This window comes from Oncorhynchus tshawytscha, linkage group LG07 (assembly GCF_018296145.1).
Source record: "Oncorhynchus tshawytscha isolate Ot180627B linkage group LG07, Otsh_v2.0, whole genome shotgun sequence".
NCBI lineage: Eukaryota > Metazoa > Chordata > Actinopteri > Salmoniformes > Salmonidae > Oncorhynchus > Oncorhynchus tshawytscha.
Window position 1 is genome coordinate 60,797,986 of NC_056435.1, and position 62,403 is coordinate 60,860,388.

Genomic DNA, 62,403 nt, shown 5'->3' on the forward strand with positions numbered 1-62,403 from the left:
TTGCACAGTCTTGGCATTCTCTCAACCATCTTCATGAGGAATACTTTTCCAACAGTCTTGAAGGAGTTCCCACATATGCTGAGCACTTGTTTACTGATTTTCCTTTACTGTGCGGTCCAACTCATCCCAAACCATCTCAATTGGGTTGAGGCCTGGTGATTGTGGAGGCCAGGTCATCTGATGCAGCATTCCATCACCGTCCTTCTTGGTCTAGTAGCCCTTACACAGTCTGGAGGTGTGTTTTGGGTCATTGTCCTGTTGAAAAACAAATGATAGTCGCACTAAGCGCAAATCAGATGGGATGATGTATCACTGCAGAATGCTGTGGTAGCCATGCTGGTTCAGTGTGCCTTGAATTCTAAATAAACCACCAACAGTGTCACCAGCAAAGCACCCCCATACCATCACACCTTCTCCTCCATGCTTCATGGTGGGTAATCCGTTCACCTACTCTGCGTCTCACAGAGACATGGCGGTTGGAACCAAAAATCTTGAATTTGGACTCATCAGACCAAAGGACAGATTACCACCGGTCATGTTTCTTGGCCAAAACAAGTCTCTTCTTATTATTAGTGTTCTTTAGTAGTGGTTTCTTTGTAGCAATTTGACCATGAAGGTCTCCTCTGAACAGTTGGTTAAAATGTGTCTGTTGCTTGAGCTCTGTGAAACATTTATTTAAGCTGAAATCTGATGTGCAGTGAACTTGAATGAAGTTATCCTCTGCAGCAGAGGTAACTGGGTCTTCCTTTCCTGTGGTGGTCCTCATGAGAGCCAGTTTCATCATAGCACTTGATGTTTTTTGCGACTGCACTTTTTTGCGACTGCAATCCTCCGTATTGACTGACCTTCATGTCTTAAAGTAAAGATGGACTGTCATTTCTCTTTGCTTATTTGAGCTCTTCTTGCCATAATATGGACTTGGTCTTTTACCAAATAGAGCTATCTTCTGTATACCACCCCTACCTTCTCATAACACAAGTTATTGTCTCAAACATATTAAGAAGGAAAGAAATTCCACAAATTACCTTTTACAAGGCACACCTGTCAATTTAAAATGCATTCCAGGTGACTACCTCATGAAGCTGGTTGAGAGAATGCCAAGAGTGTGCCAAGCTGTCATCAAGGCAAAGGGTGGCTACTTTGAAGAATCTCAAATATTAAATACATTTTGATTTGTTCAACACTTTTTTGGTTACAACATGATTCCATATGTGTTTCTATTTCATAGTTCTGATATCTTCACTATTATTCTACAATGTAGTAAATAGTAAATTAAATAAATCCCTGGAATGAGTAGGTGTGTCCAAACTTTTGACTGGTACTGTAAGTACTAACTACAGTGAGACTGAATACCACTGGTCATCGCTGGGTGGCGGAGCTGTCTGACTTCTATCTCACACTGAAGTATCGTCCTGGAAAGGTAAACACTGACTCAGATTTTCTGTCACGTTCTCCTTTGCTTGCTGAACATTACATGGAAGAATGCACAGAGAAACACTCCCCTGAGACGGCAAAAGCAACACACAATAATGTTCAGGCACAATAGCATGACTGAGTAACCTGGATATCCGTGGTCACGCTAAGGCCATCAGTGCAAGATGAGCTGTCAAGGTAAGGGGGAACAATTACAGACTGACTGTCTCCACACGATCTCATGCAGGTTCAGTTAAAGGATGCAGCTGTATCAATAATCTTGGAACTGAAACGGCAAAGGGCTAAAGCCAAAACCAACAGAATGTCAACAAGAGACATGCAAAATCAAACAGTTACTGCAAGAGTAGAACAGACTCCATGTCTCACCAGAGGGATTATTACAAAGGAAAACAGCAAAAAGGACACAAATTGTGGTACCAAGTCAGTACAGAACAGTAATTTACAAGCACTTACACACTGAAATTATCCATTAATGAACAGAAAGAGTGTTGAACTGTCACGACTTCCGCCGAAGTCGGTCCCTCTCTTTGTTCGGGTGGCTTTCGGCAGTCGACGTCACCGGCCTTCTAGCCATCACCGATCCACTTTTCATTTTCCATTTGTTTTGTCTTTGTTTTACAAACCTGGTTTCAATTCCCCAATTACATGTTCATTATTTAACCCTCTGTTTTCCCCATGGTTTTTGTGTGTGATTGTTTTATGTATGTTCGGTCCGTTATTGTGGGCTCGGTATTAAGGCATATTATTGGGATATTTGAGTAAAGTTACTTGTGTTACTCATCTCTGCTGTCCTGTGCCTGACTCCTCTGCACCAGCTACACCCAGAACACTACATGAACTTAGCACAAGAACACTTTAATTGGCCACGCATGCAACATGCCATTGAACACTTAATCACTAAATTGTGTTAGTGTATCAAATAAAATAAACCCAGTGTAATAACTAGGGATCCAATGCAACATGCAAGGGCTTGAGATGATTTTAATTGACTATGTGAATTCGAAGAAAAGCAGAGGGGGCTACGAGTCCATTTAATTATTTTAGATAACCTTTCAAAATTTGCGCAAGCCGACCCACCAAAAATGAATCAGGGAGAACTGCAGCAAAAAAAGCTTTTTGAAGACTTTTTCCCAAAATGTGGCTTTGTGTCAAAAATCCATTACGATCAGGGAAGAGAGTTTGAAAATCAGTTATTCAGAGCCTTGCAGAACTGAACGGGAATAGCCAATTCCAGAGTCTCTCCATATCCTCCACAGGGGAATCCAGGGGAGAGATTTAACCGTACACTATTGTCAGTGTTGTGCACACTAAATTAAGAGAAAAATGCCAACTGGGGTGATTATCTAAACAAGGTCATTCATGCATGTAATTATATCACCGGTGATGCTACTGGGTTCTCACCATATTTCCTGCTATTTGGAAGGGCTCCACTGCTACCTGTTGACCTTGTATTTGGGTTAAAGATAAAGTAACAGGAGAAATCATACAAGAATTATGCTAAGAACAGATGGCAGAAGCCTACGACATCGCCATAAGAAACATGGAGAAATGAACAGCAAAGTGAAAAGCCTCAGAAGAAAATGAGTTGGGTTCTGGTCTCAGGGGATCGTGTACTGGTGGGGAACATGTCAGAACATGGGGGGCCGGGAAAGCTAAGATCACACTGGGAGGATCAAGTACACGTGGCCGTAAACAGGAAAGGTGATGCCAGCCCTGTCTATGAGGTCAAACCCGAGAGGGGTACAGGCAGGGGCTGGGTTCTGCATCGCAATATGCTCATGTCATGTAATTCCCTACCATTTGAGGAGCCAGTTCAAGCATCGAGTAGAGGTCTGTGGAGAAAGGAACTACTCCAGCATAGAGGTCTGGGAGGAGCTGAGGGCTCAGACACTCAATCATCCCATGATGAAGTGGACACTGATTCATTGGGGTCAACCATGACCTTGCCCCACCGTTCAGCCCAGCAGAGGAGGCCCAGAGACATCCAAACATTTAACACTTATTTAATATATTTTTTTATTTAACCTTTATTTAACTAAGCAAGTCAGTTAGGAAAAAAATCTTATTTACAATGACCCTGGCCAAACACAATCACAGCCAGTTGTGATACAGCCTAGATTTGAACCAGGGTGTCTAGGGTGACACCTCTAGCACTGAGATGCAGTGCCTTAGAACACTGCACCACTCGGGAGCCACTTTAGGGCTGCCAAGCGCTTATCAGGATATGAATTAGAGATGTTCAGATTTATTCATTTAAATTAAATAAAAATTGACTTTACTAATCACAGTGAGATAATGTTTAGTAGGTGTTGCGTCTTTGCCCATATAGGTAGACTGGGCATGCATATATAGTTCTTGTCATGACTTCTGCCGAAATCGGCTCCCCTCCTTGTTCGGGCGGCGTTCGGCAGTCGACGTCACCGACCTTCTAGCCATCGCCGCTCCATTTTTCATTATTCCATTTGTTTTGTCTTGTTCCCCGCACACATGTTTTACATTCCCTAATCAACTGCATATATATATATATTCCTCTGTTCCCTCCATATCTTTGTGTGGGATCGTTTTGTTACGTGTTTTGCATTGACACACCTAGCTGGTTTTTCCCCCGGGTACTATGTTGTTAGTAATTTTATGAATAATGACTAAACAATATCTACATTTAAATAGAACTATAATTAATTGAACTCTACCCTGTTTTACAATATCTGATTAATAATGTTAATTCATAAGGAAGGGATTGTGTAGCATGAAACAGGGGGTAATTAAACATAATAAACACCATTCCAGCTAGGTTAGAGAGGAATGGGTTGTGGGTTTTTAAGTAAGCAAAAAGGATCGTTAACCTATGGTTGAACCGACTCAACTTAGCTCTGGGATGCTTAGATAAGGCAGCGAGTGTCTCCCTAGGTTTTCCATTATATGGAGCTGTCTTCTAAATAGTGATGGATGAAGGTGAGACTCCAGAAGTTAATCTTGATATAGTGTGTGTGCGCTAGGAGGTTGGAATAAACTTTTGAACCTGCTTTGTCCTGGTCGATAGGAGGAAGGACATTTTATAACCTATGACGTCATATTTTGTATATAAACTGTTGTTCATCGTTCCATGGCAGTGACCTCCGAGAATAAATACTATTATCTAATTTTGAGAAGACTGGTCTCTGTCTATTTTCTGCATATAAGAATCTTACAAATTCTTATAAATAGACTGAGTGATTTAATTAATGTACACATATAGGAATTATGAAATTCCGATGACATATGTTGAAACCCGGAGTGTGTTTAATTGTTAAACATGTTTTGATTATTTGTGACGTTGTCGCGCTTAGTACTTTTGCCTTTGGCTGGAGATTTGTTGGACACTGTTGCATCCGTCTGTTGTTTGCTTCTGCCAAATAAAGTGTGCGCCTGATCACAACTCTCTGCTCTCCTGCACCGGACTTCAACACCAGTAGCGTATATGCTGACAGAATCCCACACCGGTTAGACGAGTCGAGGAACGCGTCCGAGAACACTCGACGATGCTGCAACATCTCGGCGCCACGATGGATTGCGTTGTCCAGACCATGGACCGCTGGGAGAGACAGGGAGTCTCTCCAGCGCCTCGACCAGCACAACCAGGGGTACCTCTACCCTTCCCCCCTGTATCCGGTCCCAGTGGGATGCGTCTCTCCCTTCCTAGGGAGTATGATGGGACGGCAGCACAGTGCCAGGTGTTCCTATTACAGCTGGACCTATACCTGGCCACCGTTCACCCAGCTCCCTTGGGAAGAGAGAGGGTGTCCACCCTTGTCTCTACCTCTCGGGGATAGCTCTGGAGTGGGCAAACGCCATGTGGGGAGAAGGAGATGTGGCGTTAGACCACTTCGAAGAGTTCACCCGCGGGGAGCGGCTTTTCCACCTGAGGCAGGGGACGAGGAGCGCCCAGGAGTTCGCTCTAGAATTCCAGACCTTGGCAGCCGGAGCAGGATGGAATGACAGGACCCTTATCGACCACTACCGATGCAGCCTGAGCGAGGACGTCTGGCGGGAGTTGGTCTGCAGGGATGCCACCATCACCTTTGACCAACTGCTGGATCTGTCCATCCGGTTGGATAACCTGCTGGTCACCCGCGGACGTCCAGAGAGGGCTCTGTCGGTTCCGTCTTCCAGCACCCCCGCTCCAGTGCCCATGAGCTGCGCTTAGGGAGGCTGGAGGAGGGGCCTTCACATGCACCATCTGTGGCCGCAGAGGGCGCACTGCCGGTTGGTGCCGGGCTGGTCCCTCTGGGGGTCAAGGCAGCACGCAGGGCTCTCTGGCATCACCCCAAGGTGAGTCTGCACCACTCTCATCCAGAGCCCTCTGTTTACCACCTGTTTGTGCATGTTTGTTTTCCTGAGTTTTCCCCGCATTCCCAGCATAAGGCGCTCGTCGATTCAGGCGCGGCTGGGAATTTTATCAACAGAGCATTCACCCTTAGTTTAGGTATTCCCATTGTTCCTGTGGTTAGACCTTTCCCTGTACACACTCTGGATAGTCGACCATTAGGGTCCGGGTTAATTAGGGAAGCCACCCTGGCCATGGTGACGCAGGGGAGTCACGAGGAGAGAATCCGTCTCTCCCTCATTGACTCTCCTGCGTTTCTCGTGGTACTAGGCCTTCCCTGGTTGGCTAGTCATGACTCCACCATTTCATGGCAACAGAGGGCTCTACTGGGGTGGTTGTGAGAGTGCTCGGGGAGGTGTGTAGGGGCTTCCGTTGGTGCAACAACGGTGAAAACTCCGGACCAGGTCTCCACCGTGCGCATCCCCCCAGAATATGCCGATTTGGATCTCGCCTTCTCCAAAAAGAAGGCGATTCAATTACCACCCCATCGACGGGGGGGATTGTGCGATAAATCTCCTGGTAGACGCTGAACTTCCCAGGAGTCACGTGTATTCCCTGTCGCAAGCGGAGACGGCGGCTATGGAGACATATGTCTCTGAATCCCTGCGTCAGGGGTACATTCGGCCCTCCATTTCATCCGCCTCCTCGAGTTTCTTTTTTGTGAAGAAGAAGTAGGGAGGCCTGCGCTCGTGCATTGACTATCTAGGTCTCAATCAAATCACTGTGAGGTACAGTTACCCGCTACCTCTCATCGCCACGGCGATTGAGTCAATGCATGGGGCGCGCTTCTTCACTAAACTTGTTCTTAGGAGCGCTTACAACCTGGTGCGTATCCGGGAGGGGGACGAGTGGAAGACGGCGTTCAGTACCACCTCAGGGCATTATGAGTGCCTCGTCATGCTGTACGGGTTGATGAATGCTCCATGAGTCTTCCAATCCTTTGTAGACAAGATTTTCAGGGACCTGCACATGCAGGGTGTAGAGGTGTATATTGATGACATTCTGATATACTCCGCTACATGCCCCAAGCATGTGTCCTTGGTGAGCAGGGTTCTTGGACGATTGTTGGAGCATGACTTGTACGTCAAGGCTGAGAAATGCCTGTTCTTCCAGCAGGCCGTCTCCTTCCGAGGGTATCACATTTCCACATCAGGGGTGGAGATGGAGAGTGACAGCATTTCAGCCATGCGTAATTGGCCGACTCCCACCACGGTAAAGGAGGTGCAGCGGTTTTTAGGGTTTGCCAAATACTACTGGAGATTTATCTGGGGTTTTGGCCAGGTGGCTGCTCCAATTACCTCACTGCTGAAGGGGGGTCCTGTACATTTGCAGTGGTCGGCTGAGGCGGACAGGGCTTTTGGGCACCTAAGGGCTCTGTTTATCTCGGCTCCCGTGCTCACCCATCCCATACCTTGGCTCCCGTGCTGGCGTTCATAGTGGAGGTGGACGCGTCCGAGGCTGGGATAGGAGCCATGCTCTCTCAGTGCTCGGGCATGCCACCGAAGCTCCGCCCCTGTGCCTTCTTCTCGAAGAAGCTTAGCTCGGCGGAGCGGATCTATGATGTGGGGGACTGTGGAGACATTGGCTTGAGGGGGCTAGACACCCTTTCGTCATCTGGACTGACCACCGCAACCTGGAGTACATCCGGGCAGCGAGGAGACTGAATCCTCGTCAGGCAAGGTGGGCCATGTTTTATAACCGTTTTGTGTTTACCCTGTCCTAAAGACCAGGTTCCCAAAATGTTAAGGCAGACGCACTGTCCTGGCTGTATGACACAGAGGAGCGGCCCATGGATCAGACTCCCATCTCCCGGCCTCCTGCCTGGTAGCGCTGGTCGTGTGGGAGCTGGACGTGGACATTGAGCAGGCATTGCGTACAGAGTCCGCTCCCCTCCAGTGTCCCGTCGGGCATCTGTACGTTCCGTCTACTGTCCGTGACCAGTTGATCTATTGGGCCCACACATCACCCTCCTCTGGTCATCCGGTGATCGGCCGGGCGGTGCGCTGTCTAAATGGGAAGTACTGGTGGCCTACCTTGGCAAAGGACGTGAGGGTTTACGTTTCCTCCTGCTCGGTGTGCGCCCAGTGTAAAGCTCCTGGACACCTGCTCCTAGACACCTGCTACATCCCTTACCCGTTCCACAACGGCCTTGGTCACACCTGTCGGTGGATTTTCTAACCGATTTTCCTCCCTCACAAGGAAACACCACGATCCTGGTTGTTGTGGATCGTTTCTCTAAGTCCTACCGTCTCCTCCCTCTGCCCGGTCTCCCTACGGCCCTACAGACTGCGGAGGCCTTGTTTACACACGTCTTCCGGCACTACGGGTTGTCTGAGGATATAGTGTCCCCTGTTCACTTCGAGAGTCTGGAGAGCGTTCATGGAACGTCTGAGGGTCTCGATCAGCCTCACCTCAGGTTTTCACCCCGAGAGTAATGGGCAGGTGGAGAGAGTGAACCAGGATGTGGGCAGGTTTCTGCGGTCTTATTGCCAGGACCGGCCGGGGGAGTGGGCGGCGTTCGTGCCCTGGGCCGAGATGGCGCAGAACTCTCTCCGCCACTCCTCCACTAACCTCTCCCCCTTTCAGTGCATATTGGGGTACCAGCCGGTTCTGGCGCCATGGCATCAGAGTCAGACCGAGGCTCCTGCGGTGGACGACTGGTGGACGACTGAAGCCGCCTATGTTCACCTCCAGCAGGCCGCACTGCGCCCAAAAAACACCGGCCTTCTTGCCATCGCCGCTCTATTTTTCATTGTTTAATTTGTTTTGTCTTGTTCCCCGCACACCTGGTTTATATTCCCTAATCAACTGCATATATATACAGTGGGGCAAAAAAGTATTTAGTCAGCCACCAATTGTGCAAGTTCTCCCACTTAAAAAGATGAGAGAGGCCTGTAATTTTCATCACAGGTACACTTCAACTATGACAGACAAAATGAGAAAAAAAGATCCAGAAAATCACATTGTAGGATTTTTTATGAATTTATTAGCAAATTATGGTGGACAATAATTATTCCTCTGTTCCCCCCATGTCCTTGTGTGGGATTGTTTTGTTACGTGTTTCGTATTGATGCGCCTAGCTGGTTTTTCCCTCGGGTACTATGTTGCAACCCGGAGTATGTTTTATTGTTAAACATTTTTGCTTATTTGTGACTTTGTCGCGCTTTGCACTTTTGCCTTTGGCTGGAGGTTTGTTGCATCCGTCTGTTGTTTGCTTCTGTCGAATAAAGTGTCCGCCTGATCACAACTCTCTGCTCTCCTGAACCTGACTCCAACACCAGTAGCATATACGCTGACAGTTATATGGGTGTTAGTTCAGTTTTCTCAAGTGTTCTCTTGACCAGTACTTACGTCCTCTGTTTTGAGGCCAGTGAAATGTTTGGGACAACATTGCATTTTTGCAGGGTAGTGTTGTAAGGGGCTTAATACAGTTGTATTCCAGCCACTACTTGGGTGAAGCCCATAGGAAATGAAGAAGAAAACTTTAAGTGGACTGGGGAGAGGAAGAAAAACAAACAAAAAATGCTGTAAACTGCTGTTACATCATGCTGACATGATTGAAATTGATGGGGCTGCAATGGAGAGAGTCAAAAGCTTCAAGTTCCTCAGCGTGCAAATCATAGAGGACCTGACATGGACCCATCACATCTTCACCGTGGTGAAGAAAGCGCGACAGCCCCTCTTCAACCTCAGGCAACTAAATACATTTTGCATGGCCCCTCAGATCCTCAAGAACTTCTATATATGCACCATCGAGAGTTCCTTGTCTGGCTGCATCACCGCCTGGTATAACAACTGCGACCACAAGGCTCTACAGAGGGTGGTGGGAACTGTGAACGGCCCAAAACATCACTGGGAGCAAGCTCCCCGCCCTCCAGGACATTTACACCAGACGGTTTCTGAGGAAGGCCTGGAAGATCGTCAAGGACTCTGTCACCAGAGTCACGGACTATTCACTCCGTTCCATCTGGCAAATGGTAATGGAGCATCAGGTCTACCACCAGGCAATCAGACTGTTGAACAGCTAACCCTAGCTGTCTACCTTCCCAGACCTGAGCCTTAGATAATATTTAGGTAAGACTTTCTATGAAACCCATATGCATAATGCATTATACAGCATTATACATATACCCATAATGCACTATGATATAGTAATAATTAAGTATAAGTTTAGTTATAGACACATAAAGACTCTGTATAAACTCATGCCCCTGAGCGGCGCAGCGGTCTAAAGCACTGCATCTCAGTGCTAGAGGCTTCACTCAGTGCTAGAGGCTTCAATGGTTTCAATTCCAGGCTGTATCACAACAGGCCTTCTGAGTAGAAGCACAAGCATTTCGCTACACTCGCATTAACATCTGCTAACCATGTGTATGTGACAAATAAAATTTGATTTGATTTGATTTGATTTGAGTAAACAACCTCTCTTCCTCTGTAGCCTGCTCTTGTTCACCAGTAGCAGTTACCAGACACGGTCTACTAGGTTGTTGGTAAAGCCTCAGGGCAGTTACAGAGAAAGGCAAGACTGCCTTTTCCTATTGTGCACAAGAGGCATGGAACAGTCTGCAAAATGTGGCATGGAACTTCAACTAGATGTACTAGTGCCCCTTAGTGAGTTTAAAACTCTGGCCTAAAACTATGTTCAGGAGGAGTGTAACTGTAGGCCAGATCAGCTCTTGATAACGTGTTGTTGTATGTTTTTTTCCCTGGTTAAATAAGCTGTTACTGTACAATTCTAAAGTTGTCATTGTATGTTTTCGTGAAATGTTATGACTTTTTGGAGGGTACAAATGTTTGACCATTAAAAATGCTATTTTCCCAAACCCCTAACCCTAACCTTAACATTTTTCCTAAATCTAACCCTAACCATAACCTTAACCCCAAAAACCCTAACCTTAACCCTAACCTTAAATATAATTAACCTTAACACCAAAACCTTAAATCAAACCCCTTAAACTTAAAATAGCATTTGAACAAATTCAGGACTTGAAAAAAGTCTTACTTGTTAGAATTTTTGGGGTCTGGATAATGTAGGAAAACACACACACACACACGCACACACACACACACACACACACACACACACACACACACACACACACACACACACACACACACACACACACACACACACACACACACTATCAAAACTGCTGTTCTATTTATATTCTATTTTATTCAACTGCAACACCAAGACGTTATCCACTTCATATTTGTAAATACAGTCATACTTGACATATCGCATTCATAATGCATTCATAGCTATATATGCAATTGTGGCCACATCAGTTTTACTACTATACATACTACTTTCTTCTACTATTTGTTTTTTATATACAAAAGGTATTTAAATCTATTTGAAATGCCTGAAATTGGTCTCTAGCTAAACACCATAATATAATATTATTAATAGAAAATAGTAGACAGCAAGGGCAAGGCTGGAGGGATTTGAGGCTCGCGACCAGATGCGCGTTCTCGATTATAAACCTCTGACGCCTTCATCCGGGAATCTGGTACGAACTCGCTCTCCAACATGGCGGCGCCAGGTGAGGTTTATGTGGGTGAACGAGCTAGGTCGGTTGGGAGATTTCAGAGGGTATTAGCTCGACACAATTTAGCAAATATCGTTTGACGAGTGTCTACACCTTGTCGTGTCAATCTGTGTCGGTGTCCTATGTGTATATTTTCATCAAATTACTGTTTCTCAGGGATAAAGACGCCGCTGCCGGCGAAGGGATCTAGCTAGCTAACGTCGTTAGCTTCGCGAGGCAGCTATTTGCTCAGAATTTAATAATTTCTTCCCGGTGTTTTTCTTTGAGTGATATGTTACGGGTATTTCGTTGACTTTAGGCTGTGCCTTTGGATTGTATCAGACATTTTAGTAGGTTGTAGTGTTATTCATAAGCAACTGACACATTGTGTCTAGGTAGTCGACGATTTACTGTGGCGCTAAGACAAGCAAGCGCATTTCTTGTAGGAGGGTCTGGTTCAGTGGCATGGGGTTCTCAAGGAATTTCCCACGTGCGGAATTTGGTAACCGATGGGTGAAGCAGGACAGTTGCTGGACGCGTCCTATCGCTGGCCTCCCCTCAAATGTTAGCAGGCTGGCGTATTTAATGATGTCAGCCACATGCCACTAGCATAGGCCTTAAAGTATTCCTGGTAAGCAGTCCTTTGCTGACGAAGCCAGTGGATGTAATGACAATGGCTAGCTAAGCAACTAGCTAGCTCGTTAGCTTACTAACATACCAGTGGTAGCTAAAGCTGTATTGGCCGTTAACGTTAGTTAGCTTGGAACCATCCAGTTGGTTCGAAATTATTTGGTTAATGTTAGCTGGTTTGGCAATATGGCTACATTGGCAAGAATGACTCACTGGCTATTTCCCGAGTTTGGTTTCACGTAATTCATAATGATTCACCACGTGGAAGGCACTACTTTGCACCTAGGCCTAACTTACACGCTGTTTGCTAGGATAATTAAATATTGTCGCTTGTTCGACAGTGTGTATTATTGGTATTGTTGTCACTCACTGTACGAGTACCATCACCATTCATTGTAAAACAGTGTGTGTGACCCACTGACAAGATACCAATTGTAAACAGGCTGTGTGTGTGATGCTCTGTAGTGTGTGAAAAGAATGCCCTGACAGCTGGGATTTTCACAATGAAGCCGCCAGCCCTCTTTGTTTTTCCCCAGTCCGCTTCAAACCAAAACAAACCGACCAAACCTGCTCCATTAGAAGAGCTGGGTCTCATTGAAACCAGTAGTCAACTAATTTAGTCACAATAACTAATTTAATGTCTGTCACACACACCTAGTGCTGTTGCCCTTGAAGAAACAACCAAACTCTCTGTTGCTGAAAATAAAAAACTGTAAAAGCACTTATCAGTGATGCCCAATTTTGTTTTAGAGCATTTCAATATAGTGGCAGTTAATATGCGTTGAGAGAGACCACTCCCTGTTTTAGCAGGTTGGCATTCATGGGGATGACTCAAGTACTGGAGGCAGCTCTGCAGGGTAATCACTAGCTGGCCTTAACCACACCTCTAACCTTATGCCTTAACTTTAAATTAAGACCAAAAAGCACATTTTTTTTTTTTTTTTTTTTAAGCTTTCACTTTGCAGCAGGCCAATCTAGTGGAAATCTCTCAGCTCTGCCTCCAGTGCAAGATTAATCTCAATAAATGTCATCCTGCAGTTTAGAATGGGTCAATGGGGCCAAGGTTCATCTTGCTGGCTTTGGCCCCACACACACTATGAAGACCTATTAGACAGACACACTGTTTCATTATCATGGTCTGCACGTCACTGCTTTCTGACACGATGCTGGACGGGAGCACTCCACAACAGTGAGAAATTGCTATTTGTTCGCATGCAGCTGTTGGCATAAAGGGCGGATTGAGGCCTTTTCTAAACCAATGCGCTCGTTTTGCCTTCGTCAGAGAATGTCAATGGCAGTTTGTGAAAATGATGCAACATAGTTTCAGGCATTTCCACTAGCTCGGTATAGACACTTTCATTGGTTTCCAACGCAATACAGGACTGCCTGGAGGTAGAGGGCTGCACTCCTGCGGAATGCCAACAGGACCTGCTGGTCCCAATAGAGATCATAGCAGCCAATCAGCATTTTTCATGCTGCAGTTAGGAACGGGCAGTCTGACTATTTTGGGATGAAAATATTTGTCTCGCAGATGATTTGAAAACGGCTGTCTTTCTGCTTTGTATGCATTAGCCTGCCTACTGTATTAAGAACACCTATTTGTTGCATTATTCAGTCAGATTTTGCTGCTTTAAGTTCAGTAGCCTGCCTCCTAATTAGGTGTGCAAGATCAAGTGCGTCTGTATATGTGGTCTCAATTAAATAGAGTAGGCTGCCTATGCATTGGCGGAGAATTACGTGGCAGTTATCTTTCCAAGGGATTTTTACTAAATATGACTAGACAATAGTTTACTACAGTGTCTGTAAATAAATAATAATGGTAATAAGTGGAGGGCGCTCAACAGACTTGAGTCGAGGTGCAAATCAAACAAATAGATTATTGAAAAGACACAATGTGCGCTTAGGCTAAAAATGGTGAGCGAGTATTGCCTGTTCATTTTCTCTATATGTCGTCGTCCTAAAAGGTGGGCTATATCCTATATGCTAAAGAGAAAGTGGTACTGTCCTCTCAACATTCTTGCTGCTTCAAGTTCAGTATCCATATGTGAAGATCAGGTGCATGTGTGGTCTCAATTCAAGACTAGGCTTGGGTGATACTGTTTGTCGTATACTGGGGACAGACTGATTTTCAATACTGTTTAAAAAAATAAAAATTCAAAGGGGTGTTGTGTGCTACTCAACTGCTTATAAACTAAGTATAATTATAAGAAATCTAAGATGTCAAATTATACCAAGCTCAGAGCTCCAGCTATAGCTCCAGCTATGCATTTGGTTTGCTACCTAAGTGGCTAGATATCAAGCTTCTTGGTTACAGCAGAGACATTATATCCCCTCCTGGATCAAGATCCCTGTTGCCTAAATTGTTTTGTACGTCCAAACATTTTATTTTATCCCCCACTATACTATGGTAGAGACGTTATGAAAATCTGCATACCGCCCAACCCTAGTAGGCTATAGCCTATGCATGGGCGGCAAAGCACAGGGCCATTATCTTTATAAGGAAATTTACTTCCTGAATATGATTAGGCTATAGTTTACTACATTGCCTAGAAATAAATATTTATCTCCCATATTCATCTGTCTGAAAATAGTCTCACTCCTACAACATATCTCAAGAGAAAGTGCACGTCTCTTCAAACTATGTCTAGCCTGTTTGATTCTCGGCTAGTAATACCGAAAGCCTAATAATGGGACATTATTAACATTGAAGGACTGGTTAGGTTTGGACCTGTTGCGCGTGGGAGTAGAACAGAAATCCAGCGGAGTGTGGTAATAAAAATTGCGGGCGGAATGAATAAATCCATCTCTCGCAAACCACTACCTCGAGTCTAGTAGTTACAAATCAAGTTAAATGGACCGCTTGTAGTGGGATATGACTTTGTAATTACATCAGTCAAAATGTCTTCCAAATGTACCCTCTATCTCTTACGTAAGAGACTGGCAACCATGCTAATCCAGACCCCTTAGATTGGAAACTAGGGACTAGTGGTCGTTTTTGGACAGTTCATCTCTGTACATTACATTTCCCTTCAATGTTTCATGCAGCCCACTGATCTCCCTCTCTCCCTCTCCAGCTAAGAAGAAGGGGAATAAGAAGGGGAAGACCCTGACCCTCACTGACTTCCTGGCAGAGGACAATGGGAGTGGAGGCAATGCTCCACCACCGCAACCCAGCTACGCCAAGTCCACCAGCTGGGCCGACGAGACGGATGACGTGGAGGGAGATGGTGAGGGACACATGATGCTTGACGAGATCTCATATGGGGGCTCATCCAAAGATGCAAACTTACCAGGGTTTCACATTTACTTTGGTGCAATGCTAACTATGCAGATCAGTGAAATGTAGCATTGGGAATCATGTCTTGTTGTTCCACAGTACATTTCTATCTGTTTTTGGTAACATTGCACCTGTCCATGGAAAAACATATCCCTCTTCCTTACTCCTCCCACTCTTTCTCTCAGTGTCCACCTCCTGGCACTCAGGGGAGGACAGTTACCGGGCCCCGGCCATAGATCGCAACATCCTGCCCACGGCGCCACGGTCAGCCCGCGAGCCCAACGTGGACCGGTCGCGCCTCCCCCGCAGCCCCCCCTACACCGCCTTCCTGGGCAACCTGCCCTACGATGTCTCTGAGGAATCTATCATGGACTTCTTCCGGGGCCTAGCGGTACGTACTAGATCCTGTCAGAACGGCATCTGTGTTAACAAAATCTGTGTTTTCAGTAGATACAAAGTAGTGAAAAATTGCTTTGCTCTCCTACCTGGACATGTCTACGTTTTGCCGACTCAACATGACTCTGGTGTGGGAAGGATACCACACACTTTTTGACTTGTGTATTATTATTTATATATATCTTAATTATTTAACTAGGCAAGTCAGTTATCAACATTCTTATTTACTATGACGGCCTACCCTAGCCAAATCTGGACGATGCTGGGCCAATTGTGCGCTGCCATATGGGACTCCCAGTCAAGGCCTGATGTGATACAGCCCGGATTCGAACCAGGGACTGTAGCGATGCCTCTGTCATTGAGTTTTGGGCAGGGTGGTATAACATATTTTATGATATACTGGTATTGATGCAGAAACCAGTTTGGGTTTTTACTTTACCTTCTATACCGGCATTTTAATGTTTGGTTTGTTAAATGTGATACGCCATGTGTTTTGTCACTTTTTTTATAGTTCACTTTACTACTTGAGTCATCTTTCTCTCCATGTCACTTTCCACAATCTATCCAAGCCCCCTGTCACTCAAGGAGCGCATTTGATGTTCCTCAACCATGCCACTTGCATTCAGTCTGCATGGTCAATGCAGCACATGCAACAATGTTGACAACAACAATGTTTTCACTTTGTTTCTTAATATAAATCCACTAGTGTTCCATAATGACACTATTAGTTTGTGTTTCTTACATCAGCAAACAGCTAGTTTGTCGTCTTCGCAAGTTGCCCTAAATCTTGAGACACTAAATGTTAGCTGCTAATAGCTATCTAGCTAGCTAATAAATGCACTGAGTAAGAGCAAACGTACCTAGCTAATACAGCCTGATAATACCAGTGACGGTGTAGACCTAAATCATCATGTTTGTGCAACAGTGTCTTCTAAATCAGAGGAATATGAAAAGCAAATCAAATCAAATGTATTTATATAGCCCTTCGTACATCAGCTGATATCTCAAAGTGCTGTACAGAAACCCAGCCTAAAACCCCAAACAGCAAGCAATGCAGGTGTAGAAGCACGGTGGCTAGGAAAAACTCCCTAGAAAGGCTAAAACCTAGGAAGAAACCTAGAGAGGAACCAGGCTATGTGGGGTGGCCAGTCCTCTTCTGGCTGTGCCGGGTGGAGATTATAACAGAACATGGCCAAGCTGTTCAAATGTTCATAAATGACTAGCATGGTCAAATAATAATAATCACAGGCAGAACAGTTGAAACTGGAGCAGCAGCACGGCCAGGTGGACTGGGGACAGCAAGGAGTCATCATGTCAGGTAGTCCTGAGGCATGGTCCTAGGGCTCAGGTCCTCCGAGAGAAAGAAGGAGAGAATTCGAGAGAGCATACTTAAATTCACACAGGACACCGGATAGGACAGGAGAAGTACTCCAGATATAACAAACTGACCCTAGCCCCCCGACACACAAACTACTGCAGCATAAATACTGGAGGCTGAGACAGGAGGGGTCAGGAGACACTGTGGCCCCATCCGAGGACACCCCCGGACAGGGCCAAACAGGAAGGATATAACCCCACCCACTTTGCCAAAGCACAGCCCCCACACCACTAGAGGGATATCTTCAACCACCAACTTACCATCCTGAGACAAGGCTGAGTATAGCCCACAAAGATCTCCGCCATGGCACAACCCAAGGGGGGGCGCCAACCCAGACAGGATGACCACATCAGTGAATCAACCCACTCAGGTGACGCACCCCTTCCAGGGACTGCATGAGAGAGCCCCAGTAAGCCAGTGACTCAGCCCCTGTAATAGGGTTAGAGGCAGAGTGGAAAGAGGGGAACCGGCCAGGCAGAGACCGCAAGGGCGGTTCGTTGCTCCAGAGCCTTTCCGTTCACCTTCCCACTCCTGGGCCAGACTACACTCAATCATATGACCCACTGAAGAGATGAGTCTTCAGTAAAGACTTAAAGGTTGGGACAGAGTTTGCGTCTCTGACATGGGTAGGCAGGCCGTTCCATAAAAATGGAGCTCTATAGGAGAAAGCCCTGCCTCCAGCTGTTTGATTAGAAATTCTAGGGACAATTAGGAGGCCTGCGTCTTGTGACCGTACGTGTAGGTATGTACGGCAGGGCCAAATCAGAGAGAGAGGTAGGAGCAAGCCCATGTAATGCTTTGTAGGTTAGCAGTAAAACCTTGAAATAAGCCCTTGCTTTGACAGGAAGCCAGTGTAGCGAGGCTAGCACTGGAGTAATATGATCAAATTTTTTGGTTCTAGTCAGGATTCTAGCAGCCGTATTTCGCACCAACTGAAGTTTATTTAGTGCTTTATCCGGGTATCCGGAAAGTAGAGCATTGCAGTAGTCTAACCTAGAAGTGACAAAAGCAAGAATATGTTAGCTACATGGAGTAGCTAAGAGAACACGCAATGTAGCCAAAGCTTATAGGGTCTCCTAGGAAACACTTATCAAAACTTTAGTTCCTACCCTGTCACAAAAGCTCTCCCTGGCATTTTAATTTGTTGTAATCACAAACAACACTGTATTCAAAGTGCACACTATTATATTCTAACCATAGAACAGTCATTCTATTTCCATGATTCCAACAGTTTTGCTCTAATTCGTAAGTCAAATCGCAATTGCAACATTTGGTTAAAAATAAGTCCTTGATAATTTGCCCATATCGTGCAGCCCTATGTGGCAGTGTGGAAATTCTCAATTGAGCACTAGTGTAAAGTACTTAAGTAAAAATACTTGAAAGTACTACTTAAGTCGTTTTTTTTTTTTTTTTTTGGTATCTGTACTTTACTATTTTTATTTTTGACAACTTTTACTTCACTAAATTCCTAAATAAAATACTGTACTTTCTACTCCATACATTTTTCCTGACACCTAAAAGTACTTGTTACATTTTGAATGCTTAGATGACAGGAAAGTTGTCCAATTCACACACTTGTTAAGAGAACATCCCTGGTCATCTACTGCCTCTGATCTGAAGGACTCGCTAAACACACATGCTTTGTTTGTAAATTAGTTCTGAGTGTTGGAGTGTGCCCCTGGCTATCCGTTAAAAAATAAATATGGTGCCATCTGATTTGCTTAATATAAGGAATTTGAAATGATTTGTTTTCACTTTTGTTACTCAAGTACACTATCAATTACATTCACTTTTGACACTTAAGGATATTAAAACCAAATACTTTTAGACTTTTACCCAAGTAGTATTTTAGTGGGATGACTTTTACTTGAGTACTTTTCTGTTAGTGTCTTTTACTGAAGTATGACAATTTTGTACTTTTTCCACCACTGCAATTGAGTGCCGGAAATGCAGACATTATAGATGTGCCGAAATTTGTTTTGGTTGAATTGAACAGTATAAAACAATCAGAATGAAGAAAGACTCATTGAAATCACTTAGAATGTGTGTGTTGCCACCCTGGGATCACTCACTACTCATAAAGCAAATATGGAACTTCTATTATTCAAACAGTCAAATACCATTATAATATTTTGACCACATCGCCCAGCCCTAATTGAGATGCAATGCCTTAGACCGCTGTGCCACTCGGGAGCCCAAAAATGTAGATCTTTGTAGACAGATCTACATTTTCAACACAGTGTAGATCTGTACTGATTGACAGTTACTATCAGTATATAGGAAAGGGGAACTGTAAAACATTTACTATTATAAGGGTTTGCACCAAAAACAAATCTATTAGACTCTTTACCGAACTTAGTTTTTGCTGACCAGCCTCGTTATCTTCAGAATCATACACCTATTGAACCTGCCAACAGTGAGCCTCTTGGCAACAATCGAAGCCGTTGCTGTTCTCTTGTAGCAGACACGGTCAAATGATGCCAAAAACAAAACACTTTCACCGACGGTCGCTGTGCAGTTTGACAATAACTGACTTAGCAACATTAAGGGGAAGGACACTTGATGCTAAATTGTGCCTAGAAATAGTGTGATGTGTATTTCTTGGTTGTCATTGTGATTATATGACAGATCTAGTAAGTGTTATCAGGATTCTAATTTGATTTCTCCCCCAATGATCGCTGCAGAAAAGTTTCCTGTTTTGAAGGAGATATGAGAAACTGAATGACTGTGTTGATGCTTGTGGTCAGCTGTTTATACACCAGTTGTTTGTATTCCTGTTAGGGATGCACATTTTGGTCAATTTTGCTGCCGACTAACCAACCCCTCATTAGCCGGTCAACAAACATTTTTTGCCCCCACCAAACAGTAAAATGAGGTGATTGACAGAAAACACTATGCATGTATACAAAGAATGGACATTTTTTCATTTAAGAGCTGGAAACGTGCAACAATGGCAAACCTGTTGTCTTAGTCAAAAGGCTATAGTTTATTATTGAACATGCAACTCCTGTAATGAAGCAGCCAATAAAAAGTCATTTTTGAACATTTGCCAAAGTTCAATACGTGGGAAATCACTGTTCTAAATAGCACACTTAAAGCGATCAGTTAGAGATGTGATAGACAAATCTCAGTTAGAAACTTATAGAAGGGGATCTTAACGTAATGACTAGGATGGGTTGCTAACATGAGCATTGTGCCTTTGGCTTATTGACAATGAAAGAAAGTTGATACGAAAACCAATCGAAGAGACATTCTGTATCTTCATAAAATAATTGCCGCCACTTTCTATGGTTGGATTTTGGCTAGGCTACTTTGAAGCAAAGTAATACATGCCTCATTATTTAAAGTTAAACGTTTGGGTTTCAAACAGTTATACTCCTTCAAGCTCACATTGCAAAGTGGTGTGTGACCGTTGATACAGCCAATGCACTCAAATGCTGTTATTACGAGTTGATTGCTGTAATTACAAGTTAATTGTGGCTATAAAACAGTTAACATACGATGGCATTTAGGATTGTTATTTGTTGTGCAATGACTGTGCTTACAAAAGCTTGTGCTGTCTGACAGGCGATATCCTAGTTTGAGGAGCAGAATAGCCTATGTATGCTGAACGCGTGTGATAAGATGCTTAACAATTAACAAAATATTTAATTCCACAAAATTATTCAAATGTACCTATATAGAACCATAAGCATGACCGGTCAAATGTATTTTCGGCTGCTAACTGATTTTTAACAGTTAACCGTTACCATTCCTAATTCCTGTCAAACTGAAGAACATTCAACCCACCTGAGGTTAATCATTGCCTATATCTATAGGATGCGGCTTAGCTGGAACCATCAACCTGTCTAGCCTGTAAATATACTCTGAGTCTGCAAAACATTAGTAACACCTTAATATTGAGTTGAACACCCTTTTTGTAAATTCGACACGTGGGTTCATGTAAGCAGAATGCCTCTGAACCTTACCAAGTGCAAGGTCCTATCAGTAACCTTAACAATAAATCCACCTGTCCCATGCCACCTCTGGATTGAGGGCCAGGATCTGTGTGTGACAGTACAATAGGTAGCTTAGCACTTAAGAGCGTTGGGCCAGTAACCGAAAGGTTGCTGGTTCGAATACCAGAGCCGACTACCTTGTTCCCTTCAAAGACACTTATTGCTCCTGTAAGTTGCTCTGAATAAGAGCACCTGCTAAAATATGTTAACATTTTAGGGGTAATTTTACAGAAGGACTTACAGTGGGGCGAGCAGGTTGCTACTAAACTAACGAAGAGCAACAGATCACTTTTTCTCCTTCGCCGTCTTAAAAGGTTCCATGTGCCACAGGAAGACCTGGTGAACATGTACACCCGCTGCATATGCCCCACCCTAGAGAATGCCCCTCCTGCTTGGCACAGCTCACTGACCCAGCCCAGTCTGATGACCTGGAGCATATTCAGAAGAGAGCATGCCACACCATCCCAGGAGGACACTCCAGTTTTCCTGTCCCTACCTCGGCTTCATGAAAGACATACAACTCTGCACTGACTGCTGTCAGCCTCTTAAAATCTAAATTCAGAGACTGGCTACCCCCTCACTGACGGGCAGGAACGTCCGCAGCCAAAACAAACTGACTACGAAAGTCTAGAACTGAATGGTACACGAGGTCACCAATCCCATATTTCTGCTCATTGATTGAGTCACTTTAAAATCGCAGGACATTATTAGTTAATTTGTTTTACTCTTTCTATTTTTATTTTTATCCATGTTTGTCAGTGATGTGAAAAGTACCTTATTGACGAAAGTGAGTCACCCAGTAAAATCCTACTTGGGTGAAAGTCAAAGTATTTGGTTTTAAATATACTTAAGTATCAAAAGTAAATGTAATTGCTAAAATATACTTAAGTATCAAGTGTAAATCATTTTCTTTCAAATTCTTTATATTAAGCAAAACCAGGCGGCACCATTTTCGTTTTATTTTTTTTACAGATAGTCAGGGGCACGCTCCAACACTCAGACATATTTTACAAATTAAACGTGTTTAGTGAGTCTGCCAGATCAGCGGCAGTAGGGGTGTTCCATTGATGTGTGTGAATCTGACAATTTTTCTGTCCTAAGCGTTCCGTACTTTTGGGTGTCGATTTTTTTTGCGTATGAAGTATCATTTTTATGAGGAATGCTGTGAAGTAAAAGTTGTCAAATATGAATAGTAAAGTACAGATACTTTAATGTACTTCAAAGTATTTTGTGTTTTTACTCTAGTACTTTACACTACTGTATGTTTGTATGCTCAATGTTTTCAGTTTGTATTAACTGCTATATGAGTGTATTTTGATAAACTTGCTTATTATATATATACAGTACCAGTCAAAAGTTTGGACACCTACTCATTCAAGGGTTTTTCCTTTTATTTTTGACTATTTTCTACATTGTAGAATAATAGCGAAGACATCAAAACTATGAAATAACACATGGAATGATGTAGTAACCAAAAGTGTTCAACAAATCAAAATATATTTAAGATTCTTCAAAGTAGCCACCCTTTGCCTTGCAGCTTTGCACACTTGGCATTCTCTCAACCAGCTTCACATGGAATGATTTTCCAACAGTCATGAAGGAGTTTCCACAATGTTGGCAATGCCTAATCATAATTGCTTTAAATCACACGATGTGCATCTTATCTTTTTTACAACAAAAAATAGAAACAGGAAATGTCCATATTGATATGAATGTGAAGTTTAAAATGTATGTGTATATGTATACACACACATGTGTATATATGTGCATGTAAAATATATATATATATATATATATATACATACATACATACATATACTGCTCAAAAAAATAAAGGCAACACTAAAATAACACATCCTAGATCTGAATGAAATATTCTTAAATACTTTTTTCTTCACATAGTTGAATGGGCTGACAACAAAATCACACAAATTGTCAATGGAAATCAAATGTATCAACCCATGGAGGTCTGGATTTGGAGTCACACTCAAAATTAAAGTGGAAAACCACACTACAGGCTGATCCAACTTTGATGTAATGTCCTTAAAACAAGTCAAAATGAGGCTCAGTAGTGTGTGTGGCCTCCACGTGCCTGTATGACCTCCCTACAACGCCTGGGCATGCTCCTGATGAGGTGGCGGATTGTCTCCTGAGGGATCTCCTCCCAGACCTGGACTAAAGCATCGGCCAACTCCTGGACAGTCTGTGGCGTTGGTGGATGGAGTGAGACATGATGTCCCAGATGTGCTCAATTGGATTCAGGTCTGGGGAACGGGCGGGACAGTCCATAGCATCAATGCCTTCCTCTTGCAGGAACTGCTGACACGTTCCAGCCACATGAGATCTAGCATTGTCTTGCATTAGGAGGAACCCAGGGCCAACCGCACCAGCATATGGTCTCACAAGGGGTCTGAGGATCTCATCTCGGTACCTAATGGCAGTCAGGCTACCTCTGGCGAGCACATGGAGGGCTGTGCGGCCCCCCAAAGAAATGCCACCCCACACCATGACTGACCCACCGTTTCTGACCGTTTGAGCAGACACATGCACATTTGTTGCCTGCTGGAGGTCATTTTGCAGGGCTCTGGTAGTGCTCATCCTTGCACAAAGGTGGAGGTAGCGGTCCTGCTGCTGGGTTGTTGCCCTCCTACGGCCTCCTCCACGTCTCCTGATGTACTGGCCTGTCTCCTGGTATTGCCTCCATGCTCTGGATACTACGCTGACAGACAGCAAACCTTCTTGCCACAGCTCTCATCCATCCTGGATGAGCTGCACTACCTGAGCCACTTGTGTGGGTTGTAGACTCCGTCTCATGCTACCACTAGAGTGAAAGCACCGCCAGCATTCAAAAGTGACCAAAACATCAGCCAGGAAGCTTAGGAACTGAGAAGTGGTCTGTGGTTGCCACCTGCAGAACCACTCCTTTATTGGGGGTGTCTTGCTAAGTGCCTATAATTTCCACCTGCTGTCTATTCCATTTGCACAACAGCATGTGAAATGTATTGTCAATCAGTGTTGCTTCCTAAGTGGACAGTTTGATTTCACAGAAGTGTGATTTACTTGGAGTTACATTGTTTTTAACTGTTCCCTTTATTTTTTTGAGCATTTTTTTATATATATATATACACACACACACACACACACGTGTGTGTGTGTGTGTATATATATGTGTATACATGTGTGTGTGTGTGTGTGTATACAAACATGTTTATGTGTGTGTGTGTATATATAGGTGGGAGTCTGTATGTATTTTTCTATATGATGCTAAACTGCAACCATCAACCTGTCTAGCCAGTTAATATACGTGTGTATATATTATCCTATTATCTGTAGGAGGGATAACAAACCGTCTAGCCAGTTAATATACGTGTGTATATTATTATCCTATTATCTGTAGGAGGGATAACATACTGTCTAGCCAGTTAATATACGTGTGTGTGTGTGTATTATTATCCTATTATCTATAGGCGGGATAACAAACCGTCTAGCCAGTTAATACACAAGTGTATATTGGGGATGCGCGATATATCGGAATTGGCCGTTTAGCTAAAAATGGCAACATCGGCAAAACCGATGTCAAAGCTGACGTGCAAACCTATATGACGTAATGACACCACGTAAAATGTTGCGCTATGCTTTCCTAAACTAGCCCACAATATCTGCTGTGTGGATCGAGCAGTCATTTGAAAGAGTAAGGACATTTCAGCGAGACAACTCAAATGTGAAATCCATTATTTTATTTATTTTTATTTGACCTTTATTTAACCAGGTAGGCAAGTTGAGAACAAGTTCTCATTTACAATTGCGACCTGGCCAAGATAAAGCAAAGCAGTTCGACAGATACAACGACACAGAGTTACACATGGAGTAAAACAAACATACAGTCAATAATACAGTATAAACAAGTCTATATACAATGTGAGCAAATGAGGTGAGAAGGGAGGTAAAGGCAAAAAAGGCCATGGTGGCAAAGTAAATACAATATAGCAAGTAAAACACTGGAATGGTAGTTTTGCAATGGAAGAATGTGCAAAGTAGAAATAAAAATAATGGGGTACAAAGGAGCAAAATAAATAAATAAATTAAAATTAAATACAGTTGGGAAAGAGGTAGTTGTTTGGGCTAAATTATAGGTGGGCTATGTACAGGTGCAGTAATCTGTGAGCTGCTCTGACAGTTGGTGCTTAAAGCTAGTGAGGGAGATAAGTGTTTCCAGTTTCAGAGATTTTTGTAGTTCGTTCCAGTCATTGGCAGCAGAGAACTGGAAGGAGAGGCGGCCAAAGAAAGACTTGGTTTTGGGGGTGACTAGAGAGATATACCTGCTGGAGCGTGTGCTACAGGTGGGAGATGCTATGGTGACCAGCGAGCTGAGATAAGGGGGGACTTAACCTAGCAGGGTCTTGTAGATGACATGAAGCCAGTGGGTTTGGCGACGAATATGAAGCGAGGGCCAGCCAACGAGAGCAAACAGGTCGCAATGGTGGGTAGTATATGGGGCTTTGGTGACAAAACGGATTGCACTGTGATAGACTGCATCCAATTTGTTGAGTAGGGTATTGGAGGCTATTTTGTAAATGACATCGCCAAAGTCGAGGATTGGTAGGATGGTCAGTTTTACAAGGGTATGTTTGGCAGCATGAGTGAAGGATGCTTTGTTGAGAAATAGGAAGCCAATTCTAGATTTAACTTTGGATTGGAGATGTTTGATATGGGTCTGGAAGGAGAGTTTACAGTCTAACCAGACACCCAAGTATTTGTAGTTGTCCACGTATTCTAAGTCCGAGCCGTCCAGAGTAGTGATGTTGGACAGGCGGGTAGGTGCAGGTAGCGATCGGTTGAAGAGCATGCATTTAGTTTTACTTGTATTTAAGAGCAATTGGAGGCCATGGAAGGAGAGTTGTATGGCATTGAAGCTTGCCTGGAGGGTTGTTAACAGTGTCTAAAGAAGGGCCAGAAGTATACAGAATGGTGTCGTCTGCGTAGAGGTGGATCAGAAACTCACCAGCAGCAAGAGCGACCTCATTGATGTATACAGAGAAGAGTGTCGGTCCAAGAATTGAACCCTGTGGCACCCCCATAGACTGCCAGAGGTCCTGACAGCAGACCCTCCGATTTGACACACTGAACTCTATCAGAGAAGTAGTTGTTGAACCAGGCGAGGCAATCATTTGAGAAACCAAGGCTGTCGAGTCTGCCGATGAGGATGTGGTGATTGACAGAGTCAAAAGCCTTGGCCAGATCAATGAATACGGCTGCACAGTAATGTTTCTTATCGATGGCGGTTAAGATATCGTTTAGGACCTTGAGCGTGGCTGAGGTGCACCCATTAAAGCCGAGAGACCGGAATCCATTGCCCCTGACAATCAACCGTCCTCTGTCGTGGGTGATGTTGGCTTTCGTTGACTGGTCGTGCACCGGTACACACTACCAAGCGCGCTGAGTTACACAGAAATAGCATCACTGCTATTAGCTTCACGACTTGCATACTATGGAACGCCGTTTGGGTCTTTGCGTGTCAAAGATACAGTAGCACTGTCAAAGCTGTACAAAAAAGTCTGCAAACACTAGCCACGAACAATGTGTTTACAATACCGCTTTGGTAAAGCATCATTTGTTCGACTGCAACTTCTGGGGTAGCTAGCTTTAGCTTGGTACCTAGCTAGCACCAATACAACCTGCCTGAAAACAATGACCAGTAGAACTTGTAGTAATTTTCATTATTCTTAGCAATGATTCCTTGTAAGTATTAGCTAGGTTGCCACTTGTTCGCCTATTGAAATTGAACTTCAGTTCATAAAAATAAATAGCTAGTCAGCAACTTAACCCTGTTGCCCAAAACTAATATTATAAGCAGCCAGCTAGCTTCATCTGGCTAGTGAGACTCGACCACACCTGGTTATGTGTTGTGAAGCTAGCCACAATAAGGATTAGGCACAATAGTGGAATTTGCGGTTTGCCTTCAACATAAAAGTATGTAATTTACAGTAATGCAAATGAATACAAATAGTATAATTATGCCATACTTTTATTTTGAAGGCTAACTGCGAAGTCCACTATTGTGGCTAATCCTTATTGTGGCTAGCTTCACAATAGATGGGTCTGACTGCCATTAATCAAATAACAACTATCTTATAAATTAGGGTTATTTTAGATGACACCTAGCTATATAGTTAGCTAGCTATTTGACACGTCAGTGTTATTTGATGTTTATCTTTTTTGACACGCAAAGACCCAAACGGCATTCAATAGAAATCCTGGTAGAGAATGAAAGGACTGAACAAATGGAAAACGAAACAGCACAGCAAGTAAGTGAAAGAGAGGTTTTGATTATCTTTTACTGGTAATGGGGACATATGTAAATGCCAACAAAAATAACTTTTTGGTGTGTGTAACCTTAACCAGGCAAGTCAGTTAAGAACAAATATTTATTTACAATGATGGCCTGGAAGACGCTGGGTCAATTGTAACTGTTTACACAAACAAGCGCCTTATACTGAACTATCTTCAATGTTAACATGGGAGGCATCAGAAATATAGATTTTGCTAAAGGAGTTGACTCGTATAAAGTACTGTACATTAAGGAGAGAAGTTGAATGTGGGAGGAGACCTGCCAATGTATGCAAAGGAGTTTGTAACTATCCTATTGCCCTCATGATACAGTAACTCATTCTTGTTATGTCATTGCAATATTTCTCATCTGTTCTGAGACTGTCCGCATCAGCGATCACTCATCAGTCTAATTTTTGACTTCATACTAGCAAAGTTCTCCATCAGCTCACTCTCACTGCTCTGTCTCCCCTCTGTTCTCAGATCAGTGCTGTGCGCTTGCCACGGGAGCCCAGTAACCCAGAGAGGCTGAAGGGCTTTGGCTACGCCGAGTTTGATGATGTGGACTCCCTCCTGAGGGCGCTGACTCTCAATGAGGAGGTAGGGAAAGGGCGCAAGGAATAGCAGCAGGAATGGTCAAAGGCTCTTAACTAGAGTTCCATCCATCAGAACACTGATCAATGCAATGTATGATGACCCACTCACTTAGTTGGGATTAATCCCATAGACATTTTCTATAATATCAACCCATATCAACATCCATTCAACTTTGGTAATTGATTACAAGGGACAAAAAGCAAATGTTGATTTAGTAACAGTACGAGAGCTTTTTGTAAATGCGTTAATCAAATGAATTGTTTAAGACAAATATATTGCATTTTAATGTAAATGACAGGTAAATAGTTTCCAGCTATCACACTGGAACATGCATGTATGGAAAGATGAGTTTGTTAATTTAGGCCACATTATTGGTAATGACTTGCTTGTTCCCTGCCCCTCCCTCCGTCCTAACAGAACCTGGGAAATCGCAGGATCCGGGTGGATATTGCAGATCAGTCCAACGACAAGGGTGAGTTATAGACAAGAACATGGGCACATCCAGGTACTTTCCCCAGTTGCTGGAGTTGTAGGCAGACTCATGCAAAACAGAAAGGGAAATGCAGCACACTGCTGCTCACGCGCCCAGGTGATATTTATTTACAACGTTTCGACCCTTGGGTCTTCATCAGGCATCCATACCTAAGGGTCCAAACGTTATAAATAAATATCACCTGGGCAGCAGTGTGCTGCGTTTTCCTTTGTTTTCCATGAGTTATGAACAACTCATGATTCTAGCTTTCTACTGTACTATGGGAACAGAATGGCCAAATGTTCCATCACTTGACCCGGGCTTTGTAAGCATCATATATTTTAGGCACAAACGGTAGTAACACACAAAAACTGTAGGAGCATCTATTATGTTAGGCTGGATTTTTACTCCAAATGTACCTCGTAGCAAGACTTCATTGACTCGTAGGTAAAGTTACAATTTAAAGCATGCTCTGGAATCTCTGTAGTTTGTGGAGATGTTGCAGGGTTTCTGGAGTACATCTACAGGAGTTTAAATCCAGCCTTAGATATTATGGGGTGGTTTCCTGGGCACAAATTAAGCCTAGTCCTGGGCTATAAAGCTAATGGAGAATATTACAAGTGCTTTTAGTCCAGGACTAGGCTTATTCTGCTTCCAGGAAACCAGTCATATGTGTCAGGAGAACAGTTGATGCACATCCCACATTTCTCATAAAATGTAATGCCGGGGCAAAAAACACTGAAGTGCAAGAGCAACAAAAAATCGTTTTCTAATGTGGTGCAGAAATAAAGCACCTGGGGGCATTTACAGTGTGTTGGCTTTTCATTCTTTATCTTCTAATTTTATACCTAACCTCCTATGGCCAGAGGGGAGAGATAATGGCCAGATGGGAGGACGGGACAGGATGGGCCGTATGGGAGACATGGGGGGCCCTGACAAGACAGACAGTGACGACTGGAGGGCCCGGCCCACTGCTGACGCTGATGACGGACCCCCAAAGAGAGAGGAATCCGCTTTCGGTGAGAGTCACTCCCTCTAAGCTCAAAGTGGACTCAGCATGCACACATCCCTTTTTAAAGCACCCTGCTAAAATTGGGAGGGCGGAGCCTCACGGCTTGGCTCTTGCAAGCATGTAAGCACGGGTACACCAGGGAAGGAGAGAAAAGGCACAGTGTCGCAAATGAGGCTAGGGTGGACCTCAATGTCCTTTATCTCAAGGCTATGTGCTACACTATTTATCTGAAATGTTAAGCATGCATGGTCATGTTTTAGACTGTCCATACAGTTCAAGTTCTTATCTTCAACCTTATGACAAGAACTGCGTACGTTCTGTAACTTTTTCTTAGCATTGCTTAGATCTCAACAGGCAGGCAATTTTCTTTCTGTCCCCCTCAGGGTCACGCGACCGCTATGGAGACCGTGACGGGCCGAGACGGGACAATGACCGCGGATTTGGCGGCGACCGGGACCGCGGATTTGGCGGCGACCGGGACCGCGGATTTGGCGGCGACCGGGACCGCGGATTTGGCGGCGACCGGGACAGCGGCAGAGACCGCGGCTTCGGCGGCAGAGACCGCTATGACGACCGGGGAGGTGAGAGCGGAGGTGAAACCACTGCTCAAACCTCAAAGCATATCATCGACACTCTAGAATACGCTTCACTTTGTTATCCAGATCCTCCTCTGTCAGATTGTCATCAGTCCATCAATCCTCCTGAATGATTGTCAAACCATATGCTCTTTTTTTGCTCTTTGTCTTGCTTAGGACTAATTCTCACAGGAAAACTGACTAATGGCACTTCCCGACTTCCCGTTTTTGAAAATCGGAATGTCTTGATGTATGCTAAAAAAAATCGCAGCTGATAAATCATGAGGATTTTCTATCTGAAGGGTGTTCTCACTTTGCGACTTACAGCTCCCCTGCCGTCGTGACAGTCTGTCATTTCCACTAGTATAAATAGTTCAGCATTTATACTTTCTCTCAAACCGACACACCATGCTGAGTAGCAAAGTTTAGGTCCTGCAGTTACATCGATCTGACTGTGGTTGCTGGTGCTAAAATCTATTTGTTTCTCAAGTGTGGCAGCTGTATTTTTTTTGTTCCGTGAACAGCTTGTAAATTCTTGGCCCTTGTACTCCCTCTACTCCACCACAGCCTTTGGCTCCCGCAGGGACCGGGATGATGGCGGGCGACGTGCCTTTGGCAGTGGCTACCGCCGTGATGATGACGGGGGTGGTGGTGGCCGCTACGGGGATCGGGATCGCTACGGCGGGGACCGAGAGGACCGATATGAGAGGCGCGAGGAGAGAGGTGGTGAGGGTAATTGACCCTCAAATTACATTCAATATTATTTTGCTTATTCCATTATATTCTGTATGATATCAACCACATGTCCATGCTCTTACCCCTGCTGACACCATCCTCCCCTCAGGTCCCCTGCCTAGGTCCCCCTTTTAATTACTGAGTAGTGTGGTATTATATAATATGAACAGGTCTCCCTTGGTGATGTATTCAAGGTTCAAATAAAGATTTAAATTAATGCAAAATATGTCATCCTTATAACCCATATCCACTGTTACACCCTTCCCTCCACACCCAGGTGGTCCCACCCAGAGACCCAAGCTAGTCCTGAAGCCACGCAGCACGCCCAAGGAGGAGGAGCAGGCCCGCAGTGGTGGTGGGGGAGCTGCCCCAGCTGCTCCAGCGACTGCCCCCAGCTCCGGCCGTGCCTCCATCTTCGGAGCAGCCAAGCCCGTGGACACTGCAGCCAAGGAGCGGGAGGTGGAGGAGAAACTCCAGAGGCAGCTGGAAGAGGACAAGTCCAGGGGCTTTGAAAGAAAACCCCGTGACAGAGACAGGTGAGGGGTTGAGGGTGTAGCTGGAAAGTGCCAGAGCTGAAATGTTCTCTCAAATTGTGTACAAATTTGTTTACGTCCCTGTTAGTGAGCATTTCTTCTTTGCCAAGATAATCCATCCACCTGACAGGTGTGGCACATCAAGAAGCTGATTACAGCCTGATCATTACACAGGTGCACCTTGGGCTGTGTACAATAAAAGGCCACTCTAAATTGTGCTGTTTTGTCACTACTCAATGCCACAAGTTGAGGGAGCGTGCAATTGACATGCTGACTGCAGGAATGTCCACCTGAACAGTTGCCTGAGAATTAAATGTTAATTTCTTTACCATAAGCCGCCTCCATTTTAGAGAATTTGGCAGTGCGTTCAACCAGCCTCATAACAGCAGGCCACGTGTAACCATGCCAGCCCCGGACCTCCACATCTGGCTTTTTTACCTGGGGTGTCGTCTGAGACCAGCCACCCAAACAGCTGATGAAACTGAGGAGTATTTCTGTCTGTAATAAAGCCCTTTTGTGGGGAAAAAACGTGTTGTGGGCTCAGCTCTCCAGGGGTTGGGATCGGCTCTCCAGGGGGTGGGCCTATGCCCACCCGAGGCTGCACCGCTGTCCAGTCATTTGAAATCCATAGATTAGGGCCTAATGAACTTATTTCAATTGTCTGAGTTCCTTATTTGAACTGTAACTTAGTAAAATATTTGAAATTGCTGTATGTTGTGTGTTTACATTTTTGTTGAATATATTTACCCAATCTTTCTCTTCTCGTGCGTAGGGACCCAAGTTGGAGGAGTGAGGAGCCACTTTCTGAGCGACCTGCAACACGCTCCCGCACAGGAAGTGAGTCATCACAGACTGGAAGTACATCTGGAGGAAGAGGTGATCAACCATATTAATCTTCTGAGTTTTATCCAGTTCTCTTTGTAGTCTCTTTGCTTGTGGTGTGAGCACGCATACATGATCAGCTTTTAAATGTGACCACACTATCCATTGTATTTTCACTGTAGATATGTTTTCTGTCAGCTATCAAATTAGTGGTTCCTTGCAACAGCCACTCCTTTTCAGCAGTATTTCAAGGAATGCGTATCTATGGTGTGATCTGTTTGCTTAAATATGTGTTTATATACAGTACCAGTCAAAATTTTAGGGTACCAACACATTCAAGTGTTTTTCTTTATTTTTACTATTTTCTACATTGCAGAATAATAGTGACATCAAAACTATGAAATAACACACATGGAATCATGTAGTAACCCAAAAAGATTTACTTTTGAGATTCTTCAAAGTAGCTACCCTTTGCCTTGACGACAGCTTAGCACATTCTTGGCATTCTTTCAAGCAGCTTCATGAGTTAGTCACCTGGAATGCTTGAAGGAGTTCCCACATATGGTGAGCACTTGTTGGCTGCTTTTCCTTCACTCTGCGGTCCAACTCATCCCAAACCATCTCAATTGGGTTGAGGTCGGGTGATTGTGTAGGCCAGGTCATCAGATGCAGCACTCCATCACTCTCTTTCTTGGTCAAATAGCCCTTACACAGTCTGGAGGTGTGTTGGGTCAGTGTCCTGTTGAAAAACAAATGATTGTCCCACTAAGTGCAAACCAGATGGGATGATGTATCGCTGCAGAATGTGGTAGCAATGCTGGTTAACGGTGCCTTGAATTCTAAATAAATCAGTGTCACCAGCAAAGCACCATCACTCCACCACCTCCATGCTTCACGGTGGGAACCACACATGCGACGATCACCTTCTCTGAGTCTGAGGCATTGCGGTTGGAACCAAAAATCTCAGTTGGACTCTTCATACCAAAGGACAGATTTTCACTGGTCTAATTGCTCATACGTACATTGCTTATGTTTCTTGGCCCAAGCAAGTCTCTTCTTATTGGTGTCCTTCAGTTGTGGTTTCTTTGCATCAATTCGACCATGAACACCTGATTCACAGTCTTCTCTGAACAGTTGATTTTGAGATTAGGGGTGCATGATATCTCGGTAAACATATTAGCTATAAATGCCAACATCGGTATCGGCCCAATGTCTAGTTTAACACCAATGTGTTAAACCGATGTCAAAGCTGACGTGCATACCAATATAATGTGGGTAGATTATGTAATGATGCCACAAAAAATACAGCGCAACACCGCATTCCTAACCCAGCCCACAATGTCTGCGGTGTGGATCTATTTTGAAGTTTCAAAGGAAGATAACAAAAAGGCCATATGCAATGTTTGTGCTGCTATTATTTCCTGAGGGGAGAAAGTCCAATACCACAAACGTAATTACTCATTTGAAAGTGCATCTTTCCCAGACCTTCAGCGACTACTTAGAACAAAAGCAGAAAAAAACTAAACGCACCTCCAACAACTAAATGAGTTCAAGTCGAGCAGTCATTTGAAAGAGTAAGAATTTCAGCGAGACAACTCAAAAGCTCAATTAATTAACGGCAAGATAATGGATTTCATTGCCCTTGACAATCTGTCGTGGATGGTGTTGGCTTTCGCCGACTGATCGAGCACCTTGAGAATGGTAAAGTGTGGCTACTTTGAAGAATCTCATAAAATATATTTTGATTTTAACATGTTTTTGGTTATTTTATGATTCCATGTGTTATTTCATAGTTTTGATGTCTTCAATATTATTCTACAATGTAGAAAATATTAAAAAATAGAGAAACCCTTGAATGAGTACTTCCGACTGTTACTGTGTGTTGTGCCTTCCTTTCCTCTTCATTCTGCACCGAACTAAATAGACGGCATGGGTGAATGTAACGTGTATTCCATTTTAGCCAATTTGTTTTCAATACAAGTTAAAGGAGCGGAGCAGAGGTAGCCCCTTCTACGTCCGAGACAACCCAAACAGTCAGTTTTAATACTGAAATCTCACCCTCTTTTGTCCAGTCTCGCGGCGCAGAGAGAGCGAGCGATCTGTTGAGAACGAAGTATTCAGTGGTAAGGAGGATGACCCTCCCTCTCCCGGAGCTCGCCCTACTTCCGCCAACTCTTCCACATCTTCCTCCAAGGAGCCCCTCAAGGTGATGCCCGCACCACCACCCAAGGAGAATGCCTGGGCCAAGCGCCCTGCTGTGAGCGCAGGGTCCACCCCTGTCTCCCCCAGTGACGCGGCATGTCCCAAACTGAGGTCAGAACATGTTCTTATACGTCTTGTATATTGTATAGCATCTGTGGATAACGGTGTGGCCAATTTGTCACATCATTACCAAAAGCCTGTCTTGGAGTTAGCTAAAGGTCTGAATGTCCGTTCTCTTTCAGCTCAAGTTCTGCAGATGAAAGAGGATCTGGAAGGGGTAAGGCACTCGGACTGCAAAGAACTTGTGCTTGTGTGTTTTTGTTAGTGGTTCATTCCAAATAAGGTGTAATGGAGACTTTGTCCTAATCTAATCCCAGAGTGGACCAACTAGGCCTTTCGGTCCTACTCTCAGATTAAGAGATTTTGTTCTGAAGTCAAGCGTGAGTGTTACTGACACTTTGGGGTTTTATTTACCCCCTCGCCCTTGAATGACTGCTGGATTGTGATATCTAACATCACATTCCAATTCTAAAAGGAAATTATTGATTGTTTCCACTTTTTCTCTGGGTTTGGTGATTTAGCTAAAGCAGGGGAGATTGGGTGGATTGGGATGAGGCCACAACTTGACTAACATGGATCAAAATAGTGTAGCACTGCCCAATTATGGTCCTGGATGATCTCTCCTGTTGGTTCTCTTGCCTGTTTCATTGGCTAGCTATCTCAGGACTCCATATTGCAACTATAAAGCACTGGTCTGAAGGGTTGGCAAAAAGCTATATGGAAGGTCCCAACTACCTTGCCACTAGTACTTCACAAAATTATTTCAAATTGATTATGTGATGGGACATCAGAAGCAACTTTGAAGTATTGGAATCCAGCTCTAATTTACTGAATTATCAGTTGGTATAAAACCCAGGAGAGAAGAGGCAGCAGGAACCAAACTGGGCAGCCCTGGTGTAAAGTTAAAGTGGGGAACCCTTGATCCTGTATGGGTGCAGTGTCTGATTCTTTCCCAGGGTCGTGCTCTGTAGGCACCAAACACCTAATGTTCAACCTTCAACACCCCTTCCCATAAAACATTTTGAAAGTTCTAGTTTGTGCCTCCTGAACATGACCCTGATGTTGTCAAGCTCTTGACAGATTTTGCCATTAATATGTGGTTAGCTCCTGGGAAATGAGGTAAGATTATTCATTTTTTAATGGATATGGTTTATTAATCATGTGAAGGTTGTCAGTCAGCAAAAGCAGCAGACCCTGCGGCCATTAAGGAAAATGGGTTCCCTTGGCCTGGGTTGTATTCAAGATCACAGAAGTTAGAAGTGTGAACCTCGCATTTGACAATACATGTTTTTGCTTAACTGCAAATGTTACGATCTTGAATGCAACCCTGGGCCAGAGGCGGCGTGGAATGCTGTTGTAGAGTGTAGCCTTAAGTGGAGTTCCAGCCACCCAAACCCCTCCCTCCATCCTCACTGTTTGGGCTCTCCCTTCCAGACGAGAATAAAGTGGACGGTGTGCGTCGGGACCGGGGCCCCCCACGGGGGAGAGGGGGGGCTGCGGGGCCTGGAGCAGGGCGGGGCCGAGGAGAAGGGGCCAACAGAGATCGACGAAGGGAGGAAGACAGGTCAGCCCAAAACGAGCTGCATTAGTGGAACAGGCAGGGAGGGTAATTGCAGCCAGGGCACCTCTAAAGGCTGGTTTATGGTCGGTACATCAACTGTTGGAAATTAAGAAAGTTAAAAGCAATGCAATTGCCACTATTGTTATTAGAAGTGTGGAAGTGCCTTCACTAGGGCCCAATACTCCTCAGTGAGGATATTACGGATGCAAACTGTAATTTCTTGGCTCTCCCGAACATGACGGCACAGCATTAGGACTCGCTTACCTCCACTACAAAAGCACAAAATTATAATTTGGAGGATTTGAACATGTCACAATCACTGAAGTTTGAAGTGTTGACTTATGTAAATATTGACAAAAAAATTGATGCGGCTACAGAACAGGGGTCTCTTACAGTAGCTTGCAGCCCACCTAATGAGTATCTTGCCAAACAATTTTGAAAGTACATGCAATTTTCACGTGTTCCACCGCAAACTTTCATTAACAAATTTCACAAGTGTCAGACACCCCAAGCTCCCAACAAGCCAAAACTAACACTATCTGCCAATTAATTTCCAGCAATATTGCCCCCGTCTGTGTGGTGCACACGTTTGTCTGTCACTCTGATGTGATAACTGCCTTGTGGGTTGACATACTTTCCCCAAAACTTTCTCAATTAAATGTTAGTAAGTACATTTATCTCTTTATTTGCCAACATTATGACATGAGCAGCAGCAGTACAAAATCATTGCTAGACCAGCAAATTAGATGGCACATTCATTCCTAAAGGGGAATTGAACTTTTAAAAAAAAAAATACAAAATCCGAGCTACATTTAAAATAAAATAAAAATCTGTGATTAAAGCATGGACATGTACTCTGAACATCCAATTTTGTTGTTTCTCTATGAACAACAAATTGTGTGAATCCCCCAAAAAATGTCAAACCAGAATTTGACTGAACTTAATTTGAGAATATTAAACATTTTTAGGGGAAATCAGATTTTATTGGGCCCCCCCTTTAGAGTTGGTTAAAACAAACATTGTTTTACCAAGTATATTGGCAGAACTTAGTGAGCTACTTTCTCTTGTACACTAAAGACCTGGGGAGGAGTTGCAGGCGAGTTACAGGTGAGAGGAGAATGTGCCTATTTGAAAGATAGCTTGTGACGTTTAAAAAAAAAAAAGTAGCTCATACTAGAAAAGGTTGCAGACCCCTTGTAGTTACTTGTTATGGTAACCTTAATATAACTTAATAACAGAACCGATTTAGTTTTAGGGAACAAAATAAGTGTTTAGCTAGCTAATTCCATGAACGAAAATATCCCTGGTTAAAGTACTGGCTGATTTTTTTTGCCTTTAAAAAAACAATTTGTGTCTTGCAGGCATGAGTAGATGTGGGTGTTTTCTTGTTTCTTTCGCAAGCTCCTCTTTAAACTGGATGGAAGTGGTTTAGGTTGTGTTCATAGCCATATTTTTTCACACCGATGTTAGGCAGTGATCCTCGATTCCTTTCCCTAACATAACACACTTTTTTTATCAAGCCCCATACAATCACACCTAAGTTTGATCATTAGTTGAGTAGGCAAGCTTGTGTGGGGGGGTATGGTTAGCAGATGTTAATGCGAGTGTAGCGAAATGCTTGTGCTTCTAGTTCCGACAATGCAGTAATGTGTCATGTTTGGGGTAGCCTACTTGAGGACCGGAGCAATCACTCCTGTTGATGACTAACTGTTAACCAGCCTTTAGAGGTTATATGGGAGATTGTGAGGGTGTGAATACTATTAGTCTTCTCCTGCATTTACAGTTATGAGTGGATTATATTGGATCAATTTGACTGGGAATGATTTGGTGTCATACTGTTGAACGGTGTGCTAGTGCACTCACAGGCTCTGACCCTTAAGACTTAGCTGGACAGTGAAGTTTAACTTAGTGTTTATTCTGATTGTAGAAAGGATAACAGAAGAGATCGGGACTCAAGACCAGCACCAGAGCCAAAGAAATACGAAGAGTCCCCAACTCCCGTGAGTCCTGGTGTCACATCAAGTGCTCTTGACCCACCCCATAGTGGATTTGGATTTTCCTCAAACTCCCACACACTGTTGTTCAGGGGGAGTCAAAAGGTTTTGAAAACTGAACGATCTCGTCTTTCACTGAACCTGTCCCCCAAATTGTCTTCAGTCCTTTACCCCATAATCTTGTCACATTGGCTTCAGTGTTCTACTGAAACTGCCCATGGTAGCACCCTTTTTAGAGTATCCCTCAATGTCGCCAGATTTTTCCTCAGTCTTTGTTTGTTCTTCTGTCTTTTTTGCTTTTATTGCAAAATTCACACATCAGGGAAAAACATGGGTCCCGCTTACTGAAAAGTTCACTGATATTTGTATAAATAGTTATCCATACATATTGTGGGGGTGATAAACATTGGTTAAAGCTCAATGTTAGTCAATTCTCCCAACCATCATATCTAAGCCAATCAATTTGATTGGAGATACACAACACACTCCCTGCCTCTCGTCCTGAGCTGTTCCGGCCTTTACCGAGAATGACATACTGGATGTCTTTAACAGGGTCATTAGCAATTGACTGAGTATTTTCTGTGCCTACCTAGCTCAAATTCTAGGCATCGGATTAAAATGAGGTTATAGCATCCACAAGTGACAATTTGATTTGAGGATTGACTGTTAACTGTTTCACCTATGTTCAATTTCTAATTTCTCTCATGCTCATTTCTGTCCATTTAAGAACCAATTAGGTGCTACCCTTTTGTAGCATTTCTGACAATGCTAACATCTTTTCAGCTCAATCTGAGTTCTAAAACTGGAACCAACAACTCTGTTGCTGCACAACAGTAGCAGCTAGCTAGCAGCTGTAGCTAGCTAGCTAACCGCAGTTGGATGAGAAGCAAGCTACAAGCAAAAGGTTGTTAGCGAGATGGGTATATTTTGCTATGGGGGATTTTTCATATGGCTGAAGTCATCTGTAAATTACACTGAACAAAAATCTAAATGCAACATGTAAATTGTTGGCCTCATGTTTTATGAGCTGAAATTAAACATAAACAAAAGTTTTTCATATGCACAAAAAGCGTATTAATCATATTGTGCACAAATTAGTTTACATCTTTGTTCGTAAACGTTCATTTTTTGCCAAGATAATCGATCCACCTGACATGAATCGCATATCAAGAAGCTGATTTAGCAGCATGATCATTACACAGGTGCAACATGTGCTAGGACAATGTAAGGCAGCTCTAAAATGTGAAGTTTTGGCACAACAATGCCACAGATGTCAAGTTGAGGAAGCATGCAGTTGGCTTGCTGACTGCAGGAATGTCCACCAGAGCTGTTGCCAGATAATTGAATGTTCATTTCTCTACCATAAGCCACCACAATGTCATTTTAGAGAATTTGGCAGTTTGTCCAAATGGCCTCACAATCAGACCATGTGTGTGGTGTTGTGTAGGTTTGCTGATGTCAACGTTGTGAACAGAGTGCTCCGTGGTGGTTATGGTATGGGCAGGCATAAGCGAAGGACAACAAACACAATGGCAATTTGAATGCAGAGATACCGTGACGAGATCCACAATTCCTGGAAGCTAAAAATGTTCCAGTTCTTCCATGGCTTGCATACTCTCCAGGCATGTCACCCATTGAGCATGAGTTTGGAACGCTCTTGGATTAACGTGCTCAACGTATTCCAGTTTCCACCAATATCCATAAACTTCCCACAGCCATTGAAGAGGAGTGGGAAAACATTCCACAGGCCAAAATCAACTCCATGTGAAGATGTCACACCAGATACTGATTGGTTTTCTGATCAATGCCCCTACCTTTTCATTTTTAAACTACTGTATCTGTGACAAACATGCCTATCTGTATTCCCAATCATGTGAAATCTATAGATTAGGTCCTAATGCATTTATTTTAATTGAATGATATCCTTATGAACTAACTCAGTAAAATCTTTGAAATTGTTGCATGTTTGGTTTTATATTTTTGTTCAGTGCCTTTGGGATGTATTCAGAAGCCTTGTCTTTTTCTACATTTTGTTAAGTTATTCCAAAATTGATTACATTGTGTGTATGTCGCCCATAAATCTACACAGAATACCCCATAATGACAAAGCAAAAACAGGCTTTAAGAAATGTTTGCTCATGTTTCATTTTACATAAGTATTCAGACCCTTTACTCAGTACGTTGTTGAAGCACCTTTGACAGCGACTACAGCCTCGAGTCTTCTTGGGTATGACGCTACAAGCTTTGCACATGTATTTGGGAGTTTCTTGCATTCTTCTCTGCAGATCCACTCGAGCGATGTTGGGTGGATGGGGAGTGTTGCTGCACAGCTATTTTCAGGTCTCCAGAGATGTTCCATCGGGTTGAAGTCCGAGCTCTGGCTGGGCCTCTCAAGGACATTGAGACTTGTCCCGATGCTACACTTGCATTGTCTTGGCTGTGTGCTTAGTGCCTTGCAAAAGTATTCATCCCCACTGGCATTTTTCCTATTTTGTTGCATTACAACCTGTAATTTAAATGGATTTTTAATATGGATTATATGTAATGGACATACACAACAGTCCAAATTGGTGAAATGAAAAAAAGAACTTGTTTAAAACCTCTCTGGGATGTGTGGGATGCTAGCGTCCCACCTGGCCAAAAGCCAGGGAAAATGCACAGGTCCAAATTCAAATAAATTACTGTAAAAATCTTACTTTCATTAAATCACACATTCAAGATAGCAAATTAAAGTTACACTTGTTGTGAATCCAGCCAACATGTCAGATTTCAAAAAGGCTTTTCGACGAAAGCAAACGATGCTCTTATCTGAGGATAGCACCTCCGTAAACAAAGAGAGAAACCATATTTCAACCCTGCAGGCACGACACAAAACGCAGAAATAGAAAATATAATTTGTGCCTTTGACGAGCTTCTTTTGTTGGCACTAATATGTCCCATAAACATCACAAATGGTCCTTTTATTCGATTAATTCCGTTGATATATATCCAAAATGTCCATTTATTTGGTGCGTTTGATCCAGAAAAACACTGGTTCCAACTTGCTCAACGTGACTACAAAATATCTCAAAAGTTACCTGTAAACTTTGCCAAAACGTTTCAAACTATTGTAATACAACTTTAGGTATTTTTTTACGTTTAAAAATTGAAGACTGGATGATCCTTGTTCAATACAGGAAGAAAACAAACCGAAGATAGCTTTCTGGTCACGCGCCTCTAACAGTACACTTCAAGATGATTGTACTTCATTACACAAAGGAATAACCTCAACCAATTTCTATAGACTGACATCCAGTGGAAGCGATAGGAACTGCAAGAAGGTCCCTTTAGAAATCTGGATTCCCAATGAAAACCCATTGAAAAGAGTGACTTCAAAAAAGAAATAATAATAATCTGAATGGTTTGTCCTCGGGTTTTCGCCTGCTAAATAAGTTCTGTTATACTCAGACATGACTCAAACAGTTTTAGAAACTTCAGTGTTTTCTATCCAAATCTACGAATAATATGCATATCTTATCCTCTGGGGATGAGTAGCAGGCAGTTGAATTTGGGCATGCATTTCATCCGGACGTGAAAATACTGCCCCGTCACCAATACGTTTTTTTTTTAAAGTAACAAAAAAAGGTAAAGTGGTGCGTGCATATGTATTCACCCCCTTTGCTATGAAGCCCCTAAATAAGATCTGGTGCAACCCATTTACCTTCAGAAGTCACATAATTAGTTAGATTGCACACAGGTGGACTAAGTGTCACATGGTCTCAGTATATATACACCTGTTCTGAAAGGCCCCAGGGTCTGCAACACCAAGGAGTTTTCCAAACAGGTCAGGGACAAAGTTGTGGAGAAGTACAGATCAGGGTTGGGTTATAATTATTTTTTAAAATCCAAAACCTTGAACATCCGGAGCAGATTTTCATGACGGATATTTGTACTTTTCTCCGTTTATCTTTGCCCCGATCCTGGCTAGTCTCCTAGTACCTGCTGCTGAAAAATATCCCACAGCATGATGCTGCCATCATGCTTCACCGTAGGGATGGTGCCATGTTTCCTCCAGATTTGACGCTTGGCATTCAGGCCAGAGTTCAATCTTGGTTTCATCAGAGCAGAGAATCTTGTTTCTCGTTGTCAGAAAGTATTTAGGTGCCTTTTGGCAAACTCCAAGTGGGCTGTCGTGCCTTTTACTGAAGAGTTTCTTCCGTCTGGCCACTATCAGAAATGCCTGATTAGTGGAGTGCCGCGGAGATGGGAGAACCTTCCAGAAGGACAACCATCTCCACAGAGGAACTCTAGAGCTCTGTCAGAATGACCATCGGGTTCATGGTCACCTCCCTGACCATGGCCCTTGTTCCCTGATTTGCTCAGTTTGGCCAAGCGGCCAGCTCTAGGAAGAGTATTGGTGGTTCCAAACTTCCATTTAAGAATGGAGGCCATTGTGTTCTTGAACCGTCAATGCTGCAGAAATTAGTTGGTACCCTTCCCCAGATCTGTGCCTCAACACAATCCTGTCTCAGTGCTCTACGGCAATTCCATCGAATTCATGGCTTGGTTTTTGCTCTGACATGCACTGTCAACTGTGGGATCTTTTATAGACAGGTGTGTGTGCCTTTCCAAATCCATGTCCATTCAATTGAATTTACCACAGGTGGACTCCAAATAAGTTGTGGAAAGATCTCAAGGATGATAAATGGTAACAGGATGCACCTGAACTCAATTTCGAGTCTCATAGCGCAAGGTCTGAATACTAATGTAAATAAGGGTATTTCGTTTTTTAAAATTAATTTGGCAAAATTACAAAATCTTTTCACTTTGTAATAATGGAGTATTGTGTGTGTGTGTAGATTGTGTATATATGTGAGTGTATGTGTGTATATTTAAAAAAAAAAAAAAAAATTATTTTAGAATAAGGCTGTAACATAACAAAAAAAGTCACGGGGTCTGAATTCAAGATGGCAAATGTCCTTTGCTGCTATTACAGCCAGTAACTGTAAACCAACAAGACTGTACCAATGTTGACTTCAAATTCAGTAGCTACATTCCATAAAGCATAGCTAGCTAAGCAAAGTGCATTGTCAACACAACTTTGATAAACCGCCATGCTGCAAACTTATAATACTTTCAATTGGCATGCTCATCTAGTTACTCCAGCATGATAGTCAAACTGGCTAGATGCCTACGTGTGCAGCCAGATTTTCAGGTTCAGCAGAAACACTGCTAGCGAGCCTACATTTCCTCAACCAAGATAAGCCTATACCAACACAAACTGTAGCTGATTTTAAAACGAATCGTCTTGCTAAGAAATTGTTAGCTATGTTGAATCTAAACCCGGCCAAAGCACATGCAAGTAGCCCATTGGCAGTGCATTGCTGTGAGTGTACACATACTAGCTATTTAATTAGCTAGATCAACACACGAGACCGACACGTTGCTGCTCTAGCATCCAGGACAAATTCCAGAGCCTAACTTATGATCCGTACATTCAGTACATGCTCTTTCCATGCAATTTTCTTAGCACTAACTTTGATTCAAAGGGTATTAACCAATTTATTTAACTGGGCATGTCAGTTAAGAACAAATGTATTATTTATGATGGCCAAACCCTAACCCGGACAACACTGGGCCAATTGTGTCGCCGCCCTATGGGACCCCAATCACGGCTAGTTGTGATACAGCCTGGAATCGAACTAGGGTCTGTGGTGACTCTTCTAGCCACTCGGGAGTCCAATCAACCTTGTCAAGTTACAGTTCGGTGTGTCCCCAGAAATCTGAACCCAGTACAAATAACTTTTTAAGACCATTTTCCCAGATATATTTTAGACAATGTTTCAAATATATTTTCCTGACGTTAAAGCTTATTTTCCGGATGTTGAAATCAGGTATTCTTTGGGGTTCTGAATTAATATTTACTATTATACTATTGAAATAATAATATATATTTTTTTCTACTGCAGTGGTTTTCAAACCTCTCCTCGGAGAACCCCAGACGTTTCACAATTTTGCTTTAGCTCTGATATAGTTATTCAAGAGGTTTAGAATTAGTTGACTCAGGGGTGCTAGCTCTGGAATAGATTAATTACATGGAACGGCCTGGGGTCCCCATAGAGAAGTTTGATTACCTCTACAGTGCTGACCAGACCATATCTGAATCCATCATTATATGATGATTGGTTCAGATTTGGTCCAGAACTAAAATCAACATCCGTGGACGAGATTCCCTAAATACACTGCTTCGATACAGCTAAGACCCTTTAGCACGTTAGGATAATTTGTTTAAGGTTAGGGAAAGAGTTGGCAAAAATGCTCTCCCTAACCCGTTGCAAAAATGTCCTTGTATCGAAGTGGTGTGTTTTTAGGGAAATCGAGGCTAGCCCGGGCCGCACCAAAAATAAACCCCAAAAAACACATCCGGGCAGGACCGAAAAAGACAGGCAAAAGACCTTGGTGTAGGTCCCCTTAGTGGGAAGTAGCCATCAACAAGTAAACAAAACTTTCCAATTGCACTCAGCCAAATGATTAAGTCACTTACAGGAACTGGTATGTGCTAAAGGTAAAGCAGCTATTGATATTCACCCCTCTTTAAAGATAGACTCCCATGTTTTGCATGAATGCATATAGCCATGTCTGAAGTAATAGCCAGGGCCCAGTTTCCTGATAGCGATGGAACTTGAGTTTTTTTATTTTTACGATGCATCGTTAATATAACGTTCGTAGAACTCATCTTTCCCAAAACACGATGTAGGGAGAACTTTCAATAAGTGTGTCGTTAGAGCATGTCTCGATACTGATCGGATCTGAAGAATGGTTGTGCTGCTCTCGGATCAGCGTTCTCCATTCAAATCTTACCTTAAAATTAGATACTACGACTGATCATCTATGGCTGCAAATATTGAGGTGGCTCACACAAAACCCAAACCGGCTGCGCACATGTCCCCCCACACCAAACACGATCACGACAAGTGGGTTAAAATATCAAAACAAACACTGAACCTATTACATTAATTTGGGGGCAGGTCAAAAAGCATTAAACATTTATGGCAATTTAGTTAGCTAGCTTGCTGTTGCTAGCTAATTTGTCCTGGGATTTAAACATTGAGTTATTTTACCTGAAATGCACAAGGTCCTCTACTCCAACAATTAACCCACACATGAAACGGTCAACTGAATCGTTTCTAGTCATCTCTCCTCCTTTGAGGATTTTTCTTCTTTGAACTTGAGTGGCATCTAAACTTTCATAGTATTACCACGATGACCGACAACAGTTCCTCATTGCTTCTTTTAACCAATGAGAAGATGGGAGAGGCAGGACTTGCAGCGCGAGCTGTGTCACAAATAGAACTGACTTCTATTTTAGCCCTTTGCAATGCAGATGCTCGCAAGCAGTGTGGGTGCAATAATTGAATAATATAGGTTGCTAAATTTATTTTGCAATGCGAGTGGTGTAGTCAGGGTGTTATTGTAATGCTTAGGCTATGCACTAAATCAAATATTTGTCACATTGCGCACATGTTAGTCCTATACCATGGAATTGAGGCAAAAATTACAGCCTACAATTAGCAAAATGGAACTCAACTGATTGAACATGAAAATGATTTCATTATGATTGAATAATATAGGCTATTTAGCCAATTGTATTTGTCTTTAATGCAGTTCTCGGTTTTCATTTGAAGCATCTTTTTACCCTTTGCTTGTTTATAACAATTGCAAAGATATTAGCAACTTGGTATTGTAGTCAATTTCATTCTGAAGATATTGGTGGTCAGAGACAATTTTGAATCTTTGTTTATCGGGGAGAGTATGTATGAAGTGACATGGAAGGGCAAAAAAATCATTGAACGGCCCAGTTAGCTGTTCTACGAGTGCTCTGGGGTAAATTAGTGGTCTAAATGCTACTTTAGTTACAATGGTTTTGGGAAATGGCTCTGAGATTTAACAAGGAGCCTACAAAGGTCCTAACGGTGAATTTAGCATGAAGATGCTTTTGCGAAACCAGGTTCTGGACATTAAATTGAGACCATTTACACTTTGAAATGCAAATTACATTTCTGAAGACACCTTTTGCATGTGGAACTCTAATCACTTTCCGGTGTAAAAACAATGGAAACTAAAAATTGTTAAGTGTGAAGTAGACATTGGTCTGAAGCAGGAAAATAAAATAAATTCACATGAGCACCACAATGCATGCTCCACCAAGGTTTTCCATCACACAGCTTTGACCAACTACAGTAGCTATGATGGTCTATTGTACAAATGGTTTGAAGTATGCAGGTTGCTTAGGATTGAAACCTTCTCACACAGCTACTACTCTTCAGATGAATAATGGACTTTATATTGTCCTATTAAAATGTGTAAATACAGTACCAGTCAAAAGTTGACACCTCATTCTAGGGTTTTTATTTTCTACATTGTAGAATAATTGTGAATAAAACTATGAAATAACACATGGAATCATTTAGTAACCAAAAAGTGTTAACCAAACAAAATCTATTTTATATTTGAGATTCTTCAAAGTAGCCACCCTTTGCCTTGACGGCTTTGCACTTTGGCATTCTCTCAACCAGCTTCATGAGGCAGTCACCTGGATTGCATGTCAATTAACAGGTGTGCCTTGTTAAAAGTTGTTGAGCCAATCAGTTGTATTTGTATTTATTTAGGATCACCATTAAAATACATTCACAGATTTCACAACAGACTGTGCCCCCTCAGGTCCTTACTCCACCACTACTACATATCTACAGTACAAAATCTGTGTATAGTGCAAATGTTATCGTCTGTGTATGCATGCGTCTGTGCCTATGTTTGTTCGCAGTCCCTGCTGTTCCATAAGGTATTTTTTATTTTACTGCTTTCATCAGTTACTTGATGTGGAATAGAGTTCCATGTAGTCATTGCTCTATGTAGTACTGTATGCATGGGTTTTTGAAGGCAGAGCAGCACTTTTATTATAGACAGACTTCTCCCTATCTTAGCTACTCTTGACTCAATGTTTTGACCATGACCGTTTACAATCCAGGGTTACTTCAAGCAGTTTAGTCATCTCAATTTGTTCAATTTCCACGTGATTTATTACAAGATTTAGTTGAGATTTAGGGTTTAGGGAATGGTTTGTCCCAAATACAATGCTTTTAGTTTTAGAAATATTTAGGACTAACTTATTCCTTGCCACCCACTCTGAAACTAACTTTTCCAAGTTGTCAGACCCCGGTGGCTTGTCATGTTGATACAATACTTTTTTCACCTCTTCCATATTCACTTTACAGAATTCAAAATTATAATGCTTGTCTTTCATAATTTGGTCAGATAAACTTGGACGTGTTAGGGTTTGTTTCTGGCATGTCATGCCTAAATGTGCTAATCTTGCCAATGAAAAAATAAAGTAGTTAGCTTATTCATCACAAAACCAACTGATATTGCCATCTGATTCAATGGATGATGGAGCTGAGTTGACCTTTTTTCCCAAAATTTATTTTAACTTCAAGAACTTGGAAAGTTTCTTCAAGTGCAATCTCAAAGACCATCAAGCCCTCAATCTGGCTCTCATGAGTAACTGCACCTCCGATTGCAGCCCAAATAAATGCTTCACAGTAGCAGTTCAAGTAGCAGACACCATCTCAACATCAACTGTTCAGAGGAGACTGTGAATCAGGCCTTCATGGTTGAATTGCAGCAAAGAACCCACTCCAATAAGAAGACTTGCGTGGGCCAAGAAACACGAGAAATTTAAATTCGACCGGTGAAAGTCTGTCCTATGGTCTGAATAGATCAAATTTGAGATTTTTTTTGTTCAAACCGCCGTATCTTTTTGATACGCAGAGTAGGTAAACGGATGATTCCCGCATGTGGTTGACTGTGAAGCATGGAGGAGGAAGTGTGGGGGTGCTTCGTTGGTGACACTCAGTGATTTTATTCATAATTCAATGCACACTTAACCAGCATGGTTACCACAGTGTTCTGCAGCGATATGCCATCCCACCTGGTGTGCACTTAGTGGGACTGTCATTTGTTTTTCCACGGGACAATGACCCAACACACCTCCAGGCTGTGTAAGGGCTATTTGACCAAGAAGGAGTTTGATGGAGTGCTGCATCAGATGACCTGACCTCCACAATCACCTGACCTCAACCCAGTTGAGATGGTTTGGGATGAGTTAGACTGCAGAGTGAAGGAAAAGCAGCCAACAAGCGCTCAGCATGTGTGGGAAGTCCTTCAAGACTGTTGGATAAGCATTCCTCATGAAGCTGGTTGAGAGAATGCCAAGAGTGTGCAAAGCTGTCATCAAGGCAAAGGGTGGCTACATTGAAGAAACTCATATAAAATATATTTTGAATTGTTTAACACTTTTTGGTTACTACATGATTCCATAGTTTTGATGTGTTCACCATTTTTTTATTTTTTATTTCACCTTTATTTAACCAGGTAGGCTAGTTGAGAACAAGTTCTCATTTGCAACTGTGACATTCTACAATGTAGGAAATGGTAAAGGAACCTTGAATGAGTAGGTGTCAACTTTTGACTGGTGATGTGTATGTATATATATCTGAGTGTATTAAACATTATGAACATCTGCTCTTTCCATGAGACTGACCAGGTGAAAGCTGTGATCCCTTTTTATTAATGTCACTTAAATCTACTTCAATCGGTGTAGATGAAGGATTTTTAGGCCTAGAGACACAGATACTGTACGTGCTGCAACACTGCTGGGTTTTTCACGCTCTCCAGTTTCACTGTGTGTATCAAGAATGATCTACCACCCAAAGGACATTAGCCAACTTTACAACTGTGGAGTCTGGCCGTGGCTTGCTATATAAAGAAGGTAGACAGGCATCAACTCATTCGGTTACTGTTCGGATGAACTGGGCAAAACAATCGACTGAGCATCGTATGATTGTCGGTGCCTATATGTCAGGAATGGCCTGTCTTCTAGCCTTTTCGCCCACTACTTTGGCTAGAGTTTGAGAATGGTGCTACAAACAAAAAACATCCAGACAGTGACAGTTCTGTGGGTGAAAACAGCTTGTTGATTATAGGTAAAAGGAGAATGGCATGAATTGTGCAAGCTAACAGGCGGGCCACAAACAGGAATGTAATGGCGCAAATACGTCTCACTTAAATCTGATTTATTTTTTATAATACAATGTGCAGTTTAGGTGCAAATTGTGACATAGTATTTAAGTGTTTGACCCGTTACCTGTAGTAGCACTGTACCATGAAAATACATAACTAAGGACATTTATTGTAATGTGGGACCAAATGAGCAATGTTAGGACCTCTCCTGATCTGAGTTTTTTTTGTTTCAGAAATTCAGCTCAGCCAGTAAATACGCCGCTTTGCTAATGGACAGCGAGCAAGGAGACGACGCGGAGGACAGCGTAGAATAAAGCGAGAGCGGGGGAGTGAAAAGAAGATCCAGTCAATGAAAGAATCTCACATTAAATATGAAAGTCTCCTCACCTGGTGTAGAGGCACCTGGGAGGTCGTCACTCCTACCTACTTTCCTTACTCGTAACCCTCCCTCCCCTCCCCTCCCCTTTTCAGGACTTTTCGGTTTCTAAAAAGAATAGTCATATACTGACTGGTTTTAAATGGAAAGGGAAAGGAATAGTCGACACAAGAAAATATGGAATATTGAATTAATTGTAATAAATAAAAAAGTGGGGTAAAAACAAATTGTTGACATTTGTGATGGTATGCATTGGGCTCCATCCTTCTCCCCAGTGGAAAAGGATGACGTTGGTTACTGGATGCTTGCTTGTCAGCCTGACCTATTAAATCTCATGTGCAGTTAAAAAGGCAAAAGAGGCATTGTTTTGTGGCAGTTCTAATGTTTCTTAATGATCAGAAGTTCTCTACCACAAGCATTGAATTTGTTTTTTTTACTCCTTCTAGCTGGTCTGTTGAGTGGAGCAATCGGCATTTGCCACCAGACTACTAAATTGCAAATCGAGTGCCAGCTCTGCCCACACAGCTAATAACCAGACATCCTCTGGAAAAGAGCGCACCCAATGAAAGTCTACCTTTGAGAAATGTCTGAAGCTGGTACTACTAGTGTAGGACAGAACTTTAGCCAGCAAGCAGTGCTACTGATCTATTGAGATGTACTGGGAAGGTGTTTGACAGTGTTTTGGGAAGTAGTTTGGAAATTATTTGATTTGTCACATGCTGAATACAACAGTGAAATGCATACTTACAAGCCCTTAACCAACAATGCAGTTAAGAATGTAAAAAATATGTAATAAATAATTCAATAGCAGTAGCAAGGCTATATTCAGGGTACCGGTACAGAGTCAATGTGCGGGGGCACAGGTTAGTTGAGGTAATATGTAGATGTAGGTAGTTATTAAAGTGACTATGCATAGATGACAGAGTAACAGCAGTGTAATAATTATCAATATATTCAGAGACAACCTATCAGATCCCCACTGATGGGCTGTGGCGCCAGGTGATAAGGGTAGGCCACAACACAACCACCATGTGGGCCCCTCCAGGGTGTGTGCATAGTCCTCTCCTGTACTCCCTATTCACCCACAACTCCAACACCAAGTTTGCTGGCGTGGTGGTAGGCCTGAACACCGATGTCGATGGGAGCCTTAAGGGAGGAGGTCAGAGACATGGCAGTGTTGTGCCAGGACAACAAGCTCTCCCTCAATGTTAGTAAGAACAATGAGCTGATTGTGGACTACATTTTTGAGAGGGGAGAGCATGCCCCCATCCACATCGACAGGGCTGTAGTGGAGCAGGACGAGAGGTTCAAGTTTCTTGGCGTTGACATCACTAAGGGCTTAACATGGACCACACACTCACGAAAAGGCCACGAGAGCGCCTCTTCCCTTTCAGGAGGCTGAAAAGATTTGGCATGGGCCTTTTGGATCCTCAAAGTTCTACAACTGCACCATCAAGAGCATCTTGACTGGCTGCATCACCGCTTGGTATGGCAAATGCACCACCCTTGACCGCAAAGCACTACAGAAGTGCTGACAGCCCAGTGCATCACTGGGGCCAAGCTCCCTGCCATTCAGGACCCCCATATCAGGCAGTGTCAGAGGAAGGCCAGAAACATTGCCAAAGACTCCAGCCACCCAAGCCATATACTACAGTGCGGCAAACGGTACCGGAGCATCGGCTCTTGGACCAACAGGCTCCGAGACAGCTTCTATTCCCAAGCCAACAGACTGCTAAATAGTTAGTCTGGGTAACCGTTTTAATTATCTGCAATGACCTGACTATCCACATTCGCAAGACTATATATACACACATTATATACTCACACACTGCACTGACACTAATGCAAAAACCCCTCACATACACACACACAACACCAACACACTGCTGCAGCTACTCTGTCCTTTATTTTACTCGTATTAGGATCTATCCTGATTCCTAGTCCCTTTACCCTGCCTTCATGTACATAACTACCTCAAAAACCTCGTACACCTGAACATTGATCTGGTACACCCTGTATATAGCTCAATTCTTATGTATTGTATTCCATTTGTGGTACTATTTTTCATTCTATTATTTAACTGTATTGTTTGGAAGGGCTCGTAATCAAGCGTTTCACGGTTAAGTCACCATTTTATTGGGCGTATGTGACAAATGAGATGAATTGTTTTACTTTAAGCTATGAGGTTTTGATTATACCAGATTTGATATGGGGAGGCAAACTGCATCCCAATTCCCAATTAATTGGAAAAAATGTAAATGAATATTTTGATAGGTTTTGAAGTTACTCATCAAAACTGACGTTTCTTGTACAGCACTTGTTCTACAGGGGACATCAAATTTTAGTTTTCAAATGCACCGTATACAACCGGTGTAGACTTTATCGTAAAGGTTATTACTAACAATGAAGAGTTAAAAATATATATAATTTAAATAACACAAGGAATAAAAATACACAAGAAATACCATATCAATGTAATCCAGACATAAGTTACTTGTACAGCATTTCAACAGAGGCCTTTAGGTGGGTCTTTGTTACTGTTGGCAGCCAACAGTAATAATGCCTCCCCACAGACTCATCTCAACTTAATCTCATCACCATTATCCCCCATCACAGTGCAGATGTATACATTTCTCAACACTCGCTGACTGGCGCAATAGTGACATTAAAAAACTACATATTTCGGCCAGCTGTTGGTGATTCAGACTATAAATATATTATTATATAATAGAATTATTTATTAAAAGCTGAAATGTCTTGAGTCAAGTTTTCAACCCTGTTGTTATGGCAAACCTAAATAAATTCAGGAGTAAAAATGTGCTTAAGTCACAAATTGACTTAAGGACTCCCTTAGTGCAATAATAGTATTTAACATGATTTTTGAAAGACTACCTTATCTCTGTACCCCACTGACAATTATCTTTATGGTCCATCAGGCGAGCAGTGGATTTCAACCACAAAGACCATGGTTTTCCAATGCCTCGCAAAGAATGGCACTTATTATAGATTGGTAAAAATGTAATAAAAAAGCAGACATTGAATGTCCCTTTGAGCTTGAAGTTAAGTGAAGTTATTAATTACACTTTGGATGGTGTATCATTTTTTTTTTTTAAGCAGGCAAGTCGGTTAAGAACAAATTCTTATTAACAATGACAGCCTACACCGGCCAAACCCGGACGACACTGGGCCAATTGTGCGCTGCCCTATTGGACTCCCAATCATGGCTGGTTGTGATACAGCCTGGGTTTGAGCCAGTGTGTCTGTAGTGACGCCTATAGCACTGAGATGCAGCGTCTTAGACCGCTGCGCCACTCAGGAGCCCGGTTGCTACAAAACTACAGGTGCCCTTCCTAACTCAGTTGCTGGAGAGGAAGATAACCGCTCAGGGATTTCACCATGAGGCCAATGGTGACTTTAAAACAGTTTAATGGATGGATGGATCAGCAACATTGTAGTTACTCCATAATACTAACCTAATTGACAGTGAAAAGAAGGAACCCTGTATAGAATACAAATATTCCAAAACCTGTTTGCAACAAGTCACTAAATACTGCAAAAAATGTGATAAAGCAATTCACTTTTTGTCCTGAACACAGTTATGTTTGGGGCAAATCCAATACAACACATTACGGAGTACCCCTTTCCATAACTTCAAGCATAGTGGTGGCTGCATCATGTTAGACTACCTGTGGTGCAGCAGGTAGTCCTGGTTAGAACGTTGGGCCAGGAACTGAAAGGTTGCTGACCAACTGGGAATGTGATGAAAGAAATTAAGGCTCAAATAAATAATTCTCTCTACTATTATTCTGACATTTCACCTTCTTAAAATAAAGTGGTGATCCTAACTAACCAAAGACAGGGAATTATTACTAGGATTAAATGTTGGGAATTGTGAAAAACTGAGTTTAAATGTATTTGGCTAAGGTGTATGTAATCTTCCTTCTTCATCTGTATATGTAATGTTATTCCATAGAGCCCATTATATGAATATGTATTTATGCAGTTCCTTGACAAGGACGGCCATTAATCAGCAATAATTAGATGTCAGTTTGCATTGTGTCGCAGTTAAACCTTCAGATAGAAATTAATTATGTTGAACAGATATGATTGTCATGCAGAATATGGAAGTGTCTGCTCTATTTCAATCTGCACCGTTGTGAACATTTCACCTCAATGAATAGACCCCAGGTGTGGTCCTGACCTGAACATGGATGTCAGTTTGTTTCTCTGGTGGTGATCACTCTTCAACCCCCGCTGTGTACAGATTCATGATGGGAAGTGGTGAGGGTCCTGCTGTGCCACCCGTCACCTCCCTCACGCCTGTCTCGACAGGGACATGAGGGTCCTGGACTCCTCTGCTAAAACAGTCATCAGCTTCTTGATGATTTGCCTCAGGAATACTGACAGGTGTTTGTGTACACATTTTAATTTACTACTGTACTAGAAGTCCTCACAAGAATAGTAAACCACCTAAAATCCAGAGAATTGAGGACATTTTGCCGGTCCTTAATTGTAAAAAGGCTATTTTAGGGTCAGTCAGAGAAAATAGGATTTTGAATGGGAATTCATTGTTGGGGGAGGGGTGTAACTGTGTTTGTGTTCCCCACCCCCTGTTCTTTGCTGTGGAGTGTTATTCCTGATGGTTGGGCCGGAATACCAGCTGGCTCTCCGAGGAGGTCCAGCTCCCCATGTGACTCCTTCAGGACAGGAGCAGACCCTCTCCAGCCTCGCTACTTTTACTACCACAACATCCCCTTGATATATACAGTTCTAAAGGAACAGTCTTTCATTGTTTTCAGTTGAGAGAGATTTTTAGGGAAAACATAGAGGGTGAAGGGGTGAGAAATGGAGAGAACTACAGTGCTGATGTCCTGTGTGTGTTCTCTCTGACCCTTCAAGTGCAAATTTGCGGAGTCCGTGCAGGGTGTCGTAGTGAGCGGCGCTATCTAATCGCTCCCATATGAGAGGAGAGAAAGAGAGAGGCTGAACATACACCATGAAATGGGGAAGGGCCTGATGTCAGCCTGACCAAAACAGCTGCCCCTCTCCCTGTAGAGGGGAGGGTCTGTGCAGCAGGCTGACAGGAGAGGGGGAACAGCTAGAGAGAACATTGTAAAAAGAGATGGGGAGCGACAGAGAGCAAGAGAAGGGTGTTTCTTTAAAGGTTGAAAGGGGAGAGAGAGGGCAGTCAGAGAGGTGTAAAAGGAGATGAGAGAGAGGAAGGTTTGTGCAGGCTGGAAGGGAAGGGAGAACAGCTAGTGACAGAGGGAGAAAGGGAGAGATGGGACAGCCAGAGAGAGGAGAGAGGAGAGAGGGACTGAGTGGAGGCTGAGGGGTCCAGTCCTGGCAGATTACAGTGAGCAGTCGAAGGGTTTGGGGGGGGGTGGGGGCTAAGAAGCAAAGGCAGAACCAAGATTCACTGTGAAGGAGTGAAGAAACAAGAGTGGGTCCCTTTGAAAATAAATAAGGAAGGAGAGCAGGTCCTTGGGATAACCGGATAACTGACATAAAAAACTAGAGAAGCATACTACCGTATCTATGGGATGCGTTCACAGTACCCAGCGTCACAAGGGAAAGAGATGCGTTCCAGAACCTGATGGATCCACAAAAGTAGTGGTTCACGATGTCGCCGTTGAAATCCTGCAGCTGGCTGAGGTAAGTGAGGGACTTGTTGACATCTCTGCAATTCGCGAAACGTTTAACCCTTCAGTGGCTTAATTGGTTGAGCATGGCATTTGCAATGTCAGGGTTGTGCATTTGAATCACACTGGGGCAACCCATCGGAAGATGTATGGATGTATTACTGTAAGTGGCTTTGGATAAAAGCATTGGCTAAATGGCTAATTCTAATATTATTACTATATTACCTCAGGAGACAATCATTTTGGGGGACTTGAATGGGATAGGAATAGATTGACCATTATTCTGTACTATCTAGGTAGTTATACCACTTCTCAATTTATTGTGCTGTGAGTATCTCGCCTAATGCTTTCTGGAGTTGTCTTGTGACCCATCAACATGTAAACAAAACCAATGATTCTAGCCAGGACCCCCAGTCTTAAACCATAATGTAGCAACGTCCTCCTAGTCTATGGAGAATGCTCTGTCTGTGACACAACCAATAGTAATTTACGGGACATGTTTATGGATAGTGTCATGCAGGACCGCAACTTTCACTGGTGACAGGGTGGGCATGTCCCCCCCACATTCTGAAATTGCATTTTTGTCCCCTCCCCCATTTTTATCATTGGAATGTGATACAAAACGCGGTACCGGTGCGCTTTAGGACCATGCGGACACCTCCGAGCGGCCGTGTGGGCTGTACATCCAACTGAAAAATATATATACATTTAAAAAATACTAGTACAATTGCCACCCCACTTCTAAAACCAAAGTGGCGCCCCTGGTGTCATGTGAGATATAACAAACACAATCACAAACGGTTCAGAGTGAACTTCTAATCAGTGGTTTCAAAGTCAGTTCCTCGAGGCTAGATGTATGTGCAATTGTTTTTGTTCCAGCCCAGCCCTACCACACTTCATCTAACTTAACAACACCCTGATTAGTTGAATCTGATAGTGTATGTGGATAATTGTCATTTTAATCACAGTATCACATGGCATGGTGGTTACTGGAGTTTGCTAATGATTGTTCCTCACTGTCTTTTGGACTCTGGGCAATGTATGACTCCGTAGCTGTTGGCAGTATTTAACCATGTCAACCTGATTTAGCATGACACAGGACTTTGTAGGATGCTTTGACCTCATTCATTGATGTTGATAAGAAATACAGTATCATTTCCAAAGGAGTTATTACCTGGTGGAAATTGAATCGGTGGCTAACTTAGAGAATTCCTGAAGCACGTAGCTCGTAAAAATAGTCTGTCCTTGGTTGCAACACTCACAACCAAGTTCCAAACTGCCTCTGGAAGCAACGTCAGCACCAGAACTGTTTTTCAGGAGCTTGATGAAATGGGTTTCTATGGCCGAGCAGCTGCACACAAGCCTAAGATCACCATGCACAATGCAAAGTGTTGGCTGGAGTGGTGTAAAGCTCACCGCCATTGGACACACTTCACCATCTGGCAGTCCGGCGGACAAATTTGGGTTTGGCGGATGCTAGGATAACGCTACCTCCCCCAATGCATAGTAGCAACTGTAAAGATTGGTGGAGGAGGAATAATGGTCTGGGGCTGATGTTCATGGTCCCCTTTGTTCCAGTTAGGGAAATCTTAACGCTACAGCATACAATTACATTCTAGATGATTCTGTGCTTCCAACTTTTTGGCAACAATTTGGGGAAGGCTTTTTTCTGTTTCAGCATGACAATGCCCGCGTGCACAAAGCAAGGTCCATACAGAAATGGTTTGTCGAGATCGGTGTGGAAGAACTTTACTGGCCTGCAAAGAGCCCTGACCTCAACCCCGTCAAACATCTTTGGGATGAATTGGAACGCAGATTGCGAACCAGGCCTAATCGCCTAACATCAGTGCCCGACCTCACGAATGTTCTTGTGGCTAAATGGAAGCCCCCGCAGCAATGTTCCAACATCTAGCAGAAAGCCTTCCCAGAAGAGTGGAGGCTGTTATAGCAGCAAAGAGGGGACCAAGTCCATGATTTTGTAATGACATTTTTGATGAATATCCACATACGTTTGGTCATGTAGCGTATATAGTACCTGGACCTCAATGTCAGTTGCACTGCTTTCCCCCCCATTCTTCCCTCTTATCAGGGACTGATTTAGACCTGGGACACCAGGTGGGTGCAATTAATTATCAGGTAGAAGAGCCAAAAAAAGCAACCGTACTCTGGACCTCCAGGGTAGGACTTGAATATCCCTGATCTAAAGAAAAAACAGTGGCATGCGTAGACATACACATGTAAACACAGCGATCCATTTGTCTTTATATGTTGTATAATATGAATGTTTATATGTTTGTCTCCACGTTACATTACTCCAACCCACAGATACTGCAATGTCACCAATGCACATTGCTCTTTTGTATGCCATTGCCAATGTTTGAGCCAAAATAGGGTCCTTGTTGACTAGGTGCATTCTTCAATGGAGAGCGATGTTTTGTCTTACACACACTTTCCCATTCCTATTCGGAGAGTTTCATGGCTATTTTTGAGGTGACACTCCTGCTCATGGAAAGTGGGGATATAAATACCCAGACATCGTAGGAGCATAAGGTTTTCCCATCTGCCCTGTCCCTTCCTGGGAAAGGGAAATAGTTTGCTAACATGACATTTGTGTTAGCCGCGAACACAAGTGTCTGTTTCAGGTCTAAACATCCGCAAAAAATAATCAAGTGTCCATGCAGACTTTGACTATATTATAGAAATAGCGTCGTCATTTTCAGTTTGAATATTGTCGCTAAAAATCCACAGTAATCCATTAAAAATGTTACATTTTGGAACGTTCATTCAACTGAAATTGTTACTCTGGCAACATGTTCGCTGCAAACAGAAGCCATGTTGACGAGTTACAGTTCCCACACACACACAAAATCTACCAGAAGGTATTAATGAAACCCACTATGTATGAATTAATGGCACTGTTCGCTCCTCGCCCATCTCAATATTAGAAGCTGAGTGCTTTGGGCCTGTAATGGTTGGAGATGCCTGGGGAATGAGCTAGCCTTTGGCTTGAGTATGACAAAAGGGGTTGGGTGCTCAAATCCAGCAATTTCACAATAGTCGTGCAAATCTACCGCCCAGGACAACTGGGTGAATGTGTTTGTTCATAGACCATGTAGTCCCTTCCCAACTGAGTGTCTTTTTTGTAATTCTGAGGATATTCAATCTTTCTCTCAGACTTTGGGTGCTCTATTCCCGCACATTTTCCTAGCAGAACTAGGCACAATGTTTGTAGTTACCTTTAGGTCCTTTGAGACGGAATGGATAGTTGAAAGAAGAGTGCCTATATTGTTTGGTACACGAATTTCCACTGGAAGAAGCAGAAGCTAGGAAACTGAGTTGTCGCAATTCTCCTTTCTCACCACGTGGTGATGCTATTGTCTAATGCTTTTCTCACTGTTGACTGGAAAGGGACTACCTGAGGCTTTGGAGCTGGAATGTTTGGAGATGCTTTGTGAAAAAGGGAGCTAGATTCTGGAAAAGACTACCTTATTATACTGTATTTCATTAACTATTTGTGAGGTTTAGAGAAGATCTCTGCTTGTGAACTCTTGATCAAGATGGTCTAAAATCCTCAAGACATATCTCCCTCACTAACTTTAAGCATCAGCTGTCAGAGCAGCTTGCATCTCTACACAGCCCATCTGTAAATAGCCCACCCAACTACCTCATCCCCATATTGTTATTTATTTTTGCTCTTTTGCACCCCAGTATCTCTACTTCAAATCAAATTTTATTTGTCACATACACATGGTTAGCAGATGTTAATGCGAGTGTAGCGAAATGCTTGTGCTTCTAGTTCCGACAATGCAGTAATAACGAACAAGTAATCTAACTAACAATTCCCAAAAAACTACTGTCTTATACACAGTGTAAGGGGATAAAGAATATGTACATAAGGATATATGAATGAGTGATGGTACAGAGCAGCATAGGCAAGATACAGTAGATGATATCGAGTACAGTATATACATATGAGATGAGTATGTAAACCAAGTGGCATAGTTAAAGTGGCTAGTGATACATGTATTACATAAGGATGCAGTCGATGATATAGAGTACAGTATCTACGTATGCATATGAGATGAATAATGTAGGGTAAGTAACATTATATAAGGTAGCATTGTTTAAAGTGGCTAGTGATATATTTACATCATTTCCCATCAATTCCCATTATTAAAGTGGCTGGAGTAGAGTCAGTGTCATTGACAGTGTGTTTGCAGTAGCCACTCAATGTTAGTGGTGGCTTTAACAGTCTGATGGCCTTGAGATAGAAGCTGTTTTTCAGTCTCTCGGTCCCAGCTTTGATGCACCTGTACTGACCTCGCCTTCTGGATGACAGCGGGGTGAACAGGCAGTGGCTCGGGTGGTTGATGTCCTTGATGATCTTTATGGCCTTCAGCATCGGGTGGTGTAGGTGTCCTGGAGGGCAGGTAGTTTGCCCCCGGTGATGCGTTGTGCAGACCTCACTACCCTCTGAGAGTTACGGTTGAGGGCGGTGCAGCTGCCATACCAGGCGGTGATACAGCCCGCCAGGATGCTCGATTGTGCATCTGTAGAAGTTTGTGAGTGCTTTTGGTGACAAGCCAATTTCTTCAGCCTCCTGAGGTTGAAGAGGCGCTGCTGCGCCTTCCTCACAATGCTGTCTGTGTGAGTGGACCAATTCAGTTTGTGTGATGTGTATGCCGAGGAACTTAAAACTTGCTACCCTCTCCACTACTGTTCCATCTCATGTGGATGGGGGTTGTTCCCTCTGCTGTTTCCTGAAGTCCACAATCATCTCCTTAGTTTTGTTGACGTTGAGTGTGAGGTTATTTTCCTGACACCACACTCCGAGGGCCCTCACCTCCTCCCTGTAGGCCGTCTCGTCGTTGTTGGTAATCAAGCCTACCACTGTTGTGTCATCCGCAAACTTGATGATTGAGTTGGAGGCGTGCGTGGCCACGCAGTCGTGGGTGAACAGGGAGTACAGGAGAGGGCTCAGAACGCACCCTTGTGGGGCCCCAGTGTTGAGGATCAGCGGGGAGGAGATGTTGTTGCCTACCCTCACCACCTGGGGGCGGCCCGTCAGGAAGTCCAGTACCCAGTTGCACAGGGCGGGGTCGAGACCCAGGGTCTCGAGCTTGATGACGAGCTTGGAGGGTACTATGGTGTTGAATGCCGAGCTGTAGTCGATGAACAGCATTCTCACATAGGTATTCCTCTTGTCCAGATGGGTTAGGGCAGTGTGCAGTGTGGTTGAGATTGCATCGTCTGTGGACCTATTTGGGCGGTAAGCAAATTGGAGTGGGTCAAGGGTGTCAGGTAGGGTGGAGGTGATATGGTCCTTGACTAGTCTCTCAAAGCACTTCATGATGACGGATGTGAGTGCTACGGGGCGGTAGTCGTTTAGCTCAGTTACCTTAGCTTTCTTGGGAACAGGAACAATGGTGGCCCTCTTGAAGCATGTGGGAACAGCAGACTGGTATAGGGATTGGTTGAATATGTCCGTAAACACACTTGCACATCATCATCTGCACATCTATCACTCCAGTGTTGATGCTAAATTGTAATTATTTTGCCACTATGGCCTATTTATTGCCTTACCTCCCTAATCTTACTACATTTGCACACACTGTATATACATTTTTATATTGTGTTATTGACTGTACGTTTGTTTATCCCATGAGTAACTGTGTTGTTTTTGCCTCACTGCTTTGCTTTATATTGGCCAGGTCGCAGTTGTAAATGAGAACTTGTTCTCAACTGGCCTACCTGGTTAAAGACAGGTGAAATGTAAATAAAATAAACGTGTAAAAAAAAAGGGGGGGGGGGTATGGTAGTACTGCTTGAGTTTATTGTCAATGGTGATCTGGCGCCATCACTACTTCAATGTTTCAATTGTTTGTTTGTTTTTAAAGTATGCTTGCGTAACACAGCCCTTCTAGGACAGCCATTCCACTTCCTATTAGTCCCATTCAAATTAATATAATTTGCAGTACATCTTGCAGTGACAGCAGGTTAAGGGTAGAATAAATTGAGGTTAGTTATAAAAAGTCATTTGATATAAATCAATGGAATTACATAACAACCCATTAGTCATATAGGCTGTGTTAGTGATCATATTATCATTACTTTTATTTATTTAAGCAGAACTTTGCGCATTTTTTTTAATTGAAGGTGGCAGTGATTGAGAAACAAAAAAGTCGGTTGCTTTAGCTCGCTCGGCGCACCAGTTGGACGACGTTTCACAATGAGAAAATTCCATTGGTCATAAAGTAATATTCCTCTCACCTTGCGAGTTTAAATGAAATCACCAAATCGACGCATATCTTAGTGGCTAGCTATGTGAACAGTGTCTGGTAAACACTAACGTTAGCCAGTACAATCTTTGCTACCGGAGCAGCACGTGGAAAATTGATTCAGATTATATGGTAAGAAATGAAAATAATAAATATGACGTACCAGAAGAAACCGAATTACATGTTTCATTCAATAATTAAGTGGATTGGAAAAGAGCAAGTATAATTGGTCCATTTGGCGCAAGCTACCTGACGTTCGCTAGCTTGCTAACGTTATCTAACGTGACCTGGCTGGCATGCATTTTGGTAATATAACTTAGTTAGCTAGCTAGATACGGTGCCGTGCTTATCATGTCTTTGTCATGATATTTGCTAAATTAACCAGTGATTTAAAAAAATATTTAATAATTAGCTGTTAGGGCTAAACTATGACATTATATTAAGAGATTTTGAAAATTATATAGCTAGCTACAAGTAGCTAACTAGCCAACTTTGAGTTGCGAATGTGACTAACCTTGACTTGATCATTTGTATTTGTATTGTTTGCATGTCCTTGCAGAGACCACATGATATATTCAATTACAAACCAAAATAAAACACCGCCAGGAAAAAGTTTGGAGTAATAAAAACACGGAGGAGGCTATAGGGGCATGCAAAAAGGGTATGTCAATCAGTAATGGCATATGTAATGTTTAAAGTACCAAGGTCCACCACAGGTGACAGAAAAAGTGGAAAGGTTCCTTCCCCCCCGACCAAAGCCAGAGTGGCATACGGCACTGCCATTAGGAGGTAGAAGAAACTCCGGAGATAACGTTAGGCCAAACATAGTGGTTGTTTTTTAGACGGAGGCAAAACCCCAGAGCATGCAGAAGGTAGACGACGTCCTTAATAGATGCAGAGCCAACCAGGCTACAAAACCTGATATGACTGAATACTTTGAGCTCCTGGAGAAGACGCTGGAGCAACATGGGTTGAAGGATAAATCTTGTCAGATTTACAACTGTGCTGAGACAGGGTTCCAGATGGATGCATCTAAAAGAAAGGTCCTTGCACCAAAGCGCTCAAAAAAGAATTGCATCCAGGCACTTGGTACACGTCACCGTGTGTCAGTACTGGCTTGCTTTAATGCGGCTGGTGAAGATGTCCCCCCTT

At 43.1% G+C, this 62,403-nt stretch overlaps 1 protein-coding gene and 2 non-coding genes across 8 annotated transcripts; all 3 read left to right on the plus strand.

Moving 5' to 3' along the window:
* Positions 1 to 11,246: 11,246 nt before the first annotated feature.
* LOC112246228 (eukaryotic translation initiation factor 4B-like) lies at positions 11,247 to 49,558 on the plus strand. 6 transcript variants are annotated; one of them, XM_042324761.1, is made up of 15 exons: positions 11,247 to 11,371; positions 15,033 to 15,185; positions 15,421 to 15,626; positions 27,818 to 27,934; positions 28,349 to 28,403; positions 29,270 to 29,422; positions 29,799 to 30,008; positions 30,558 to 30,722; positions 31,003 to 31,261; positions 32,031 to 32,134; positions 34,153 to 34,393; positions 34,525 to 34,559; positions 35,777 to 35,906; positions 37,831 to 37,903; positions 49,189 to 49,558. In XM_042324761.1, the coding sequence occupies exons 1-15, from the start codon at positions 11,263 to 11,265 to the stop codon at positions 49,267 to 49,269; spliced, it is 2,091 nt and encodes a 696-aa protein (XP_042180695.1). In that variant the 5' UTR covers positions 11,247 to 11,262; the 3' UTR covers positions 49,270 to 49,558. The 6 variants fall into 6 exon arrangements, with proteins under 6 accessions (XP_042180695.1, XP_042180697.1, XP_042180698.1 ...); XM_042324763.1 differs by having other exon boundaries at positions 29,799 to 29,996; XM_024414530.2 differs by having other exon boundaries at positions 11,253 to 11,343.
* LOC112246252 lies at positions 19,434 to 19,570 on the plus strand. Its single transcript, XR_002952885.1, has one exon. It is a non-coding gene; the product is annotated as a small nucleolar RNA SNORA16B/SNORA16A family (small nucleolar RNA).
* LOC112246253 lies at positions 29,467 to 29,637 on the plus strand. Its single transcript, XR_002952886.1, has one exon. It is a non-coding gene; the product is annotated as a small nucleolar RNA SNORA81 (small nucleolar RNA).
* Positions 49,559 to 62,403: the final 12,845 nt, after the last annotated feature.

What these genes read in the sequence shown, in the direction of transcription:
- LOC112246228 (XM_042324761.1), top strand. Translation starts at nt 11,263, where the DNA reads ATGCGCGTTCTCGATTATAAACCTCTGACGCCTTCATCCGGGAATCTG. An exon ending in AAGTACATCTGGAGGAAGAG is followed by an intron (nt 32,135 to 34,152) that starts GTGATCAACCAT and finishes TCTTTTGTCCAG; the next exon opens with TCTCGCGGCGCAGAGAGAGC. An exon ending in TGAAAGAGGATCTGGAAGGG is followed by an intron (nt 34,560 to 35,776) that starts GTAAGGCACTCG and finishes TCTCCCTTCCAG; the next exon opens with ACGAGAATAAAGTGGACGGT.